Source organism: Prionailurus viverrinus, chromosome F2 (genome assembly GCF_022837055.1).
Source record: "Prionailurus viverrinus isolate Anna chromosome F2, UM_Priviv_1.0, whole genome shotgun sequence".
NCBI classification, from domain to species: Eukaryota; Metazoa; Chordata; class Mammalia; order Carnivora; family Felidae; genus Prionailurus; species Prionailurus viverrinus.
Window position 1 is genome coordinate 82,239,394 of NC_062578.1, and position 68,398 is coordinate 82,307,791.

A 68,398-nucleotide genomic window follows, 5' to 3' on the forward strand; every position below is an offset into this window, starting at 1 on the left:
AGGGTATCAGAATGCATAAGAAATCAAGACCCATCTATAAGCTGCTTACAAGAGACACATTTTATTTATTATTATTATTTTTTTAAAGACACATTTATTCAGCGTCATGATCAGACTATTACATTTAGCAATCAACAGCATGGGTGCAAAAAAAAAAAAAAAACTACATTAAAAGCCTTTGTTGGAATGCTTTACACTTTCCACAGAACAGAAACTAAAATAACCTGTTATACAATTAGTCACAAATACAGTCCTCGAGTTTTTTGCCCATATACATGAGTGTTGTCTAAAACGTGTCTTCTTTGTAGCAGCTAAGCCCTGCCACCACTGTGCTTGGCTGAGCTCACAAATCTGTTGTAACCTGTAGCCTCCCTGTCACTTCTCTGGCTCTCCTCTCCTGCTAAGCTTTGTTTCCTGGCAGTAATTAAAACCTTCTACCACTGCCATAGCTACTGCTGCTGCTGGAACCGCCATAGATACCTTGGTTTTGTGGTTTGGCAAAGTATTGGCCTCCACCACCTTAGGGCCCAGAGCTTCTGCCTCCAAAATTTCCTCTTTTCATGGGCCCAAAACTTGAAGATTGATTGTTGTAGTTGTCAAAATCATTACAGCTTCCGCCACCTCCAAAGCTGCTTTCATTGTTACCAAATCCATTATAGCCATCCCCACTGCCACCATATCCACCACCATCTCAACTGCCACCAAAGCCACCTCGCCCACTCAAGTTTCCTCCACAGCCAAAGTTGTCACTCCCACCAAAATCACCTCCACGACCACCACCAAAGTTACCAGGACCACTTCGACCTCTTTGGCTGGAGGAAGCACGAGCCATCTCTTGCTTAGATAAAGCTTTCCTTACTTCACAGTTGTAGCCATTCACAGTATGGAATTTCTGAATGACAGTCTTGTCTACAGAGTCTTGGTCGTCAAATGTTACAAAAGCAAAGCCTCTCTTTTTGCCACTGCCTCGGTCAGTCATGATTTCAATCACTTCCATTTTCCCATACTGTTCAAAACAATCTCTTAGATGACGTTCTTCAGTGTCTTCTTTTTTTTTTTTTTTTTTTTTTTTTTTTTTTTTGGGACAGAGAGAGACAGAGCATGAACAGGGGAGGGGCAGAGAGAGAGGGAGACACAGAATCGGAAACAGGCTCCAGGCTCCGAGCCATCAGCCCAGAGCCCGACGCGGGGCTCGAACTCACGGACCGCGAGATCGTGACCTGGCTGAAGTCAGACGCTTAACTGACTGCACCACCCAGGCGTCCCTTCAGTGTCTTCTTTAATGCCACTGACATAAATCTTTTTCACAGTGAAGTGGGCACCAGGTCTTTGAGAATCTTCTCTCGAGATGAGACAGCCCTCTTTGGTTCTACAACTCTTCCATCCACCTTGTGTGGCCCTGCATTCACGGCTGCATCCACCTCTCCCACAGTGGCATAGGTGACAAACCCAAAGCCTCTGGAGCACTTAGTGTTTGGATCTCTCATTACCACACAGTTCATAAGTGTTCCCCATTGCTCAAAATGGCTCCTCAGACTCTCATCGGTTGTTTCAAAGCTCAAACCTCTGATGAAAAGCTTCCGCAGCTATTCAGGCTCTTTGGGAGACTCTGACTTAGACATGACGGTGGTGGGAGAGGAGACTTTCACAATGATTACTCTGTGGTGTCCACAGGCAGAAAGCCAAGAGACCCATTTTAGACCTAAAGCACCTTCAGATTGAAAGTAAGAGGATGGAGAACCATCTGTCATGCTAATGGTCAACAAATAAAGTTGAAGTAGCCATACTCAAATCAGACAAACTAGATTTTAAAGCAAAGACTCTAACAAGAGATGAAGAAAGGCATTATATCATAATTAAGGGGTCTAGCCACCAAAAGATCTAACAATTGTAAACATTTATCCCCCCAACGTGGAACACCCAAATATATAAATCAATTAATCACAAACATAAAGAAACTCATTGATAATAATAACATTATAGTAGGGGACTTCAACACCCCACTTACAACAATGGACAGATTACCTAAGCAGAAAATCAACAAGGAAACAATGGCTTTGATTGACACACTGAACCAGATGGACTTAACAGATATATTCAGAACATTTCATCCTAAAGCAGTGGTCACACATTCTTCTCGAGTGCATGTGGAACGTTCTCTAGAATAGATCAGATACTGGGATACAAATCAGCCCCCAACAAGTACAAAAAGACCAAGATCATACTGTGCATATTTTCAGACCACAACACTATGAAACTTGAAATCAACCGCAAGAAAAAACTTGGAAAGACAACGAATACTTGGAGATTAAAGAACATCCTACTAAAGAATGAATGGGTGAACCAAGAAATTAAAGAGGAAATTTAAAAGTACATGGAAGCCAATGAACATGAAAACATGACAGCCCAAAACCTCTGGGATCCAGCAAAGGCAGTCATAAGAGGAAAGTATACAGCAATCCAAGCCTTCCTAAAGAAGGAAGAAAGCTCTCAGATACACAACCTAACCTTACACCTAAAGAAGCTGGAAAAAGAACAGCAAATAAAGTCCCAAAGCAGCAGAATACAGGAAATAATAAAGATTAGAGCATAAATCAATGCTATCGAAAACAAACAAACAGAACAGAACAGATCAATGAAACCAGGAGCTGGTGCTTTGAAGAATTAATGAAATTGATACCCCCCTAGCCAGACTGATCAAAAACATAATGGAAAGGACCCAGATAAATAAAATCACGAATGAAAGAGGAGAGATCCTAACCAACACTACATAAACACAAACAATAATAAGGGAATATTATGAACAATTATATGCCAACAAATTGGGAAATCTGGAAGAAAGGGACAAATCCATAGAAACATGTAAACTACCAAAACTGACACAGGAAGAAATAGGAAATTTGAGCAAACTCATAACCAGTGAAGAAATTCAATCAGTAACCAAAAATCTCCCAACAAACAAGAGTCCAGGGTCAGATGGCTTTCCAGGGGAACGCTACCAAATATTTAAAGAAGAGTTAACACCTATTCTTTTGAAGCTGTTGCAAAAAACAGAAATGGAAGGAAAGCTTCCAACCACATTCTATAAGGCCAGCATTACCTTGATTCCAAAACCAGACAAAGACCCCACTAAAAAGAACTACACACCAATTTCCCTGATGAACACGGATGCAAAAATTCTCAACAAGATACTAGCCAACTGGATCCAACAATACATTAAAAGAATTATTCACCATGACCAATTGGGATTTATTCCTGGGATGCAGGGCTGGTTCAATATCCACAAATCAATCAGTGTGACACATCACATTAATAAAAGAAAGATTAAGAACCACATGATCCTCTCAATAGATGCAGAGAAAGCATTTGACAAAATACACCATCCTTTCTTGATAAAAACCCTCAAGAAAGTATGGATAGAAGGATCATACCTCAAGATCATAAAAGCCATATATGAAAGACCCACAGCTAATATCATCCTCAATGGGGAAAAACTGAGAGCTTTCCCCGCTAAGGTCAGGAACAAGACAGGGATGTCCATTCTCGCCACTGTTATTCAACTTAGTATTGGAAGTCTTGGCCTCAGCAATCGACAACACAAAGAAATAAAAAGCATCCAAATCAGCAAGGAGGAAGTCAAACTTTCATTCTTTACCAATGACATGATACTTTATGTGGAAAACCTAAAAGACTCCACCAAAAAAACTGCTAGACCCAATCCATGAATTCAGCGAAGTCACAGGATATAAAATAAATGCACAGAAATCAGTTGCATTCGAATACACCAATAATGAAGCAGCAGAAAGAGAAATCAAGGAATTGGTCCAATTTACAATTGCACCCAAACCCATAAAATACCTAGAAATAAACCTAACCAAAGAGGTGAAAAATCTTTACATTGAAAACTATAGAAAACTTATGAGAGAAATTGAAGAAGACACACACACACACAATGAAAAACATCCATGCTCACGGATTGGAAGAAGAAATATTGTGAAAATGTTGACACTACCCAAAGCAATCTACATATTCATGCAATCCCTATCAAAATAACACCAGCATTCTTCACGGAGCTAGAACAAACAATCCTAAGATTTGTATGGAACCACAAAAGACCCCGAATAGTCAAAGCAATCCTGAAAAAGAAAACCAAAATTGGAGGCATCACAATCCCGGACTTCAAGCTGTACTACAAAGCTGTCATCATCAAGACAGTATGGTACCAGCACAAGAACAGACACTCAGATCAATCAAACAGAATAGAGAACCCAGAGATGGACCCACAAACATATGACCAACTAATCTTTGACAAAGCAGGAAAGAATATCCGATGGAATAAAGACAGTCTCTTCAGCAAGTGGTGTTGGGAAAACTGGGCAGCGACATGCAGAAGAACGAACCTGGACCACTTTCTTACAGCAGACACAAAAATAAACTCAAAATGGATGAAAGGCCTAAATGTAAGACAGGAAGCCATCAAAATCCTCGAGAAGAAAGCAGGCAAAAACCTCTTTGACCTTGGCCACAGCAACTTCTTACTCAACACGTCTCTGGAGGCTAGGGAAACAAAAGCAAAAATGAACTACTGGGACCTCATCAAAATAAAAACCTTCTGCACAGCAAAGGAAACAATTAGCAAAACTAAAAGGCAACCGACAGAATGGGAGAAGATATTTGCAAATGACATAGCAAATAAAGAGTTAGTATCCAAAATCTATAAAGAACTTATCAAACTCAACACCCCCCCAAAACCGAAATAATCCAGTGAAGAAATGGGCAAAAGACATGAATAGACTCTTTTCCAAAGAAGACATCCAGATGGCCAAAAGACACATCAAAAAATAATCAACATCATTCATCATCAGGGAAATACAAATCAAAACCACATTGAGATACCACCTCACACCTGTCAGAATGGCTAAAATTAACAACTCAGGAAACAACAGATGTTGGCAAGGATGCAGAGAAAGAGGATCTCTTTTGCACTTCTGGTGGGAATACAAACTGGTATAGCCACTCTAGAAAAGAGTATGCAGGCTCCTCAAGAAATTAAAAATAGAACTACCCTGTGCTAGCTTCGGCAGCACATATACTAAAATTGGAACGATACAGAGAAGATTAGCATGGCCCCTGCGCAAGGATGACACGCAAATTCGTGAAGCATTCCATATTTTTTTGAAGAAGACCAAAGCAGGAGACATCACAATCCCAGACTTTAGCCTCTACTACAAAGCTGTAATCACCAAAACAGCATGGTATTGGCACAAAACAGACACATAGACCAATGGAATAGAATAGAAACCCCAGAACTAGACCCACAAATGTATGGCCAACTCATCTTTGACAAAGCAGGAAAGAATATCCAATGGAAAAAAGACAGTCTCTTTAACAAATGGTGCTGGGAGAACTGGACAGCAACATGCAGAAGATTGAAACTAGACCACTTTCTCACACCATTCACAAAAATAACCTCAAAATGGATAAAGGACCTGAATGTGAGACAGGAAACCATCAAAACCCTAGAGGAGAAAGCAGGAAAAGACCTCTCTGACCTCAGCCGTAGCAATTTCTTACTTGACACATCCCCACAGGCAAGGGAATTAAAAGCAAAAATGAACTACTGGGACCTTATGAAGATAAGAAGCTTCTGCACAGCAAAGGAAACAACCAACAAAACTAAAAGGCAACCAACGGAATGGGAAAAGATATTTGCAAATGACATATCGGACAAAGGGCTAGTATCCAAAATCTATAAAGAGCTCACCAAACTCCACACCCGAAAAACAAATAATCCAGTGAAGAAATGGGCAGAAAACATGAATAGACACTTCTCTAAAGAAGACATCCGGATGGCCAACAGGCACATGAAAAGATGCTCAATGTCGCTCCTCATCAGGGAAATACAAATCAAAACCACACTCAGATATCACCTCACGCCAGTCAGAGTGGCTGAAATGAACAGATCAGGAGACTATAGATGCTGGCGAGGATGTGGAAAAACGGGAACCCTCTTGCACTGTTGGTGGGAATGCAAATTGGTGCAGCCCCTCTGGAAAACAGTGTGGCGGTTCCTCAAAAAATTAAAAATAGACCTACCCTATGACCCAGCAATAGCACTGCTAGGAATTTACCCAAGGGATACAGGAGTACTGATGCATAGGAGCACTTGTACCCCAATGTTTATAGCAGCACTCTCAACAATAGCCAAATTATGGAAAGAGCCTAAATGTCCACCAACTGATGAATGGATAAAGAAATTGTGGTTTATATACACAATGGAGTACTACGTGGCAATGAGAAAGAATGAAATATGGCCCTTTGTAGCAACATGGATGGAACTGGAGAGTGTTATGCTAAGTGAAATAAGCCATACAGAGAAAGTCAGATACCATATGGTTTCACTCTTATGTGGATCCTGAGATACTTAACAGAAACCCATGGGGGAGAAGAAGGAAAAAAAAAAAGAGGTTAGAGTGGAAGAGAGCCAAAGCATAAGAGACTCTTAAAAACTGAAAACAAACTGAGGGTTGATGGGGGGTGGGGGGGGTGGGTGATGGATATTGAGAAGGGCACCTTTTGGGATGAGCACTGGGTGTTGTATGGAAACCAATTTGACAATAAACTTCATATATTGAAAAAAATATATAGAACTACCCTATGACCCAGCAATTGCACTGCTAGGCATTTATCCAAGGGATACAGGTGTGCTGTTTTGAAGGGACACATGTACCCCAGTGTTTATAGCAGCACTATCAACAATAGCCAAAGTATGGAAAGAGCCCAGATGTCCATCGATGGATGAATGGATAAAGAAGATGTGGTCTATATATACAAGGGAGTATTACTCGGCAATCAAAAAGAAATCCTGCCATCTGCAACTACGTGGATGGAACTGGAGGGTATTATGCTAAGTGAAATTAGTCAGAGAAAGACAAAAATCATATGACTTCACTCATAGGTGGAATTTAAGATACAAAACAGATGAACATAAGGAAAAGGAAGCAAAAATAATATAAAATCAGGGAGGGGAACAAACCATAAGAGACTCTTAAATACAGAAAACAAACTGAGGGTTGCTGGAGGGGTTGTGGGAGGGGGGATGGGCTAAATGGGTGAGGGGCATTAAGGAGGACACTTTTGGGGATGAGCACTGGGTGTTACACACAGGGGATAGATCACTGGAATCTACTCCTGAAATCATTTTACACTCTATGATAACTAACTTGGATGTAAATTTAAAAAAATAAATAATTGGGGCGCCTGGGTGGCGCAGTCGGTTAAGCGTCCGACTTCAGCCAGGTCACGATCTTGCGGTCCGTGAGTTCGAGCCCCGCGTCAGGCTCTGGGCTGATGGCTCGGAGCCTGGAGCCTGTTTCCGATTCTGTGTCTCCCTCTCTCTCTGCCCCTCCCCCGTTCATGCTCTGTCTCTCTCTGTCCCAAAAATAAATAAACTTTGAAAAAAAAATTTTAAAATAAATAAATAAATAATTTAAAATATTAAAAAAAAAACAACTCAAGAAAACCCTTCTAAAACTATGTTGGTTTAGCAAGGTTGCAGAATAAAAGGTTAATGAGCAAAAAATTCATTGTATTTCTGTATTCTTACAACCAACAATTGATCATTGAAAATACCATTTATAAAGAGCATCCCGTGCAATACTTAGGGATGATGTTGACAAAAGATGTGTAAAGCCTGTTTGCTCTGAAAGCTGCAAAACACTGCTGAAATACATTGCTAAGGGCGTCAGCAGATGGAGAGGTACGCCGTCCTCATTGATGAGCAGACTTAATAATAAGATGTAGGGGTGCCTGGGGGCTCAGTTGGTTGAGTGTCCAGCTTTGGCTCAGGTCATGATCTCACGGATTGTGAGTTCAAGCCCCCCATCGGAGTCTCTGCTGTCAGCATGGAACCTGCTTTGGATCCTCTGTCTTCCCCTCTTTTCTCTGCCCCTCCCCCATGCGTGCTCGTGTGCTGTCTCTCTCCCTCTCTCTCTCTCTGTCTCTCTCTTTCTCAAAAATAAACATTAAAAAATAATGAGATGTAAATTCTCCTTGAACTGATCTATGGATCAGGTGCAGTCCCAGCCCATATCCCAAGGGCATTGTTCACAAGGAGACTAGGAGGCTAACTCTGAAATGCATATGGAAATGCGAAGGATCTAAAATCGCTAAGACCCTTTTGAAAATGAAGGTGAAAGGTAGAGGTGTCACACGACCCGAGTTTCGGCCTTAATATACTCACAACAGTGTGGTAAGGGCGTCAAGACGGACATACCGATGCACCCGTCGGAGTGTCCACGGTTAAGGACCCACAGCACCTTGTGTCGGCGAGCGTGTGGAGTGGCCGGAGCCCTCTTCCGCTGCCGGTGGGGATGGGGGAGAGCAGCCTCTTTGGAGAGCAGTTTGGTGGCCCCTCCGACGGAAGAATCCCCCTATCACATGCCCCTGGATTCCACTCCTGGGTTGTACCCAAGAGAGGTATAAACATCTGTCCACGCAAAGACCAGAGGCGATTGCCCACAGCGACATTCCTCATGAGGCCTCAGGCCTGGGAACCTCCCAGATGTCCATCAACAGGTGCGTGGGTGGAGGGACCATGATGTGGCCTTATAGCAGAGTCCTGTGGGCAGCAGGAGTGAATGACAGAGACACCCCCCCCCCCCCCGCCCCGCCAGCAGCAGGGATGTGTCTCTGGATCCTGCTGAGGAAAGAAACCCGAGACCAAAGAGTACGTGCTGTGAGATTCCATTTTATCCAATTCTAGAAAAAGTGGGCTGATGCATATGGGGCGTTTCCAGGCTTGGGGGGTGGGTGGCAAATAGCTCTGTTACAAACAGCACATGCGGTGGTTGCCAGGGGCGGGGCGTGCAGGGGAGGACGGAGGGGATGCGCAAAGGGGTTGCAGGCAGCTTTGCCGGTGATGGGCTGCTCACTGTCTTGGTCGTAGAGGTGACTTCAGGGGCACAGAGCGTGTAAGTCTCATCACGGTGTGCACCTTATCGTTACTTCAGGTGTGCCCTGACCGAGCTGAGCAAGGACAGAAGATGTTGGATGGTGACGAAGCCATGGGGGTTGGGACAGGACACACGTGGGCAAAGCTGGGGACGTGGGTGTAGCTGATGGTGGCACCCGTGTGAAGCTCCTAATTTAGGTGATGTGATGGAGACACAGAGGCAGGCCGAGCGGGCGTTGCCCGCCCCCCCCAGCAGGTCTGGGCGCCAGAGCCCTCAGGTTCCCCGGTCCCTGCTCCTGCTCCTGCTGGTCCCTCAGCCAAGCACCCTGCAGGGGTCCCGCCAGCCAGGGCCCCTCCTTGCCAGCACCCAAGTCAGGGCTCTGTCCAGCCCAAGGTGAGGCCTCAGAAGGTGGTGGCCGCCCGGCAGGGGGTGCAGGCCTCCGAAGCCTCTGGTCCTCCTAGGAAGGGGCAGGCTGCTTGCTTGGGCATCTGCGGGGGTGCTGAGAACTCACAGGGACACAATGATCCAGTTGCCCAGACCCGGGCAGCAAACCTGGAACCCGGGCAGCGGGGCCCAGATCCAGGCAGTTGGGCCAAGGTAAGTTTACCCACATTGGGTTGACCGCATCCAGGTGAGCTCAACAGCCCCCTTTGCCAGCCTCCCTAGGGTGGAGGGGTGTGTGTGTGTGTGTGTGTGTGTGTGTGTTCTGACCATTTGGGTCACAGGCCTTCTGCCCTGTGGCCCCACCCAAGCTTCCCCAGGAGCGTCCTCTCCTGGGCTGCAGAGAAGATGCCTGGGGAGGGCTGTGTCTCCTCGGGGGGGGGGCGGGGGGTGACACTAGTATTTCAGGAGTCCTGCACGAGGCCAAGACGGGCCCTGGGTGACAAGTCCCAGGCCCTGGGGGCCTGTGAGGCGGGATGGCCTCCTCCCTCCCCCCTGCACTCCTGAAACAGGAAGACACAACCACACTGGTTTTTGATCATTTATTCCTGTGCAGAGGTTCAAGTAGAAAAATGGAAACCCAACAGAATGAATGTAAAGTCAGAAGGGACACGTGCATCCTCTCGCCTGGGGGGCGGGGCTCCAGGCCATCAGCTCGCTGGCTGCGGCCCCAGACCCTCCGAGGGGACCCCCAGCCCAGGACGCGGGAGCCTCCCCCTTCGTGGCGAGGGAGGGGCTGTGGAATCTCCCAGTCCGGGAGAGGAAGCGACGGGGGCCCTGGAAGTCCCCGGGGGAAGGGGATGGGCAGGTCACAGGCTGGGGGCCGAGAGGAGGGCTGCGAGGAGGAGGCCGAGGGCCAGCGCCAGGCCGGGGGCGGGGCCGCTGAGCCGGCTGCGGGCGGGGGCGCTGCTCTGCAGGCTCTTGTTGCACAGGTCGCCCTGACAGCACCGGGTGGCCGTCACGCCACTGCTGACCTGGCCCTGAAGGTTGTGCGTGGGCGTGCACGACTCCACGCAGTCCTTCTCCACCAGGTTCCCCAGCAGGGGCTCCACTGGAACGGATGGGCACAGTCAGACTGGGCAGCTGCCTCTGAGCCCCCCGCCCCCCCGCGTCTGGCCTCCCCAGCACCCCAAGTCCCAGCTCCCGGCCCCCACCGCCCCCCCGGCCGACCCATCACCGACCCGTCCCCACCAGCCTGCCGGCGTCGGGGCCCCTGAGCGGAGCTCTGGGGTGCCCTGCGGGGCCCCCTTCCCTGGCTCCGTGCTCCCGGGTCACTCACGCTTGGTTATGGTCCTGCAGTAGCGTGCGCTGGCCGCACAGTCCTGAGCTTTCTCGCAGTTGGTGGAGCTGGAGCACACGTGACAGCGGAGAGCAAGGGCTGGGGGGCGAGGGGCACAGGGGTCACTGTCGGGACCGAGCCCTCTGCCGCCCCTGACCCGCGCCAGGCCCCTCCTACACCCCAGGCCCTGCCAGGGCTCCTGTCTCCCCGGAGGCAGGAGGCGACAGTCCTTGGCTGCCAGAGCCTGGGACGCCGGGACCCCTTGTGCCGGGAGGAGGGGCTGTGCTGGGCCTGTCTAGAGAGCTGGCGGTGCTGGGTACACGGGGGACCCTTCCCCAGGAACATCACAGAGCTCTGAGACTTGCTAAGAGCAGCTCACAAGACACGACTGCTGCCCCTCCCCCCACCCCCGCCGCTGCCAGAGGCTGCCCCCAGCGGGCGGAAGTGGTCCTGAGGACCTGAGTCAAGGCCCAGGGCTTCAGCCGGACCACGCTGAGCCTTTGGGAGGAGGGGCTTCCCGGGGACCAGACAGTCAGGGGCTGGGTGACCCGAACATTGGTCTTTCCCCAGGGGAGGCATCTCAGCACCGCTCCCAGCCTCTCTCCCTCTGCGTGTCTGATCCCATGGGCTGATTCGAAGATGTTGCGATATTTTAAGTCTGATTCCACTAAGACATGGATTCATTTTGTCTGAAATTCAGTCCAGGATTCCCTGAGCCCAAAGGCCGGTAACCTCAGGCTTCCAGAGCGTGTCCCACAGACCCAAGCTGCCCACCCGCCCCAGCCCTGCACCCTGCCCCTCACCCACCTGGCCCCGCGGCTACCGCCAGTGCGATGAGGAGCAGCAGACCTGGCTTCATCTTGGGGTGTCTCCGGGAGCAGTGGGGGCCCCTCCTCTCTGGAGGCCTTATAGCTGGGGCAGGTGCTGGTGGGAGGGACCAAGACGGGCAGGTGGCCAGGCAGTAGCGTTCCACCCGCCCCACCCTGGCTGGCCTACACCCACCCGCCCAGTGCGGCCTCCCCTGCCACCTGGAGGGACCTCTGCCCCTGGCTGCCTGCCCCCCAGGGCAGGGGGTTTCCCTCCCCCCACCTCCGGGCGAGGGACAGAGGCCTCCGCTGGCTCTGCAGCTCACTGCGTCCTCTTCCTCTCTCCAGCTCTCTGTCCGACCCCTGGATCATTTTGTCTCAGACCTGTCACCTCCTCCCTTGCGACCCCCACCCTCAGATAAGGTCAACAGGGTCACAAGCCTATGAAGGTGCCCTGTGGGCGCCCTGGGCTGTGCCCCCCGCGCTGGCCCTGCCTTCCTGGGCTCGGGGCTCAGGATCACCAGGCCCACCCATGGAGCCCTGGGCAAAGGACCCCATGGAAGGAAGGCACCTTGCTGAGATGCCAGGACCTCGGGGTAGTGAGAGGAAGAGGAGCAGGGTGGGCTGCGGGCTCGGCGTGTGGAGGCTGGATGTGCCTGCAGAGAGGTGAGCGTGGGAGCAGGGGCAGGACCTGGGGCACTGGGGGAGGGGCGGGGGCAGGGCTGATGGGGGAGGGGACGGTGCCGAGGCAGAGATTCGACTCGCTCTCCAACTGGGAGAAACCGAGGGCCCCTCAAGTCTCCAACAGCCCTTCCTTCCACCCTCCCACCAAGGACTCTGTCCACCGTGCCCTGGGCCCCGGCCCTCTGGGAGGAGCCCCAGCCTTCACCCTGCTCCGGGACCCGTGGCTGTCCGTCTCTTGCTCTGGTCCCGAGGGCAGTGAGCTCTTCCAGGCCAGGGGCTGTGGGTGCCCGGCAGATCTCCCTAACTTCACCTCACAGTGCTCGCGGGGATGGGGGGGGGGGGCGGAGGGGCTTGGCCCTAAGCACAGGGGCCGCCCTCCCCCCCGCCCCGTAGGTCTCCTTGCCGGCCCTGGGCCCCCGCTGCTGCTCTGCTAGGCCAGCTGGACCCTGCTGGGTGGTTCGGGTGGGCCCTCCGAGGCCTCACCCTGTCCCTGCCCTGGCAGGCCGAGCCGACCGTGGGTGCGGGTAGGGCCAGAGCACGGGCGGAGATGAGCCCTCCCCCTGCCGCAGCCCCCATCCCGCAAGTACGGGAGGGCCTGCTGCAGGGAGGGGAGGCGAGGCTGGAGGGAGGACAGGGTTCAGGCTGGGGAGGTCTGGGACCCCTTGGCCCTTCCTCCCAGTGTGGCTCTGGGCGGGCCAGCTCCGGAGCTGGGCCTCCCCTCTCCCCTGCCACGTGGGGTAAAGTCGGGGCTACATCCGGTGCCAGGGGTCCAAAGACGTGCTGCCTGACACTCTGTGCTGTGCACCCTAAAGAAGTTACTGGACCTGGTGGGAGTGGCCAAGGGTGGGGGGTGGTGTGGCTTCCTTCCAGGACCCTGGGGGACGCCGGGAGGCCCCTGACGCGGTCCCACAGGCTGGTCCCAGCCTCCCTGAGCCTTGTTTAGCGCAGCTGGGGTGTCCCCTGACAAGGCAGGTGATGCCGGGGGCCCCCTGCCCACATCCCGAGAGAGAAAGTCACCCCAAGCTCTGAGGCCTTCCCGAATTCATTCCACAGCCATTCATGGGCAGATGGAAGGCAGGGTCCTGGGAAGCAGGATATAGGGCTTGGGGAGGGGGTGGTGACTGGCAGATGGGGAGGGGTGACTCACTGAGGCCAAGGGGCACGGAAGCTACTGGAAAAACAAGTTTGGAGGCTTGGATTTCCTGTAGGGCCTGGTAGAGCTATGGGGTCCAGGGGTGTCGGGCAGACCAGGACTGGAAGTTTGGATGTGAGGCCCGTGGACAGCAGGGTCCCCTCCTCTGGGGCTGGAGGTGACCCAGCACACCTGGCCCATCCGCACAGGGCACCTCAGGCTTCACTGTGGCCGTGTGCTCTGGAGGCAGGGACAGACACCTATGGGAGCAGACGTGGCAGCTAGGCCCTGGTTCCACGGGGAGAAAGCCTTTGTCTCTGGCGAGGCGGCCAGTGAGGACAGGGGCTGCCCACCAGGGTGTGAGCTGCCTGTCCTGGGGGGGCCTCCTAGCAGAACTATCAACAGCCGCCTCAGACACAGTTTGCTTGGGGGAGAAAGTGGGCAGTTCCCATGGCGGGAGCTTTCTGAGAACTGGGAGTCATTGGAAGGGCAGTCAGGGAGGACTTCCTGCAGGTGGTGACCTGATTGCCCTGATCTTGGAGGCAGATTTCAGGGGAGAGGGGAGTCGTCATGGCCCTTTAAGTTGGCCCCCTTCCAGCATCCTTCTGCTGGTGAGGAAGTGAGGTCCCAAGAGGGCCCTGCGGGCGGGCTCCAGCCAGGTCACCCTGGCAGTGGCGTGAACCCGGACACTCCTGTGTCCATGGCCTCTCCTCCTGTCCCCCTCATCCTCTGGAGAAAACTGCTACTTTCCAGAACTCAAGCCCTCTCACCCAGTCCCTGGAGCCAACAGCAACAACAGCTAGAAGAGGTCGTGGAGGGGCACAGGCGGAGGGCTACCAGCCCCCACCCTCAGCCCTGCCTGCTTCCTGAACACAGCGGGCCAGGAGGCCAGGCGCCGGGACAAGCCCAGACCTACGCCTGCAGTGTGCCTTTCCTGCTCATGCCCCCCGCCCCACAGGCCCCACACCCTGCCTTCCACTGCTCCCCACGTCTCAGCCTTGGAGTGCGGGGAAAGACAGGAATCAAGGCCTAGACCACCAGGCCATGGGGGTCCCTGGGGTCGCACAAAGGGGTGAGTGGCCCAGAGAGGGAAGCAGCGCGGCACAGGGGCCACTCCAGGCGTTCTGAAAATGCAGCCGGGGAGGCCCTGGGGCCCTGCCTTGGGCTGAAGGTGAGCTTCCGCGTGGGCAAGTCAGGTTCCCCCACTGGGTGCACCCCCAAGCCTTGGGGCCTGGGGACAAGCCTCCTTCAGTTTCAAGTTGCATTACAGGCGGGTCCCACGGCTGCACACAGGGGGACACTGCACCTACCCACTCAATCCCTTGGCTAGCAGTGCCCATCATAGACCCTGCACTCTGGGCACGACAGGGACAGACAGGAGAGACAGGGCCAGCCCTCGGGACCCCTGGATGAGCTGGGGAGACGGTGCACAGACAAGCGTACCCCATGTGAGTGGGAGGTCAAGGAGGCCAAGGGAGGGGGGGTCTCCTGAGGATAGAGCAAGGGCAAGGGGGTCAGGGCCTGGATCTGGTCCCCGGTGGCCTCTGGCACGCCGTAGCCCTTTCCTGTCTCTGCCCCTTCCTCCCCAGTAGGGCTGAGGTGACTCCCTTGTGAGTCAGCCAGTGGAGGGATACGGTGCCCCCTGAGGCCTTTGCGCCTCCTTCACACGCCTGCACACACACATGGGGCCTCCCTCGGATGACACAGAGAGGGCCTTGTCCGTGGTCACCCAGTCAGCAAGTGGGAACCAAAACTGGGCCCACCCTCCACTCTGTCCCTGCTGGCCTGGGGCTCTTACCCCACACCCAGGCCTCCCTGCCCCTCCCTCATGTGCAGGAGACTCACCCTTACACACAGGGCCACAGGCCTAGACATGGGTCCCTCTCACCTGCTTCCCAGGGCCTGGCATGGCCCCGCCTGTTCTTCATCATCTCCTGGGACCATGGCCACTGGTGTGGGGCCTCCCTTTCCCGCTCTGCCAGAGTGCAAATCCGGGGAGCAGCCACATGGGCAGCCCTTCCCTGCCTTGGGGTGCAGCCTGTCTCCCAGGAATGCCTGGACTGGAGCCCTAGGCTCCCGTAGACCAGGAAAGACATGCCAGTTCTCAGGCCTGGTGGGCCACTCCCCTGCGAGAGGCCCCGCACGGCTCCTAGGGCCAGCCCCGGGTCCCCGAGCAGAGGTCTGACGTGGGCCCTGCCAATCGGCGTCTCCGGCTGTGTCTGTGAGAGGCACTGGGATTCAGGGGACCGGGTGATGGGGGAAGCTCTCAGAGTGGGGAGTGAGGGCTGTGTCCTTCCATGAAGTAGAGGAAGAGAGCTTGCCGAAGGGCACGGGCACCGAGCCACAGAGCCACAGCAACCTGGGGACCTCGGAGTTCCATGGCTGCAGGCTCTTAGCAGTGTGCGCTTGCAGAACACGCAAACCTGGAATTGCAGAAGCTAAAGCACCTGAGATCCAGGTGCCCTGGAGGGGGTTTATTCTCTGCATGTTAGGATAAGCTCCCTCTAGGGTTTGAGAAAAAGAAAATGTGCTCATGTTCTACCCCTAGGTTCTCCCTTCTGCTGTGCCACTGCTCAGTGATCCTCCTGCTATAGCCTGAGCTTGCGGCCTTAAACCCTTGAGCTCCATGACGGCATTGGGTGTAGGTTCCAGGGTAGTGAACACCTACCACCTACATAATCCACCCATCTGTAGCTTACCCATCCATCCATCCATCCATCCATCATATACTCATCATCCATCCATCCATCCATCCATCATATACTCATCATCCATCCATCCATCCATCCATCATATACTCATCATCCATCCATCCATCCATCATATACTCATCATCCATCCATCCATCCATCCATCATATACTCATCATCCATCCATTCCTCCATCCATTCCTCCATCATCCACTCATTATCTGTCCATCCATCCACTCATCCACTCATACAACTAATGTATCCTGTAGGAGATAGTTACAGTGATGTCTGTTTCTCCTGTCCCCTCTTCCCTTTCTCATTCACATACACACCTACCGCCTGACAAGAGAAAACAGTAATTCTCAAAGACTGTGGAGTGAAACCCAGTGGGGCCTCTGAGAGACCCTAGATCTACAACTGGTTGGCAGGCAGCTCTGGGATTTGCGACACCCAACATGCACACACGTTCCTTTTACTTAAGATTATATATGATTTGGGGGTGGCTTTGAGAGGACATCATTGATCCTAACACTTAAGAGAGAAATAAACATCTTACGTGGATCATGTGCCCTGTCAGTCTGTCTGTGTGTCTTTGGCCCTGGTACATCTTACACAGAGCAGTGTAAGTTCCTTTCCTTAACAACCCCCCCCATTTGTCCCTTGTCCCTTGGGAACAGGAAATGGACCCCTGTTGGATCCTGCCACCCTTTAAGCCGCACTAAACCCCGGCCAGGACAACCAGATTAAAAAAAAAAAAAGATTTGGGGGGAGTGCCTGGGTGGCTCAGTTGGTTGAGTGTCCAACTCTTGATTTTCACTCAGGTCATGATCTTACAGTTCATGGGATCCGGCCCTGCGTCAGGTTCTGCGCTAGGTGTGGAGACTGCTTGCGATTATCTCTCTCCCCCTCTTTCTCTCTTCCCCTCCCCCATGCTCTCAGTCTCTCTCTCTCTCTCTCTCTCTCTCTCAAAATAAATACATAAACCTTTAAAAAACAGATTTTTGGCAACAGCGGATGAAGTTCTCGGATGGGGACTACTGTCCTCCCCAGTGCGTGTAGGGGAGGGCTTCAATCTTCCAGTGAGACCCAGATTTCAGAGGCGGACAGCCTCTTTCCAACTCTGCACTTTATAGACGAGGTTCCGGACTCTTGTCGGGGACAAGATAACAGGAGCTGGCAGCACCACATCTGCATCAGCAGGTGGCCTGGGAGCGAGGGGTGCATTGTCCTCACGCGGCCTAGGTGCCAAGGACACCCAGTCCCTGCTCCTCTGGGCCTCAGGCAGCTGCTGAGCTTTGAATCTGGAGCAGCCCAGCTCAGCCACTCCCTGCTCAGCCTGGTGGCCTCGGGGGCTCAGCTCTGGCACCCGGCCCTGGTGCAGGGGGGTTGCATGCTGTTGCAACTGCTCTGGGTGTGGGGACAGGCTCCTCAGGGCAGGGAGTGGGGCCCCAGCTGGGCCTGGCAGGGAGCTGGGTGCTCAGCCTACAAGAACTCGGGGGATCAGAGGCCTGTGTCATCTTTACCTGGGAACATTACGTAAGATTGGACACGTGCTGCTACTTGGGGAGGAGGAGAGGCCGGGTGGAAGGAAGGTGACACAGGGAGACCCAGGACCCCCCCAGGGCTGAGCGCAGGGCAGAGGCCCAGCTTCCGACTGTGACCCTGGGGGAGGCAGAACCGGGAGAAAGGCCACAGCTATGCTGTGCTCCGAGTATCAGCCAAGCTCTCTGAGCTCCAGCGGCCTCCCTGCCTTCCTGCCAGGGGGAACAGGTCAAAGCCTGTGGCCTGGCTGTGGCCCCACGCCCACACAGCCCCAGAATGCTCCTCCCTGAGGATCAAGCCCAGCTTCCCACAAACCCTGCTCAGCCGACCCACCTTTAGTGTTCCCCCACTGCCTGGGTCTCCGTGCAGCCCCTCCGGCCCTTTCTTACCTCTGGGCCTTTGCACCTGTTGTCCTCACTGCCTTCCCAGGGCTGGGATCGCAGCCCTCTGAGAGTCCGGTGAGCCCTCCAGGACCCCACCCTCCTCCCCACAGCCCTACAGGTCTGTGGTGCCCCAGGGCCCACCCGATCCTGGTATGCGGTGGGCGCGGTCTCTGAGAGTCCCCTGACTTAATGACTGTGGGGAAGCCGTGGGGGCGGGGAGGAGGCAGAGAGAATTCAGGCTTTGGGGCAGACCGCTCTGCCAGCCAGGGATTAAATCCAAAAAGCAGTTTGTGCCTCAGCGTCCTCATCTGTAGCAAGGGCAATTAATGTCCTCATTGGAAATGTCTCTTGGCCGCACCTCGACTTGTGAATGTCGAAGTCTCGCAGGAGACCCCCGGTCATCACGTGGCACCCAATGTGGCTTTCCCTTGGGACTTGTACAAGTCGGGCCTGCCCTAGCGGGGAAGCTGGCCGGACAGGAGCCAAGAGAGGGAGTTTCCACTCTCTTTGAGAAAGAAACCCCAAACTTCAAAGGCTGGGTGGGGTGGCCCAACCCTGAGCCCCAAGTTTGTTCCCGAGAAGGCCACTTCACGTGGACTTTGTGCCAACCTGCTCCTGGGTCCCCGGAGCCCAGCAGTCCTGGCCACGAAGGGAACTGTACTAGTGACTCAGAGGGGCCCCAAGGGAATCCTGACATCCGTGTTTCGAGGCAGGGCCCCCTCAGCCCACCTTGTCCTCCAGGGTGTGGACAGAACCACAGAAAGCCTGCGAGAACACAAGTCCCTGCCCCTGCCCCGCTTCCCCACACGCTTCAGGAGCACCCCCGGGTAGGATGGCGGCCACGGCAGCGTCACAGGCACGGGGGACAGACAGCAGGCTGGGCTTGCAGGCACTGGGTGGGGGGTGGTGGCCCTGTGAGGCCAGAGAGGTGGCTGCTGGGAACGGGAGGACCTTTGTCCCTTTTGGGTACTCTGGGAACTCCGGGGACACTAGTGTCCGGCCGAGTTGCGGAGGTGGAGGCTGAGAGAAAGGCAGTGGGAGACCGGCTGTCCTGGCTGCAATCTGTCCCTTGGTTCCCAGAATCGAGGCCCAGGCCCCACCAGGGAAGGTCCCGGGCATCATGGCGTCCCGTCACCTTGGCACTTGGGCTGTGGGAGCTGCGCTCCGCCAGGCAGGCAGGACGTTGGCCTCTGGGGCCCCCGGAAGGGATGTGAGGGACAGCGATGTCGGGGGAGGGAAATTACCAGGGCCTGCGAGGGGAGGAGGCAGGTGGGCCAGGGCAGGGCCCCAGGGCTAGGAGCAGGGAGGCCCCGAGAGGGCTGTGGGCCGGGGACCTGCATGCGGTCCTGGGGAGAGGCCCCGGGCAGGGGTGAGGGAGGAGAGCTGGAGCCTCTGGCCCCTTGCCCCCCAAGAAGAGCCCCGGGTGCCCGGCTGGGCCCTGACTTGGGGTGCAGGGCGGTAGGAGTTGTGGGGCACACCGCAGGGCCGACCACAGATGCTGGGGAACCCCACGGGAGCCCCCAGGCTGAGGGCTGGGAAGGGGTGCTGGCTTTTTGGATTCTGAAGAGAGTGCCTCCTGCTCTCTGAGTTTATGCCTGGAGAATGCCACCGCCCTCCGTAAAGTGCCCCTGCCTGGCCCCGAGGTACGGGGGACCCCCCCCAAAATTTCAACATCTCAGACAATGGGGACAGGATGTACAGCTTTATTCTCCTCCACGAGCTCCTAGGAGGAGGCCTTGCCGTGGGCGCCTCTGGTGGGGGGCGGGCCAGCCCCCGTGCCCAGTGAGAACACAGGCCCCACACGGATTCTGCCCCCACAGCGGCAGCCAGGGGACCATGAACAGGCCTGCCTTCGCTGGCAGGGACTGGGGGTGGGGGCGAGGCGGCCTCCTGGAGTCCCTCATCCCATGAGCTGACCTGGGGTGGCCCTGTGGGCTCTCTCGGGGTGCCTGGCTCCCAGGAGGCCCGGGGGTGGGTGCTTGTGCAGAGTGAATTCGCCCCTGAGGTGTGAGCGAGCCGTGGAAAGAGTGGCGGGTCGGTGCGCAGGGGAGCACAGGCGTGGCTGGTGCAGGGGACGCCCAGACCTCTGACCCGCCTGCCCCGTGCGTGGTGGATCCGGGCACTCGAGGCCAGAGTGGGAGGAGCCCCCGTGGGAAGCCCCGCAATGGGGTGGAGGGTGTCGGGGAGGACCGGGTGGCCGGGACCCCGGGAGAGGGCCGAGGGTCCCTCAGAGGCGGGTTCCCTGAGGTAGGGGGGCTTCCCGCCCCGGGGTGGGAGCCCGAGGAGGGGGCCGGGCGGCCCCGGGGGAAGCAGGGAGGAGCACAGGAGAGACAGGGACTCTTCCTGCCTGCGTGGGTGGCCGAGTGCGGGGAGCGGGGCAGGCTGGCGACGGCCTGCGAGGGGCCGGGTGAGAGCCGGGCCCGCCCGTGGAGCGTGGGCTCAGCGGGCCGCCCGGAGCAGCGCCCACAGCAGGCTGACGGAGGCACTGAGCCACAGAGCCCCGTGGCTGCCCGCCAGGCCCGCGGCCGCGTTACGGTTGCACTGGCTGCCTTGGCAGCAGGAGACAGAGAGGGTGCGGCCGTCCGAGGACATGGTGCTGTTGGGGCACACCGGGGAGCAGGACTTCATGACCAGGATGCCACCAGGGTTTGCTGTGGAGAGAGGGGCGAGGGCCGTGGGTAGAGGGCTCTGTGCGTCCCCCGCCCGGCCCCCCGCGGCCCGGGGCTGCGGGCACCGCAGGCCCCGTCCGCTTCCAGGGCTCCCGGGGGCTCCGTTCTAGTGGGAGGTGGTTAGAGCAGGGGTGGGGTGGCCGGGTGACAGTAGCCAGCCCGGGCAGAGCAGAGGGACAGGCAGGCTGCAGCGGGACGAGGAGGATGTCGGGGGCCGGTCCCCACCCGCTCAGGACCCACCTCTGTGCACAGTCCCCCCGCCCGCACGTGGGCCCACCGGGGGGGGGGGGGGACACCAGACGCCCCAGGAGCAAATTCTCCGGTCACACGTGATGAGTGGTCACGACCGCGCTCAGCTATTACAGAACAGGGCAGTGTCCACGAACCCTGTCCTGAGCTATTGCCGAGGAGACGGGAAGGATGGGGGCAGGTGCTGCCTGGGACATTGACCCAGTGTGGCCGCCTCCTCCCTGGCTGAGCCCCCGCCCCTCCCCCAGGATTGCCAGCAGGGGGCCAGGAGACACCTCCACCTGCGGGTGATGCTGGGAGCACACGGGCGTGACCACCGACCGGCCTCTCGGCAGCCGCGGGTCCCGTCCCCCAGTTCCTGCTCCGGGATCCCTCCTGTTCCCCCTCACGCATCAGCACCCTCCCCCCTCGGGGGGCCTCTGCTCACGGCTCCCTCTGAGGAGCACCCCCCCCATTGTCATCCAGGGCCATGACCGCTCGGGCAACACCGCCTGGCAGGACACACGGGTGGACAGACTCAGCAGATGGGCAGTGAGGAGCAAACAGGAGGTGGGGTAAGGGGGGGGCATGGGGGTCTAAAGGAAGCCCCCACCCCGGGGAGGGAATGGGGGCCCTCAAGGTGTTGGGTCCTGTCCGGGTGTAAGAACTGATGCTTCAGCAGCAAAAGGCACCCATGGGGGGGGGGTCCCGGCATGGGGGGGACCACCGGGACCAGCTCCTCCCCAGCCCTCCCACCCACCCCTGCCTTGTGCCACAGCCAGAGCAGCAGAGCACAGTGGGTGCTCAGGGGCCATCGGCCAGGTGACTGAAACAGAACACACCTGCCTGTGCCCCACACGCCCAGGACTTGGCCAGAAGTGGGGGAGCGTCCCCGTCCCCTAGGCCCTGAGAAAGTGACCTGGTCCTTGGGCAGGGTCCTTCTCCGCCTGACGGGAGCAGGTCCGGGAGGCATCGAGGGGTTTGTGCTGCCTCTTCACAGCGTCCCTGCACCAAGGAGGGGTGGGGTCCAGCCAGACACCATGTCTCCCCGTAATAAGGGGGCTCTGTGTCCCATGTGGGAGGGCCTTTGTAATCATCGAGGCTCACAGGGAGCTGGGGCCCCAGCGAGGCTGCCTGGCTCATCCAGGGCATCTGACGTGCTGCCGGGACCTCCACAGACAGGACACCAACGGGGACGGGGACCGGTGGGGGGAGGGGGCTCCTCACCCCCTCCCAGAAGCAGTCGCTCCTGCCTCCTGGACCCCGCGCGGCCACCTGCGGCCAAACCTCAGCACACATGCCTCCCCCCTCTCTCGGGGCCGCTCAGGGACCCAGTGTCTCTGCAGCATCTTCCAACCCCCCCCCCACCCCTCACTTCAGGGTCCCACCCTGTGCCTGCTGCCCCTGCAGGCCAACTTCCCCACTGCCCTGTCTAGTGACCCGGTCAGGCTTCCCACCCCTCGGGGCCACCACAGCGACCGGGCCCCTCACCTCCCTGCCGTGCTCAAACTCCCACCATGTGACCTTCTGTGGCCCCCCTCACACCCTGACCCCGCCTGCCAGGGTCACCATCAAGCACCACTCGAGAGCTCGGGGCCCCAGCCCAGCCCTTGACGGCTCAGGGAAGAACCAGACCCACAGAGGGACTTGGGAGGTCAGAGGAAGGAGGGAGCCTGTCCTGGGGGTCCAGGCACGGGGGCGGGGGGGTCGTCTGTTGGAGGCAGGCTACAGGTGCGGCCGGGAAAGGCAGGGTGATGGTGACGGGCCTCGGGGCCGAGGCCGTGGGTCCTGTCATGATGCCATGGGCCGGGCTGCTCCGCAGCCCTGTACCCCGCCCTGTCCTCCAGGCGCCGGCCTCCCTCCAGGCCCATTCTTGCCGAATCCCTGTGGGGCCTGCTTCCTCCTGCATCTCTCACGCGGACTCCCTCTGACTCAAGCGGGAAGGCCACATCTGGCCTTGCTCTGCGGTGTCAGTGTCGGGTCGGGGTCGGGGTGTCGCTGGGCTGCTCCTAGCCCACCTCCCACCAACACGGAGGCGGGGCCCGGCAGAGTGGGCGGGTCCCTACCACCTCCGGCACCGCAGGGGGGCCCCTGGCCGGGCTGTGGGGGTGCGTGCGGGGTACTCACTGGCCTGCGTGATCACACAGTACTTGTCAGTTGGGGCGCACTCCACCAGAGACTCGCAGTCCTTGTGGCCACAGCACACGTGACAGTGAAGGGCCCGGGCTGGGGGGAGGAAGCAGGGACCCCTGTCAGTGTGGGCTGGGGAGAGCCTGGGGGCCATGTCTGGCCCTCTCTGAGCCTCCGCCACCCCCCCTCCCTCTGGAGGTGCTCCCGATCCCCGGGGACGGGGCTAGAGACTCGGCAGGCCGGTCAGCAGGAGCGAGGGGGCCCTGGGACGGAGGAGGGTTAACTTCGGGGGGGATCTGGGCTCTGCTTCTCACTGCCGCTGCCCCTCTCTGAGCGACAGAGTCCTCCCTATGAGATGGGACCGAGCACAGCCTGAGGCTGCCCGGATGACAAGTCACAGGCTCTTGGCCCCTGCCCCACCCTCCTGTGCTGGGGCTCCCGGCCTGCACCGCGGCCTGGACCCGAGGACAGCGGGGGCTGGGAGGGTTTTGCGCACCGTGGGCACCAAGGGCTGCTTAGTGAACAGGAGGGAACAGCCCTGCCCTCCCTGCCCGGGGCCTGCCAGCGGCCCCTACCCCAGACTGATCAGTGGACAGTCCACAGCAAAAGGCCCTGGTGACCCCCGCCCCGTGCACTGTGACCGGCCCCAGGCCCTGACCACAAGGATGCAGGACAAGGCTCCTGGCCTGGAGGAGCCTGCAGGCTGCCCGGGGGGTGGGGGCGGCCAGCTGAGGTTGGGATGGAGTGGGGTGAGTGAGATAGAGTGACACTTTGTGGGACACCTGGCCCAGGTGTCTTCATAGAAGGAGGGGGCCATCTGGGAGGGTTTCCTGGAGGGGGTGCCCCTGGAACTGCGAAGGGGCCATTGGGCAGGTGGGAGAACCAGGGTGGAGGGGCACGTGCTGCGAGAAAGGGCACGTCTATGCCAGGCCTGGGGGCTGTGGGTGCCCGCTCCGACATCAAAGCCGGCACCTGTGGAGGGGAGTGACAGCATCTTGCACACACGGCTCAGCAGACATCAGGGACCCCTTCCCCTGGGGAAGTGGGGACACTTGTGGCTGAACCACGGGTGATGAGGTCAAGCTCAGACAGACCCCAGGCTCAGAGGCTTTCTTCCCAGGATAGGACTCTGGAACACCCCCAGGAAAAAGAGTCATCTCTGGGGGTGACCCCTGGCTGTTCCTATGCTCCTGTCTGCAACTGAGTCTGGTTGGGTGGGGGGGACACTCCCAGCTTCCTCTGAGCTAGAAACTCACATAGCCTCTGTTTCCCCCTCAGGGGTCGGAGAGTCCCTGTGTGGGGGGATCTCCACACTGGGGAGGCCTCACTGGGGCCTCCGGGCAGCCGCCCCTCACCGTTGCGCCAGCCTCTCTTCTGACAAACACCTTGTCCCCTGCCCTGTCCCCAGAGCCAGCCTCGAACCTTTGCCCAAGTGTCCCCTCCATCTGTGTTTCTGGCCTCCTCGGGATGGGCCTGGTCTCCGAGGCGCCTCTGTCTCTGCCTTCCCCCCAGGCGGCTCCCCAGACAGGCCGGAGGCCCCAGCTCTCCCACCTCCACTCAGGGCATGTGGAGGGGGCTATTATCCCTGGGTGGTAATTATTCAGCTGTTAATCACAGGCTGGATCACCCCCTCCCCGGGGCCCCATTTCCGGTGGCCCCAAAGCAACAGGTGCTCTCGTTCAAGGTCACACAGCCATCAAGAGGGGCTGGGAGTGACCAACTCATTTCCCTGATTCCAGCACCGAGAGTCCTGCCTCCCAAGAATCCCCTTTGTCCAGGAAAACAGGACACTGGCCTCCTGGCTGGTAGCTGGTCCCCCTGTCGGCCCAGAGCTCTGCAGACTCAGGCCTGTCACTGGCTCTTTCACCCATGAGAGGCAGATATACTAGAAACTATGCCCAAAGGGACACAAAGGTCTCCAGGTCTCCCCCCCAACACACACACACACTCCTCAGGGGGAAGCCACGCCCAGCAGCTGTCTGTCCCCAACCCTCCCACCCGGGTCAGTGGTTCTTACCCAGGTCAGTGCACAGAGCGGCCAGAAGCAGAAACACCAGGAGTGGCCTCATCGTGGGGCATCCACCGGCTGGGACTGGGGAGCGGCCGGCACCAGGTGCCTTTATATGACTGGCTTCTTCGCCCGGTCAGACCTAGTAATTTAGCTGGAGCTGAACTTGGGACGGCAGGGCCAGCCTGACTCACGCTGCCTGGGCTCCCCTCTGCCCCACCCCCAGGGCTCCAGGGGCTCTCAGGTCACCTGTGCCCTCTCTCTGCCTGCCTCCCTGTCCTGAGCCTTTGGCCTCCCGGTCCCTCGAGGTATCGGGAGGTCCCAGGCCCGGCTGGGGAGAAGGGAAGTTCTCGATGGTCTATGGGTGACAGTCCACGCTTGGGGCCTGGGGGACACAGCCCTGCCTGGGTCTTCCGGGTAAGCACAGCCATTTCTCTTGTGTCTCTCCCCTGGCCAGGCCAGGCCAATCAGGGAGGCACCAAGCCCATTTGAGTGGGGACACTGAGACACTGCAGGCTGAAGCCTGGCTTTGGACCAGCGCGTCTCAATTTTTGTGTGCGCACACATCACAGGGACCCTGGCAAGATGCTGAGTCTGAGGCCCTGGACCCTGCATCCCTGACAAGCTCCCGGAGAGGCTGGTGCCGCTGGGCTGCAGGGATGACCGAGCGGGGGTGGGCAGGGCCAGAGGGGCCCAGCATCTCAGATGGCACTGAGCCACTGCCCATTGGCCTCCAGGCCGGGCTTGGGGGACCCTGAATGACAAGGGTGCCCTGGGAGGATGCAGGGACCAGCCTGGGCACAGTGGGCTGCCCCCAGGTGCTGTTTTGGGGTCTGGCTAGGGTTCCAGAGGCTGAAGGTTGGAGCTCACACCTCCTGGTGTTTCCACTGCGTCCCTTCCGAGGGCCACCAGCCTCTCTCTTCTGGCGGCTGGAGTCCCCTCCCCAGCGACCAGAGCCTCCCTTCCAGATGCAGTTCCGACCGTGTCACAGTCCGCCAAGAGCTCTGCAGGCACACACTGTCCACATAAGCCCGCCTCGCCTGGCCTCCCCTGTGTCCTCCAGCCTCCTCGCCCTCCCCTCGGCCTCCAGAGTGAAGCCACATGCCTCCATGCCCTCACCCGGGCCCGGCCTGATGCCCGGAACACCCTTCCCTCCTTTCCTTCCGCGGCAGAATCATTATCTTTGTCCGGAACATTCTTAGACCCACTATTCCTGCCTGTGCCCTGGCGGCGCCTGCCTGGAGCCCGTGTCCTTCCCCAGGTCCCCCGCAGGGCCTCTGCTCCGTCACCCACGGAGGCTGGGCCAGCTGCTCACCCCTAGAGCCAGGTGCACAGGCCGGGAGCCACGTGCATGGACGTGGGGCCCTGGCGGTGCAGCAGGGGTCAGATCCGCGCTGGGACAAGCTCTCTCCACGCCGTCGCCGCCCAGCAAAGCGTCAAGGAGCCTGGAACACTGATATTTCACATTGGCTGTTTTTCAACTTTGTGTAGAACTTTCTCAATTTTAGAGGTATGGTGTGTGGGGTCCCATCTGCCACGGTCCCCAAAAGACCGGGGTGGGCTCACCCTTATCAGGAAGCTGCTGAGAGTGTCGCGAGGGCGCAGCAAACGCACGAGCTGCAGTCGCTGCGTCCGGAGCGAGGGCACATCCGTGTGCTGAGAAGGGAGGGGTAAGGCCCGCGCAATCCCGGGGTTGGCTCCGTGCATCTCGCCCCGTCTACTCTACCCCATCCACGCCTCCCATACCCTCTAATACGCTGCACGGCATCTACCGTACTCCTCCACCTTCATCTGCCACCAGAGCTGGGTCACTTTCTGTGGCCATGGCCCGTGACGGTTAGCTGGGCTTTGCCCAGCAGCACCTGGCTTCCTTGGTCTGAACCCCTGCCCTGCGTGAAGCGGTCATGAGATAGACACCGGACTCCGAGGACCGAGCTCCTTGCCAGATTTCACCTCATCCGGACCTCAGGCCTGAGAAAGTTCTCTCCTCTGCTGCGAGGGTTACAGGACTGGGAAGGGTGCCATAGAGCCCAGACTGGTGCCAGGATATCAGAGCGTAAGGCAGGTGGCTGGCCCTAGATCCAGCTCAGAGGTCAGCGGGGAGACGCCAGGTGAGCGCCCAACGGCCAATAGCATCCTTTAGTTTTCTAGCAGGGCCCAGTCTGGGTTCCAGGGAGGGGGATCCCCTCCCTACAAGTGCCAGCTGCCAGCGCTCTTTGGGTGACGCCGACCACGGCCAGACCCTCCTCTCACTGAACTCAGACCTGCTTGTCACCTTTGTGGCACCCCCAGGCCCCAGGTAACCCTGCCTGGGCCTCTGTGCTTGTCTGAGTGTGCAGCTGGACAGCTGTGGGTGGGGAGGGAGCCTGGGACTCTGGGATCCCCTTGCCCCAGGTCACAGACGATCGTTGGTTCCACGGCTCTGATTCCCACTGAGTGTCAGGCTCGGGCCCTTGGTGCAGGGGTACAGAAATGCGGGGCCGAGTGTGGGCTGGTGGACCCACACCAGGAGAGATCAGCCAGCTCAGGTGGTGGGCACCCCGTGCCCGGCCTGGTTCTATCAATGCCAGTGGCCACTACCTGGAGAGGTACCAGGTGAGAGCTGCATTTTGAAGTAGGCCTGAAGGGAGGGGACCCTTGAAACTAGAGGAAAAGCCAATGCAGAGGAGCCGGCTGAGCCAGGGCGCCAGGGCCCCAAACTCTCCATGCAAGCAAAGTGGGCTGCACCCTCCCCAGCGGGCACAGCGTGGCTCAAACTGGGGTCCGTATTCCTGGGGATCTGCGAGTACTTTCCCCCTCTCACAGGGCCACCTGGGGAACGCGGAACCTCGTGCATCTCAAAAAGCCTTTGGAGCAGAGGTTCTGCAGCTCAAGGGGTGGGAGCCCTGGGAAGGGCCTGCCTATCTAGGGAGCCATCCTTCAAGGACGGAGCGAGGTGGGGGGGGGGGGGTGGACCTACCCCCTCATTGAACTAATTGGGCTCCTGAAACTTTACAAGCTGGGTGTTCTCCAATTAAGGTCCAGACTCCCACCCCCGACGGCAGGGACGCATGGCTTCCCTCGCCTGGCGTAGAACTCTCCTCCTCAGAGTGGCTGAGAGAGAGACGTGGGGCTTCCTGTCCCACAGGTGCGTAGGCAGGTGAGGGAACTGGGGCAGCAGGTGAGGCCGTGGACTTGCCAGGACAGAAGAACTTCATCCCACCTTCCAGGGAGAGACCTTGGCCCCCGTTAGGAACCTCCAGACCTCCCCACGAACCAGAGGCAGAGTCCTGCCCCTGCCGCCCCCTCCCTCTCTCCTACCCCGCCCTTGGCCCCTTCTTTCTACCCTGCCTCTTACCCCTCTTCCCTCCCTTGCTGGGAAGGAAGGGAAGAGGACCCAGAATTCGAACGGAGGCCCCTCCCTGTTGGGCAGGGGCCGGGAAAGGGGGGCTCGTGTGCCTCCATTAGCCAAAGGGGACTCCTGTGCTCTGACCCTGGTCACACCCTAAGCCCTCATCATGTTCACGCCCTGAGCCCTGACCCTGACGAAGGGGTTCAGGACAGTCCCCACCCCCTCCTCCCCAGCCATTTGTATCACTCTGACCCCTGGATTATTTTGAGCTAAAGGAACTTGAGACCCTGAGGGCTCGCGAGCACTTTTGCCCCTCCCTTAACTACATAGAAGAATGTAAATTGGGCGTCTTTCCCAAAATAAGGGTTATTAGCAGACACGTTTTATCTGAGCGACCCATCTGGATGTTAAGGCAAACATCTAATTACCAAACATCACCCTGTGAAACGCATTCCTTCCTTCTGAAATCCCAGACCCCCTTCTCCTCAGGTCAGAGTGACATCTGTCCCTCGTTTTCCCCGCCTTTGGAATTTCCGTGTCTTTGTGGATTCTCCCTATGAAATTCGATTTTCTCCGGTTCACCTGTCTCAGGTAGATTTGACTCCCAATGCAGCTAAAAGGATCCTGAAAGGAACGGGAGTTCTTGCTCTCCGTGAAGGGGTGAGGCATTCTCGCTCCCTGACGCTGGTCACATACTGAGCCCAGAACCTGGCCACACTCTGAGCCTTGACCCCCTTCACGGGCTGAGCCCTAGCCCTGGCCACAGAGAGGAGAAGCTTCTCTGGTCTTGGGACCTGCAACCGGGGCATGGGAAGAAGCAGAGAAAGGCCGGTTTGTCTGGGGCGGAGGGGACCCCACAAAGGCCTTTAACAGCAGCTGGAGGGGGCTGGCTGGTGAGACTGAGTGCTCTGAGCAGAAAGTTTGGTGTTTTGAGTCATTCTGGCCTCTGCCCTCCCTGGCCCTGGCCCCGCTGCCTTCCACTTTCCTACAGCAGGGAGAATACCAGCTTCTCTGTATCCACCCTGAGGGACCCCAGCCTCAGGGTTTGGGGTGCTCTGCGAGTGCACGCACAAGCACAATGGGCTGCTTGTCGGGACATGCCCCAGATGGCCTCTCTGAGAGGTCAGACTGGGACGGGGAGGGGGGGGTGGTGGCTGGGGGGTGGAAATTCCCTCTGGGTGCCCGGGGGTGGGGTGTCTGCTGCTCCAGTTCTGGCCCGTCTGGACAGCAAGGAGCCAGGATGCAGGGATGCCCGATGCCAGCCGGGGCAGCTGGTACTTCCCAGGAGCCACAAGATGGCAAACTGGATAAACAAGGATGTGCCCCCTGCTGGCGCTCTGCAGGACACACCTGATGGCTCGGCCTGCCCTCCCCTGCAGATGGGGCCCCACAGCCGGCTTCCCAGAAGAAAGGCACTGGCAGTGAGCCAGGAAGGGTGCACGGGCGCTCGCTGGCCGGGGCAGGGGCCGAGGCGGACCAGGAGGCCGTCTCAGGAGCGTGTGCCTCTCCCTCTCAGGGTGCTCTTGAGTTCTGTCCCAGCAACTTGATTCAGAAGTCACGGCACTCTCTGGGCAGAGGCTGGCCGTGGAATTCTATGTTCCATCATCCTGGTGCCCAGGGATCGTGTCACGAGCACGCTGTGAAGGCGCACACACGGGTTGTGTCTTTCCACAATGACGGCTTTATTCAGTCACCCAACAAGGCTGACGCCGTCATAGAGCAGGTTCTGGGTTCCAAACTCAGGGACATTTCGCCACGTGATTAACTTGGCTTCTTCCACGGCACCCGGAGCAGAACACAAGACAGGCCACACGACAGACCAGGCAACGGAAGGGGGTCAAACGCCAAGTCAGTCTGCGGGCGCACAGTGGAGAGGAAGCCTCGGTCCCGTCCGAGCCAGCTCTCGGCACTCACTGCTCATCACGTTCAAGCCCTGAAGGGTCTCGGGGCTGTTCGGAGACCGGCCGGGCAGAGGCCTCGGCCGCAGCTGCCCTTTTGAGGTGGTCACACATAGAGGGGTCGTGTCTGAAGAGTCTGACGGTTTGCTGCAAAAGTCTGCCCCTTTTAAGGGGGTTTAGTTGGTCCCGGGGCCCCAGCGGACCTCCTCTGCTTCTGCTTGTGGTCAGTTCCGGGGTGTCCGCTGATGCTGGTCTGGCTGAGATCTCGTAGTGGCGGTGTCCTTCACTGCCTGCGTCGCTGCTTGACACAGGCCCCCGCTGGACCCGAGTGACTCCACCTTGCTGTCTGCAGACGGTCAGCAGCAGGTACAGCTCCTGCCCTCCCGCATCCAGCTCCATCTAGCGCCTCCTACTGGCCACGCGGAGTGGCAGCGGGAAGCCGGGCAGAGGCCTGCGGCATGGACCTGAGCCCTGACTTGGCCAGCACCCTCCCGCCACTGAGGCCGCACCCCAGGCCTCCTTCAAGCCCCACAGAGCAGAGTGGACGATGCTCCAGCCAAGGGCGACGAGCGGGAAGCCGGGGCCTCGCCGGTATCTCACAGCATCCTCCGCCCTCCCGGCTGCACGAGGGCAGCCTTGGCCGCTCCGACTCCCTCCCACCACCCTTTCGGGCCTCAGCCGGCTGTGAACTCACGCACCGAGAAGCAGCCCACGCCCCTGCCTGCCCCGCGCTGCCCTGCCGCGCACGCACACGGGCTCACATGCACACGTGCACGTGTGCCCTGACCCACCCCACTCACACGCATGTGCACACGTGCTCACGGGCCCCCCGCCTGGTCCAGCTTCTCGGCCGTCATGGGGCGTCGCTGGGCAGGGCCTCGGCCTGTCACGGGGCTGGCTCTCCTTCCCAGCTGGCGGGGCCTGGGCGCGCCAGGGCTTCGCACAGGACTGGCTGAGAGCGCCACGGGAGGGCCGGAGGGAGGACGCGCCGGGGAGCCCAGGGGGCTGCGGCCCCTTCCCCACAGAGGCTGCTGCGCTGTGTCGGGGAGGCCGGGCTCTGGGGTCTGCGGACCGGCTGGCCTGGTCTTGGCTGGTGGCCTCTCCTTCTGCAGCTTGACATCCTGTCGTAAGCTGGTGGTAATGGTGTCCTCCCCTGGGGTGAAAATGGAAGGGGATAAAGTATGTGACGCGTCCGGTACAGCCCGGAATCAGGAGACGATGTGCCGGTGAAGAGGAGGGTGGTAGGGTCGGGGCTCCAAGGCGTGGGGTTGCTTCAAGCCATTGGGAAGACGGGGGTGAAAGGGGACAGACCGCAGAAGGGCCGGGAGGGCCCCGTGCAACAGGAGAAGGGACCCAGGAAGCTTCTAGGGCTCCAGAGAGCGAGGCTGCCAGACGGCCGTGGAGCAGGGTGACTTCGGGGCCACTCTCCTCACCGGGAGACGGCAGGGGACTGCCGAGGCCACGCTGACTGGGGAGCCTGGGCCTTCCTCGCTGGGTCCAGACCTCGAGCTCACACCCTTTTGCCAGGTAGGTCAGGGTCCAGGCGGGGCGGCCACGGCCACCTTTCCCCCAGCCGGGTGGGCAGCAGGCGAGGTGGCTTTGAAGGGGAACGTCACATCCCCAGCGCTGCTCAGCGACCTCCATTCCCAAAGCCCTGCGCAGACGAGCCCAGGTTCCCCCTCATTCTCCACGCTGCCCTGTTTGTGCATCCGCCGAGGCCCCTCTACAGGAAGGGAGCATCTGCCGGGCCCAGCTTGGCACCTGCCACCCGGAAGGCCCTGTGTCGCTGTGGCAGGATCGTGTCTGGGACCCGGAGAGGCCAGCTGGCTGGCCTGGAGGCTGGGACGCCCTGTTGGTGGCACCACCTTGTTGGCCGTGCTCCAGAAGCCCGGCCGGTGGGCAGACAGGGGCTTGGTGCCTCAGCCACCTGGACCCTCGGTCTGCAAACAGGAGCCAGGTGAGAGAGGACTTGTCCAGCTGGAGATGGGAGGGTCCCTCCCTCCCCCACACTGGTCATGCAGTCATTCGTTCAGTCCACAAACACCTCTCCTGTCTCCCGTGTCTTGGGCACCGTGCCTGGCTTTGGCCCACGCGGCCTCGGCTGGGAGTGGGAGGGCCAGTGGTTTTCACAGGAAGGTGGGCCCCGGGGGCATCGAGTGCCGGCGAGGCTCCCACACCTGGCTGGGTCCTCCCGGCAGCGAGGCCTCGGGCAAGCTTCCTGCCTCGCTTCCCTCGTCTTCACCACAGGGACCTCCATGTGGCCAACCTTGAAAGGCACTGATGCGCATCTAATGAGATGATGCCAACGGGCACCATCTGTGCTCACCTGTACCCTCTGCCTCGTGCGCGGTTCCCAGGGCTGACACTGGACTTCCTGGCCTGGGGCTCACTCTTGGCCTCCAACCCTGGATCTTAGCAACGCCAGCAAATTGGTGCCCCCTTCAGTCCCCAAGGCCCCCAGCAATGACAGCTGGGGTTGAGGAGTCCGTCCACCTCGCTCCTTCACCCGGGTGGGACGGTTCCGGGCTGAGGGATCTACGCAAACACCAGGCGATTCCCATGGGATGAAGCCCGTGGCCTGCAGGGGTGACTGGCTGGACAATGCCTTCTCTTTCCCGTGTACCCTAGAGATGGCCCTTCGTGGCCTGAATGAGTCACTGAGCTCTCCGATCCTCAGCTCAGGGGCTGCTTCTAGGGGAGCTCAAACCTGGCACCCTCGGTAGCCGGCCTGTGGTCGATCAACCAGCAGCCGTGGCAATGATAATGAGGACCTCAGTTGTCGCGGGAACCCTTGGGCAGGCTGCAGGCATCCGCACAGTAGACCAGACTTCTGTCTGCGTCTGTGGTTTGATGTTCCCTGGGCTACTGAGTCCAGGAACACATTCCCAAGTGGTAGCTGAACGGGATGTCTCCCCACCAAGGGAGCCCTGTCTCTGGCAGCGGCCGTGGGGAGGCAGGCCTGGGCCGAGAACCACAGGCGCTGGGCCAGAGTCTGGCTCCGCGTTGTAGCTGGGGCGGTGGAGGGGGTGGGGCGTGCGTGGCACCGAGGCTTAGAGCCTCGGTCTCCCGAGTTGGGTTTGGGGGCCCTCCTCCAGGCTGGCCCTGAGAGTCAGACATGGGTAGAGTGCTCTGTTACCTGCAAAGCCCGGCCATCCTCCTAGACCCCTCGGAGCCCAGACGGTCCGGGAAAGGTGTGTCTACACAGGCATCGTGACCTCCGAGGAGGGTCGAAATGTGACAAAGATTGTGATCTCAGATGCCATTAATTGGAAGGACCGATCCAAGGGTAGGGAGAGGGATTCTTACGGAGGGGAGATGAGAGAGAGAAAGGGGGAAGAAGGGAGAGGCAGAGACAAGACAAAGAGAGACGCGGGGGCAGGGAGGGAGCCCCTCGGGGGTGCGCGGGGAAGGTTCAGCAAGCAGCTCACCCACAAAACCGTGCGGCTGTATCTGGGCCTAAGTTTACTACCGGTTATACGCTCATGAAAGATACGTGGCGCACCAGTCACAGAGGATAAGGAAATACACCGGACTCTCTGTGGGGCGTCCCATGCGGCCAGCGGACGCGTTTGCTCGCAGCCGAAGCGAGGCGCCCATTCTGCCTGGGCGGCTGACTGAGAGTTGTGTCCGTGTCGGAGAGCAAGAGGCACTTGCCGCCGCAGAGATGCCACCTGGGGGCTCCCGATCGCGGTTGTCAAACCCCCGGTCTTGGGCCACTCACAAGGCTAACGGCTACGATCGCTTCCGCGTGGGCAACGGTCTCTCTCATTTTCTGAAGTCCGAGCAATCGACCACACGATAAACCCAGACGCGACTTTGTCTCCTGTCGATTTCCGTCCGCCGAAGGGGTGCACAGCGAGCGGGGAAGGGGCGCACGGTAGCCCCGCCACGGCGCGTGTCTGCCGTCGCCACCGGCTAGGAACAGCAGGCAGAGTGGGGAGAAGGGAAGAAAGGAGGCGGAGAGAAAAGCATCAAGTGGGAAAGTGAGGCGGGAGCAAAGGGAGGGAGAGGGGCTGTGCGGTGGGCTGGGCCCAGACCCAGAGCGGTCAGTGGAAAGGGCAGGCCGGGCAGGGGGCGCTGGGGCCACAGCAGGGAGCCCAGGGCTGTTTGCACGCTGGGGCCCCCGACCAGAAGCCCCCCAAGCACATCACAGCCGCCGAGGCTGTAAATTAGAGAACATTTAAAATTCAGCTTCTCCGGGGCGCCTGGGTGGCTCAGTCGGTTAAGCATCCGACTTCAGCTCAGGTCATGATCTCACGGTCCGTGAGTTCGAGCCCCGCGTTGGGCTCTGTGCTGACCGCTCAGAGCCTGGAGCCTGCTTCCGATTCTGTGTCTCCCTCTCTCTCCCTGCCCCCCTGCTGCTCATGCTCTGTCTCTCTCTGCCTCAAAAATAAATAAAAAACATTAAAAAAGAGAGTAAAATAAAATTCGGCTCCCTACCACACTCACAGCCTCTTAAGCACTCAGCGGCCACCTAGGGCAAGGGACTGGTGGCATCTTAACCAGCCCCGCGTGGAGTGCAGTGCCCAGCAAAGTCTGAGCAGTGTGTCTTTGGATCACAAAAGTTTTCCTCGTCCCGTTTCCCCAACTCCACGCAAACCAACGTTATTTAGATTATCTGGATTTCTCAGGGAAAGTGGTTCGTCTGCCTGAAAACCAGACGTGTCTCGTAAGTTCCACTTGTCTAAGTGGCCCCGTGGGGATGACCACATCCCCGTCTCCCTCCGTTTGCCATAGAGAAGAACCCAGAGCCAGCCGTGAGGCTCTGACGGAGACAGGAGCCAGCACTGACCTGCCACAGAACGTTCTAGCCGGTCCCGCCTGCTTTCTCTGCTCCTTCCGAAGCACCGCACGCACCTCCCGAGCACCTGACGAGACCAGGAGCTTCCCAGCAGGAGGGCGCCGGAGCTGACCTAACCATGTCCTTTTTCTATAAAGTGTCCCAAAGAGAAGGGAGGTGTCTGACTTGGCTTTTACCCTTGGGGCAAGTTTGAAATACTCATTTGCCCGTGCTTTCATTTCCTTACCTGCGGGATGGGATGTGAGTCGGGGTTCCGTCGGTGAAGCGGCCGACTTCGACTCGGGTCACGATCTCGCGGTCCGTGGGTTCGAGCCCCGCGTCGGGCTCTGAGCCTGCTTCGGATCCCGCGTCTCCCTCTCTCTCTGCCCCTCTCCCACTCCCACTCTGTCTCCCCCTCTCTCTCTCTCTCAAAAATAAAAATAAACATTCAAAATAAAATTAAAAAAAAAAAAGATGGGGGCGTGAGTCAGGAATGAGAGCTCACCACATATCATTCTTGCCTTCGCTCATTCATTCATCATCATCATCACCTGCCACAGAGAAGCCGCTGCCTTCCCCCCCTCAGGGGTCCGCCGTAAGGGTTCCCCACAAAAAGCTCTGGGTTTTTCTGGATGGTGTGACAAAGCCTGTGCCGTTTGGGGGAATATTATACACATGGAACGCTGTCGTATGAAGGGAGGCTTGACTTCTTCTCACTCGGCCTGATTCCCTCGGGTTTCGTTCAAGCTGTTGCCCGTGTCACTAGTTGGTCCCTTTGATTGCTGAGAAGTGTTCCGTGGCGTGGACGGAGCACAGCCGGTGTCCGCGCTCGCCCGCCCAAGGGCATCTAGGTTGTTTCCAGCCCTGACTGTTTTGTACGAGGCTGCGGGGGTGTTTGCACGGGCACATGTCTTCATCACCGGGAGAAGCGCCCTCGAGCGACGGCTGGGCCATGCGGAGCTTGCGTGTTCGGCTTTAGAAGAAGCTGCTGGACCGTGTTCCTCTGTGACTGACCGTTCGACATCCTCGCCAGCCGCGTGGGCAGCCCAGTTTCTCTGCGTCCTCACCGGCATGTGGTGTGGTCTCTATTTTTTTATTGTGGCCTTTCTGACAGGTGACATCTCATTGTGACTAACACTCAATTCGCATTTCCACTACGGACGGTGATGCTGAGCATCTTTTTTTTTTTTTAATGTTTATTCATTTTTGAATGAGAGAGAGAGAGAGACACACACACAGTATGAGCGGGGGAGGAGCAGAGAGAGAGGGAGACACAGAATCCGAAGCAGGCTCCAGGCTCCAAGCTGTCGGCACAGTGCCCGATGCGGGGCTTGAACCCACAAGCCTTCGAGCCGTGAGATCATGACCTGAGCCAGTCGACGCTCAACCAACTGAGCCACCCAGGCGCTCCCAGATGCCCCAGATGTTGAGCATCTCTGAGTGCTTGTTGGTGAAGTGTCTGTTCGTGTGTTCTGGTCCATTTTCTAATTGCATTTTCGTCTTTCGAATGCAGAGTGTTGAGAGTTCTCTAGACTGTAGACGATACTTCTTTGTAGGATTCTGTGGCCTGCAGAGACGGCCTCTGCGTCTTTACCTCATCTTCCCATCGTCTTCACAGCGTCTTTAGCAAAGGAAAACATTTTAATTGTGGGGAAGTCCAATTTATCCATTGTTCCTGCCACGGGTTGTGCCATAGTGTCAAGCTGCGAGCACTTGGCCGGGGCCCTGGGTGGTATCTTTCCCAAATCTTTCTAATGTTTGTAGGATCAGTGGACATACCATCGTTTTCATTCCCGATATGGACCATGTGGGGCCGTGTGCTGACAGCTCGGAGCCTGGAGCCTGCCTCGGGTTCTGTGTCTCCCTCTGTCTCTGTCCCTCCCTTACTTGTGCACTCTCTCTCTCTCAAAAATAAATTAACATTAAAAACTTTTTTTAATTAAAAAAAAAGGATGGCTTATTTGAGAATAGCAAAAAATTGCAACCCAGGACAAGCAAGCTAGGTCAAAAGCATTGGAAGGCTCTTTTATGGAGGAAAGGGGGAGCTGGGGATGGGGAGCTCCCCAAAACAGAAGTCCATTGGACTAAACTGGATGTCTAGTGGCTGCTCATTGGCTGGGCTGTTCGTGAGGGAACTTTCTGTCTCGCCTGGCAGAGTGAAGCTATATCCGCCTGCAAGGTGTGGGTTCCTCTGCTGGAGAATCTGCAGTGGATGAGGAGGGGGAGGTGGTGAGCGAGCACTCCAAGCTGACCTCCCCCCCCCCGCCCCCGTATTCTAAATAAAGTTTCCCTTTTTCCACTTTCACATAATGTGCACATTGAATTTAATATAAATATGTTCTAACTTCCATCGTGATTTCTTTCTTTCTTTCTTTCTTTCTTTCTTTCTTTCATCTTAGGATATTTAGAAATTTACTGCTTCATTTCCAAAGACTTGGGGATATTTTGATTTTCGTTATTAGTTTTCTTTACTCAATTTCACTATGGTGGAAAACCCACTCAAGATGGTTTCAATCCACTGAAATTGTTGAGAATTGCTGAACACCCAACATAGGGGACAAAAACTTGGTAAACATTTCATGTCCACTTGAAAACCAAACTTTTCAGCTGTTGGATGCAGGGCTCTCTATGGCATTCCACTGAGATTGTTAATCCTGATGTTCAGAGGGTCTCTCTATTAATGTGCTGGCTTGTTTTATCATACACGGGGAGGAGCCCTGAAATCTACCACCGCATCTTTTCTTTCTGTTACTGTTCGCTTCAGAGATGTTGAGGCCACGTGAACAGATGCCTACAAATTTAGAGTCCTGGCGGAGTTGGGAAAAGCTCTCCATTATAGCAATGCTTCTTGGGTTGGCATTACCTCGGATACTAGAAGCTCTACCAGCCTTCCTTTGTTTACTGTTTGCACCGTGTGCCAAATACTAAAAACAGCTCAGCCCCACGGGCTCCCAAACGCGCCCCCCCCCCCGCCTCCCCGGACCCGCACACCCGGCTTCCCCTCCCAGGTGCCGCCATGCGAGGCTCCGCCGCTAGGGGCGCCGGACGCGGCAGGCTCCTTCCGGTGCACTTCCGGCTTGCTCTTCGTGACTTCCGGTTCGGTGGCTTCCGGGTTGGGGGCGCTGTTTCGCTTGGTGGAGGCCTCTTCGCCACTGCCTTCCTGTTTTGCCGTTCTTCCGGCGTCGCGACTAGTGTAATCGCCCCCCCCCCCCCCCCCCAGACCCCAGCCAGAGACACCCCTCACGGGGTGTGGGCCTGGCCCGGCCCCAGATTCGGCCCTTCCCCGGGAATCTTTGTAGGAGCTCCATAGGGCCACCCACTCCCTGGAGCTTTTAATTTGTATTCACCCCAACTTCACTGTAACTCCAGCGCTAGGAGTGGAAGCTCCCCCGCCTAATCCTGTTTCCCTCCTGTAGGGGTTGGCGGCCTGAAGGCCAGTCTGGCAGCTTGTTTTAATAGGATCTTTTATATACTTAAACGTTGGCGGCGGGGGTCTTTTGTAAAAATTGTATGAACTTCGTCTAAATTCTATCGAGACCTCTGAGCTGTTGGTAAATTATGCAAAAACCAAATTAAACACGTCAGCTTTTATCACTTCCCTCCCGCCGTTTATGCCATTTGTATCCAGTTGTCTCTGTCTTATTTTCTTTAACCTTCCAAAAAAGGAATTATTGCCGTGCCGTCTCATCAAAGGTTGCTCTGATTTATCCACGTGTTTTAGTCCTCTCTTGTTGCTGCAACAGAATGAAGACGGAGTGGCTCGAACAACAGAGATTTATTTCTCACAGATCTGGAGGCTGGAGTCTGAAGTCACGGTGCCAGCAAATTCGAGTTCTGGTGGCAGGGAGACAGCGGTCTGCTGTCTTCTCTTCTAAGGATGCTAATGCTTTTGGCTCAGGGCCCCACCACATGTAGGCTTAATTACTTCCTTAATCCAAGTAGAGTCACATTTGACATGAGGACGTCAATGTATGAATTTTCCAGGCACGAACGTCAGTCCATAGCACCACATATTAATATCATTCTTTGTTGATGATTCTACCTTTGTGTCAGGTATTATTATCACACCACCACCACCCTGCCCCTTAAAGAATGTTTCTTGCTGGGGCGCCTGGGTGACTCAGTCGGTTGAGCGTCTGACTTCAGCTCAGGTCATGATCTCACAGTCTGTGAGTTCGAGCCCCGTGTCAGGCTCTGTGCTGACAGCTCAGAGCCTGGAGCCTGCTTCAGATTCTGTGTCTCCCTCTCTCTCTGCCCCTCCCCTGCTCATGCTCTGTCTCTCTCTGTCTCAAAAATAAATTAAAAAAAAAAAAAACATTAAAAAATTTTTTAAAAAAGAATGTTTCTTGGGAGTTCCTTTAGTAATGATTGATCAGTGGTGAACCATTTCAGGATTGTTGTTGTTGTCGTTGTTTTATCATAAAATATCTTTGGGGTGCCTGGATGGCTCAGTCGATTAAGCGTCCACCTTCGGCTCGGTCATGATCTCACAGTCAGTGAGTTCAAGCCCCGCGTCGGGCTCTGTGCTGATGGCTCAGAGCCTGGAGCCTGCTTCGGATTCTGTGTCTCCCTCACTCACTGCCCCTCCCTCGATCACGCTCTGTCTCTCTCTCTCAAAAAGGAATAAATGTTAAAAAATTTTTTAAAAACCAGAAAATATCTTTAACTATTCAATTCCACACTAATTTCTAGTTATTTTCTTTCCTTCAAGGAAATAATGCCTCATCTTCCGTCTTCCATACTGAAGTTGGGGTCTCCATAAGTGGAATTGCTCTTCTGTTTTGGGCCTATCTTTTCTCCCCGGCAGCTTTTAATACTTCACCTTGGCTTTGAAATCCTGAAATTTTACCCTGAATGTGTCTCAGTGCAGAGCACTTGGGATCGATTGCAGTATGTCTCTGTTACATCACTGTTGAAAACTCACCTGTTCCTCTTTCTTTGAATATTGCCGGTGTCCCGTTCTCTATGACCCTCTCTTGAGATCTGCCTACTTCTGTATTAGACAGTCTCCGCTTTCCCACATCTTCCAGGCTTTTCTTTGTATCTTTGATCTCTTCATCTCTGGACTGCATTGTGATCATTTGTTAGCTGATTTCCACTGTTGATTCTGTCTTCATTATATGTGATCTGTTGTTGATCCCTCAAGGTTTTGTATTCTGTGGTTAGATTTCTCATTTCTAGAAGTTCTCTTTAGTTTCTTTCTTTCCTCCTTCCTCCTCTTTCTCGTGTGTGTGTGAGGCCCACTGATGTTTTTTCCCTGTATCTTGTTCTTTCCTCATGTTTTTTTAATGCTTTTATAGCTTTTTTTTAAATGCTCTTTTGTATCTTTAAGCAAATTTGTATTATAGTCTAGATTATACCCAGTGTTTGGTGGGCTACTTCTACCTATTGTTTCTTGTTTGTGTATGTTTTTGGTAACTTTTGATATTTTAGCAGATAATGATGAGGTAATACCTAGGAGATTCTTTTTTTTTCTTTCATGTTTTATTATTTTTGAGAGAGAGTGTGTGTGTGTGTGTGTGTGTGAGCAGGGGAGGGGCAGAGAGAGATGGGGACAGAGGATCCAAAGCAGGCTCTGGACTGACAGCATTGAGCCAATGAGGGGCTTGAACTCATGAAATGCAACATCATGACCTGAGCCAAAGTCAGATGCTCAACCAATGGAGCCACCCAGGCACCCCCACCTAAGAGATTCTATGGCTCCTGAGTTGAGGGCTGTTGACCTTCAAAATAAAAGTTTAAAAATGGCATATTCAGAGTATTGCAACTCAAGATACAGCAAAACCACAGGCGAGTCCCATAAACGAAGGGGAAGGAATGTTATTTTATGGTGAAGAAGGAGGAAGTGGGTGGGTTGTTCTGAAGGAGGGTCCACTGGAGAACAGCAGGGATTCAGCATGACGGAGGATGCTCATGGGCTGAGTTGCAGGGATGGTGGGTTTCTTGTAGGAGCCGGAGTGGCCACCTTTCCCTGCCGGCCGGGAACTGATGATTCCCTCCCATCGAGGATGTTTCTGTCGGGACCGTAACTGAAACTTCTTCACCTGCAGTAGTGGGGCATAAGTGCATATTAGCGAGGTTTCCTTGATTAATTCTCAGAGGGTATATGCCTTCGGGGAGCATCTTCCTTTGTTTTTCAAGCTCTCTACAGGGTAAAAACAATCTATTACTGCTAAACGTTTCTTTCTTGTATTGGACTTTGCTGGAATAAACCAGTAGTGGAAATATAAACCCCAAAGTCGTAAGAGAGTCTCTAATTCTGAGGAGAAACTTCTTTATATGTTTTTCTCCATGCAGACCCAATACTGACACACACACGATTTCTTGTGCAGAGTGGATCTGTTTTCCTAGTTCTATAGTTCCTTTGGGGGTATCTCTCTTCTGAAGCTCCTCATTTGAGTCCTATCTTCCAGAGACCCAGTGCCTCGTCTCCTCCCTGACATGTGGCTCTAGGGTGACTCGAGAGAAGCGCGTAATCTGAAGGCAGCTGCCGGCTTCAGGACTTGTTGATTATATATTTTCATGATCCAGATTCTTTTTCCTCTCCTCTTTCTTCCTTAATTTTGCCACTGAAATGTTCAGATTGGCAGGGCATATGCTTGAAAAGCACTTAAAATATTTCTGAGTCAACATTTTAAAGTGTCTTACAATGGGAGGGACAGGGGCATCTGGGGGGCACCGTCGGTTAAACGTACTTCAGCTCATGGTCTCAGGACCTGTGGGTTCGAGCCCCGCCTCCAGCTCTGTGCTGGCAGCTCGGATCCTGGAGCCTGCTTCGAATTCTGTGTCTCCCTCTCTCTGCCCCTCCCCCAGTCATGCTCTGACTCTCTCTCTCTCTAACTAAAAAAACATTAATTTTTTTTTTATAGTGGGAGAAATTTAACCTAAATACGGAGGCATAGTGCCAGGTAAAAACATTTCTATACTGCTTGTTTTTCTCCTTTTAGTACATGGCTAAGCCCTCTACTTCAATGTCTGATTGTGATCATGAGAGTGTAGTGTATGTGCTCACCGTGGATTTGAGTGTACATGGAAACACGTCCAATGTGCCACCATTAAGTATGATATTTGTATTAGGTTTGGGGTAGGTTACTGTTATTAAATTTTTGAAATTACATATTTTATGTTAAAAATACTAAGGGAGCGGTGATGACCATATGGCTATTACCGTTCATTCTCGAATTATAGCGATAGACATCTTTGCGTAAGATTGAGCCGTTCTTACATTTCTGGGGAAAACTACTTGCGCGGAACCTATCCTTACTTCATTCACTTAGGTTTAGCAGCTAGTGGTATTTTTGGTTCACCATTTGTTGGCCTCCAGCTTTCCTGGACCATTTTTGTCTCGTGGTCGTATCCATTCCGTAAAGGGAATGAGCTGGTAGGCGCTATCTAAGTGCTTGGGACAGAATGACTTTGAGACAGACGGACATGCTTGTTCAAAGAGCAGAGGCCTCAGAGACCCTGTGGGGTCAGGGATGTGCCAGCAGCTCCGTGGGCATCAGGGGAGGCGGCCCCGGCCGTGTCCGCAGCGCAAGATCTGGAGTCCACACTCCCCAGCTCCTCCCGTGAGCCTCTGTGTGACCCGTGGCGGCCGGCCACCGGAGGACGGGGACTGGCAGCTTGTGGAGCTTCAGAGACTCGTTCCCCTTGGAAGAGCACTGCCTAGACTCCACGGGGACCCTGGACGTCGCCTTCGTGTGTGTTTGCAGAGCCTACGCACAGGTGCTGGATTTTCCACGCAGGCGCATCTGGGCGCGTATACATTTGCCAGCGGGACAGCGGGGGCATTGACGCACCGGCCCCCAGGCGCAGCCGCACTCAGCAGGGGGACCTGCGGGCCCAGGGGCTCTCCGCAGAGCGCGCCTCCCTGTGACCACACAGTCTGGGCCGCGGACCTCTGCACGCCCTTCCCGTGAACAAGAAACGACACCCGTCCCCCTCGATGCAGCCACCGTGCTTGGGGGCTCCGTGTCGCTTACACCACACGCATTCTCGGGCCCGGCGGCCCCCGCAGCAGAGCCATTTGGTGACCACCCGTCCCCTCCCCGTGATGTGAGCGGTCACCTCTTCCCCGTGCCCGTGGCCCCTTCCCCTCGTGCTCCGCCTCCGATCACGGCCAATACACGGCTCTGCGCCTGCACGCGGTCGCCACCGCCTGGCCCTGGGCCGGTCACTTTGCTTCGCCCTCCTCCTTTACCCGGCGGGTGTCCACGGGGCATTACTCAGCCGCTCTCCCGAGACCACCCGCACTTAGCTTGGGCCCGAGCCCCGGCGGATTAGCTCCCACCCACGTGTCACCCGGCCACCCGCGCGCGGCCCTCCCTCCTCTAGGGGGAGGGCTCCCGGGGAAACCCACCAGCAGGCGCTTCCGGGTCTCAGCCACCACCCCGCGTGTTCCCGCCTCTTCAGGCCTCCCATCCGGGGCTCCGACGCCCTCGCCCTCGTGTTTACCTTCTGACCCTGGCACCTGTGTTGACCCTCGACCTCTTTTTCTGAGCAACCTGTGCATCGCCTCCCTTCCGCACTTTCCCAGACGAGAATCTACCACACTGGTGACAATATATCCCCAACTCAACGCCCCCCCTCCCCCTCCCTCCTCCCCCTGTCCTCTCCTCTTCCTCTCCACTCCTCCCCTCCCCTCCTCCCCTCCCCCCCTCCCCCTCTTCCTCCTCCCCTCCCTCTCCTCCCCCTCCTCCTCCCCCGCCTCCTCCTCCCTCCCCCCTCCTCATCCCCCCTCCCCCCCTCCCTCTCCTCCTCCCTCACTTCCCTCTCCTCCCCCACTTCCCTCTCCTCCCCCTCCTCCAAGAGCTTCATGCCTCACCCACCTGCACCATCAGCTCACCAAACCCCTGCCAGTTCCAGCGGTAGGGCTTCTCCAGACGCCCACTTCTGGGCTCCCTGCTTTCTTACAAGGCATGTCCCTGGCCTGTCTCTGAAGACACTCCACCGTCAGGTGGCCGGGCCAGGTCCTGCGTGGGGGTGACATCCCGCCTCTCTTGCTCTTTGTGGGGAGGCGCCCACTTTTGCCTGCCCTTACAGAACAGGGGCCCCCCCAGCTCCAGTCCCAGGCTGTGAGTTCGGGGCAGCTGGGCGACGCTGTTCCTGAGGACGAGTGTGATCGGCAGGATGCGAGCACACAGCCTGTGCCGGGGAAAGGGACGTGCACACGGTAGGAGGTGACAGACGCTGTTTGAAATCCTCTCCACTCCTGGAGTTGCGGGTCAACCCTCGGGGGGCCGCCCTCTGCACCGGCCCCCAGGATGCATTTAGGCCTCTGCCGTGGAGGGTTCAGACACGACAGAGACGGGCCTCGTCCGTGCCTCGGGGATGGCCCAGAAACCATCCACGGCCTGCACCATGCTGCCTCCTTCTGGGGCCACGGAGACTCTTTCTGGAAGGTTCCCAGGGTGCCGCACCCAGCCGTGTCCCTGGGTCAGCCCTGTTAGAGCAGGGGGGGAGGGGGCGAGGAGAGGAAGGTGCAGGCGGGAGGTGCTCAGTGCAGCCCCCACAGGGAGTCAACAGGGTCAGGAGAAGAAAGCCCTTGTCTTCTGCAGACGGGGAGTGTGACCCTCACGCCTCTTTGGCGGCTGCAGCTCGGCTGAGAAATGAAAGGAGGACCCTGCTCCCTCTCCCTGGCCGAGGCTCACGTGTTGGTCGAAGGCACGTGGGCGAACCTGTGAGCCCAGGCACCTGTGCCAGTCGCTGGGCGAAGTCCGAGTTCATCCACAGGATCCCTGATGTGGGAGGAGCTGAGGCAGAGCAGCCATGGTGCCGCCCCCGTCACAGGAGGGCCGTCCCCGGGACCACATCCCCGCACCCCGTGCCCTGCCCAGGAGCCCTTCCCTGCTGGCGTCTCCCGCCCACTGCATCCTGTCTTCCCACCGACCCTGATCCTGCAAAGGCCGGGAGCCTCCGAGGGCTTCCCTTGCCGGGTGACCCTCAGGCCCCCCAGCAGTGCTGAAACCCTCGGAGACGGACAGAAGGAGAGAGCGTCGGCCACGAACAGTTACAAGGCTTGCGTTAAGAGACGAACACTAGTACTCGAGGCCTCCCCCCCGCCAGGGCCGGACTTGCTCGAAAGGGAGCATCGGGCTGGGCCGACAGGATTTGGTCCCCCCCACCTGTTCTCCGGCCCCTCGAGAGGCAGACCACGCGTTAACCAGCGGAAAACAGGTTTAATGCTGCGGTTCCCAGCACCTGCGGAGAGTCCGGGTCATCGGTGCCGCGCTCCCAAGGCACCGCCCGAGGCCCCTCACACAGAGGACAGAGTCAGGAAGGCGGCCAGCCAGGCCCCGCTGCTCCTCAGGCGGCTTGCTCGTCCGCCTTCTCTGAATTCCGGCTCGCGGATGTTCGGCTCCTGCGTATTGCACAAGAACTCCGAACAGCAGTGCGCGTACAGGAAGGGCATAGGCTCGACGAGGACAAAGGACTTGAGTCCCGGAGCAAACGGAGCACTTACTGGACAATTCCTGGAGCACTGCTTCGAAACATAGAAGAAACGCGGATAGAGTCCTGACAGGAAGTGAAGAAGAGAAAGGCACCACGTGAACTGAGAGCAGCGACACCAAAGCGCTTCGGGCCTGTGCCCGTCCCATCCCGACCTTCCGGTGCCCCCGCTCAGAGGCCACTGTCGAAGAGGCCCCTCGTCTACAGGGCGATCGGGAGCCACCGCCCAGGACGGGGTCGGGCCTTTGTGTTCACGGACTTTGTAACCACGGGACAGGCAGGGGAGCAAGGGGCTCTTGCCCATCCTGGCCGCTGCCCGGGGCTCAGCGCCGGCCTCTCCTTGGGCCGGCGCTGTCACCGTGAGCCTGCTGTACACGGCCCGGCTCCGCCCCGGCCGCGGGGTCACGCTGCTGGCTTCGCCTCATCTGTGGTTCACGGCGACAATCGCTTTTCCCTACGAGGTGATGACGTTCACGCGGGGCTGGCGCGGGTCCCAAGCACCCCCTCGGCACCCCGCGTGTTTCCGGGAATGCGGACCCGCCGGTAGGGGTGACACTCTGCCTCCCAGCGCTGGGCGCTGCTGGGCCTCCGCACTCCCCTTCGGGGGCTTCATGCGGCCTGGAGCTCCCGGGTGACAGACGCGAGACAGAGAGGTGGTCTCCACCCTTCTTAAAGCACACAACACTCCTTCCAGAACATAGCGTAAGCCCCGCCCCTCATTACGTACACCTCTTGTAACAGCACTTCTCCGTGGGGCGGTTGAAATGAAGGCTTTCGTCGTTCATTTAAAACGAATACAGATAAGCCTAGTCTTTTCTTCCCGCACCCCAATATTCCATCGCGTCCAGTCCTGGCGCCCCGCCCTCCGTCGGCACCGCTCTCACACAAGCTGGCCTGTCACCTGCCTGTGTTCTGACGTCTCGGGACTATCCTCCGTTTCTCTTGAACGAACGTGATTACCTTAGTTACTCTGTTGAGAAAACCCAGACAGACCCCAACTGCTGAAAGGATTGACCGACTTTCCTGTGAACCCGGGATGCACGGAGATACTCACTCACGGCAACGGAAATACAAAAGTGAAAATCCCTAGGACAGTTTGATGGATTTGTGCAACCGAAACTATTCTCTATCTCGCAGACGTGACACTTCAGGGTTGCAGCTGAAACGGGAAGAAAACCAGAGTGAAATACCACCGCTCTCCAGGCCTATCGGAGGAGCACCGCCCCTTCCCCCATCTCTCCCTCCTCCAGGGAGCACAAAGCCACGGGTCCCGAGTCCTTGTATTCTCCCCTGGGCTGCCCTCACCCTACCTCTCTCACACACACACGCACACACACACACACGCGCGCGCGCGCGCGCGCGCGCGCGCACACACAGCACCTCAAGTTCAATGGCTCAAAAGATTTGCAATCTGCCTTCCAGGGCCCTTCCCACTCACCTTCCCCACTCCTCCCTCCTCCGCCCCAGGCCCTGCATCCCCTCCCCTGGGTGTGGCCCGCTGCCTGGTCTGCATTAGGGCAGGACTCGCTCCCCGCTCCCTGGGGACAAGCCGGTCACCCTTCTGCGGCTGCTCCAGTTCTCTGACACAGCCCTGGATGGTCGGTCCTGTGAGGGCCGGGCCACGCGTGGCGCCCAACCTGATGTCTCCCAGGAAGGCAGGGACACCGAGGGGACAGCACGGTGCTGGGGAGTAAGCCAGGATTCCGGCCACTCCTGCCGGCCCTCGACAGGGGAGCCCCAAATCAAGAGGCTCCCCCATCGGGTGTCCAAATCCACAGGCTGCCCTCCTGACGCTCTCTCGCTCCCTGACCCCCGTGCCTGCCACCGCCCTGGGGCCCCCGCGGGGTCCAGACATGGGTGGCCACCCCGTGTCTGCAGAGGCATTCTGGCCCGCTTCCTTCTCCCAGCCCAGGGGGTTGAGGGGCCCAGACTTACCTTGTTTTCCAGACACGGTGACGTTTGTCTCCACCCGCGGCAGGCCCGTGACCAGGAGCAAAGCGAAGAGAATCATCGTTTCCGTGGTGCCTGGCCCTGGACACGGGGAGTGAGGCCACGCGGTCAGCTCTGTGGCTCCGGGGTCAGACCTGGCCGCCTGGGAGGCCACCCCGTGGGCCCAGGGAAGGCAGGGCGCTCCCTTGAAGAGTGTGGACGCCTACTGGCCATTCCCTAGTCCTGTGACCCAGTTTAGGCCCAAGCATACACGCCCACCAGATCCCAGTTCTGCACCGTCACCCTTTGCTCCCACCCCAGCCCTCCAGGACGGTCTCCTGAACCCACCCTGCGCGGGCCCCACCCCACCCTTGACAGCAAAACAGGCCAGGGGTGGCCCTCTAGGCCTTCCCAGCAGATGAGAAGTAACTGCAGCCATGGACGCTCACTGAAGGGACTGGTGTGTTCGGCTTCAACGCCCTCCGAGACGCTCTCTGCGCGACGATTATTAGGTATGTCGATCGTTATACACGCAGTTGGTCGTTTCTTTACGTGACGCGTCCGCGCTTCTTTTTAAGGTTTCTCTCGGTGGCCCCATTTTGTATGTTTGTTTGAGTTTTACCTTCATCCTTACATCTCTCTCTTTTCTTTAACGTTTATTTATCTTTGATGGAGAGAGAGCGAGACAGGGCACGAGCGGGGAAGAGCAGAGAGAGAGGGAGACGCAGATTCCGAAGCAGGCTCCAGGCTCCGGGCTGTCAGCACAGAGTCTGACGTGGGGCCCGAACTCACAAACCGTGAGATCACGACCCGAGCCGAAGTCGGATGCTTAACCCACTGAGCCACCCTGGCGCCCCTATACTTACATCTCTTGAAACAACTTTCAACTTTCTTTCTCCAAGTTTTGTCGTGTAATATTTGCTCCCCGGGTTGTCACTTTTCAACGGCACCCCATCCTTCCCACCCATCACCCTGCTTCACAACGGACCGCTTCCGACGCAGTGAGCCCGTGCTCCTGTCCTCTCCCTTCGTGGCCCGGTTTTAGTTGCGTCATTTCTGCCTCATCAGATCAGACAGAGGAGAGCAGAAGTATCCAGTCCTATAGATAAAGAACCATCATTCCCCAAAGCAAACACTGGCCACACCGAAAATCAACAACACGTCTTGCGCCCGTCAGAGCACTGAGGTCACAGAACTGGCGCTCCCAAGTCTGGCGAGCCAGGGGTGCCCCGCGAGGCAACCCTAAATATGCTCACCTGGAGCAGAAGCTGCGGGAACCACGAGCCGGTGGGAGCCCTTCACTGTGATTTTGACAGAGGGCTGGAGGCTGAGTGCCAGAGCAGGAAGAGCCGTCCCCGGGCTGGGGGGGGGGGGGGGGCGGTCTCCCGAGCGCACAAGGGTCTCCATCCAGCCCCCAGCACTTCGTCTCCGAGCCCTTTCTTTCTCTGAGTGGGTAACAGCCGACAGTGCCACACAACACGCCCTCCCTCCAAGGAGCAACGCGTGAGAAAGATTCGAAGCTAAAGCGGGAGACGAAAACAAGGACACCGAGAGTGTACGACCTAAGGCGACGACAGCTACGGCAAACTGGGCACAGAGTCCAGGCCCCGGGGCCCCGTAACGTGAGTGCTCGCGCTCAGGGCCTACTTACCGCGCTTCCTCTCAACCCACAATACACGACCAACTGGCAGCCGGACACACAAGGCATGCCCGGAGCCAAGATAAACCATCCGCAGAGGAAAAGCCAGCACGAGGATGTGACACAGGTGACGGACAAGTCACCTTCGTCAGAGAGGGGATGTGAAATGACAGGACCAGGACACTAAGAGCGCCGGTGGAGAAGGCAGACCACACGTGAGAACAGATACGCAACGTGAGCTTAGGAAGGAAAACTCTGAGCGTCACATGGGAATGCTAGGAAGCAAAACCACGTCTTTTAAAAAAAAAATTTTTTAATGTTTACTTATTTTTGAGACAGAGAGAGACAGAGCATGAAGGGGGGAGGGTCAGAGAGAGGGAGACACAGAATCCGAAACAGGCTCCAGGCTCTGAGGCGTCAGCACAGAGCCCGACGCGGGGCTCAAACTCAAAAACCACGTCTTTTTTGATGAAAATGAGGAATGTGTCGGGTGGGTCACCACTGCCCTCGACACAGCTGCAGAAAGACTCCGCGAGCTTGAAGACGGGTCGGTAGAACTCTCCTTGCCTGAAACGCCAAGACAAACACAACAAGAAAACAGAACAGAATGTCCAAGAACCGTGGCACGAGCTTCTTTTCGGTAACACCCAGCTCCCCGAAAGACCAAAAGGAGGAGGAGGGATGGCACGGAAGCATCCCTGAAACCATACTGGCTAAGGGCTTTCCAGCGGTCCCGACAGACATCGCTGTGGAGACTCGGGAAGCTTAGAGAACAGGACGGGCACAACCCCCGAAACAAACAAATACACACACACAAAACCACCTCTACCGAGGCGTGTTCAAAGCACAGAAAATCACAGAGAAAGCTTTCCGGAACCCGGAGGAAGAAACAACACACGTGACGTGCCAAGAAACAAGAAGAGGGCCTTCCGTGCACTTCACATCGAACCACCCAAGCAAAAGCCCGTAAAAAGCATTTCAGGTGTCGGAAGACGACGTCTGCCAACCTAGAACCCGGTAGCTAGAGGAGCTCCCCTTCGAAGCACAGCAGACTGTAGTTTCTTAACGCCCGCGACACCCACCACACAGTGTGTCCACTGCTCACTTCATCTCTCTTCCGGTGTTGAGTCCACGATAAAATATAGCAATATGTTTGGAGGGGAAATCCTATCACCTTTCAAACATCGCAGTAAATGAAAACTAAAACACACGCTAAAAAAAAAAACCAAACTGCGAGGAAGCTCTCTTGACACATTTACCTGCGATTTCTGTACGTCCACACCTTTTCCGCCACATGCACTGAGCACAGAGGCTCGGTGCGCATCAGCAGAGTGCAAGGCAGCTCCCGGAGGGTCAGCATCCAGCAGCCCCCTGCACAGGCCCCACCGCCCCCCTCCCCACCTGCACCGCCCCTCCTGACTCCTCTACCCACCTAAGCCTCCCCTGCACCTCCCGTCCTGGCTCCTCTCCCCACCCGCACCTCCCCTGCACCTCCCCTCCTGACTCCTCTACCCACCTAAGCCTCCCCTGCACCTCCCCTCCTGGCTCCTCTCCCCACCTAAGCCTCCCCTGCACCTCCCCTCCAGGCTCCTCTCCCCACCCGCACCTCCCCTGCACCTCCCGTCCTGGCTCCTCTCCCCACCCGCTCCTCCCCTGCACCTCCCGTCCTGGCTCCTCTCCCCACCCGCACCTCCCCTGCACCTCCCCTCCTGGCTCCTCTCCCCACCCGCACCTCCCCTGCACCTCCCCTCCTGGCTCCTCTCCCCACCCACACCTCCCCTGCACCTCCCCTCCTGGCTCCTCTCCCCACCCGCACCTCCCCTGCACCTCCCTTCCTGGCTCCTCTCCCCACCCGCTCCTCCCCTGCACCTCCCCTCCTGGCTCCTCACCCACCCGCACCTCCCCTGCACCTCCCCTCCTGGCTCCTCTCCCCACCTAAGCCTCCCCTGCACCTCCCCTCCAGGCTCCTCTCCCCACCCGCACCTCCCCTGCACCTCCCCTCCTGGCTCCTCTCCCCACCCGCTCCTCCCCTGCACCTCCCGTCCTGGCTCCTCACCCACCCGCACCTCCCCTGCACCTCCCCTCCAGGCTCCTCTCCCCACCCGCACCTCCCCTGCACCTCCCCTCCTGGCTCCTCTCCCCACCCGCTCCTCCCCTGCACCTCCCGTCCTGGCTCCTCTCCCCACCCACACCTCCCCCGCACAGCAGCTACCAGGCTCCCCCACAGGGCACTGCCAGCAGCAGGCAGGCCTTTCCACACACCCCTCAGCCCTCCTCTTGCAGGAAGTCATCCACCTGGAGCTCAGCGGAGTTCCCCTCGTCGAACCCCCTCCACCCCACCCATCCCCCCACCCCCGCAGGACAATGCTTGTCCTGATGTACTCGCTGACCCCGACCTCAAGAGCAGCTTGGGAAAAGTGCTGGGACGTTTCCTGCTCCTACAGGTGATGGGCAAACGTGCCCCTCCGCCACCCCGCCCCCTCGGCGGCCCTGAACGCAGACCCTGGCCCTCTCCTCCAGGCAGGCCCCCCAGGCACCTGGCAGGGCCCGCTCCAGCTGCAGGGTCTGGCGGGGAGGCGGGGAGATTTCCGTCCCTGGAACCGGCGGGACCCAGCCAGAGACCTTTCCAGAGCACAGCGGCACCAGCAGGGAGGCCCAGAAGGACAGGCAGGAAACGGTGGCCTTGCGGAGTAAGAAGGCTCTTCCGACCGGGACCCCGCCCCCACCGGTCCCCGCGGAAAAGCCACGCGAGGGACAGCCACGCGAGGGACGAGGGACCAAGCGAAGCCCGACGGGACCGGCCCCGGCGCCGGCAAGGAAGCGCACGCTCTGCGGGCGGAGGTCAGAGAAGGTTCCAGGAGGCTGAGGGTCGCAGTCAAGGACCCGCTTTTCCTTCTGGAAACTGAACACACGACGTCAAACTGGGCCCCGCACAAAGGGCCTGGAGGAGGAAAGCGCAGAAACTGCGCGGAGAAGAGGTCCAGGCGGGGCGGGCGGGGCGGGGACTCCGGGGGCCCAGGGACCCCCGGGCAGCGGCAGGGGCAGCGCCGTTGCAAGCACCCCCCACGCCAGCCCTGGGCCACGCCCCGAACCTCCTGGACCCCATGTCGCCCCCCCCCCTTCACCCTACTGAGACTAGCCAGGCCTTCTGGAACCTTCCAGGCCCCCCCAGGCGTCCAACCTTCTGCCGATTAACTTCCACGCTGCCCGCCTGTGAGGTGAGCCCCGAACCTTCCGGAACCTCTGGCGCCGCCGGACTCTCTGAGAGGGGGGCCTTCAAGGCTCGTGGAACCTTGTGGAACCCGAGTGTGCGCGTGCGCATGCGTGGGCGCGGGGCCTGCCGGGAGTCGCGCGCGCAGCGACGGAGGCCCCTCCCTTGCGGACGCGCCCGGGCTGTGGGCTGCGGCCCGGAGAGTCTTCGCGCTCACCCTGCTGTGCCCGCCGCTTGGAGGCCTCGCCGTCCAGGGTTCCAGAAGGTTCTCTGCGGTCTCTGTGGGGACGCGTGGGGACGCGTGGGGACGCGTGGGGACGGAGGGCGCAGGGGGCCTGCGGGGCGGCGTTCGAAAGGGCGGTGGGGGGCGGGGGGCACCGTGGGCGCCTGTCCCGGGCCCTCAGCGGGGGGCGGCTGGGCTGCCCGGGTCCTCGCGGGGTGGGGACACGGCGGGTGAGGCGGCCCCGCCCACACGGGCGCCACCCCAAGCCCCAGTCAGGCGCTCCCCCAGACAGGCGTCCCCCCTCAGGCAGGGACTCCCCCAGAGAGGTGAACCACCCCCCAGGCAGGTGCTCCCCAGACAGGCGTCCCCCCTCAAGCAGGTACTCCCCCAGAGAGGTGAACCCCCTCCCCCCAGGCAGGTGCTCCCCAGACAGGCGTCCCCCCTCAGGCAGGGACTCCCCCAGAGAGGTGAACCCCCCCCAGACAGGCGTCCCCCTCACGCAGGTACTCCCCCAGAGAGGTGAACCCCCCCCAGACAGGCGTCCCCCCTCAGGCAGGGACTCCCCCAGAGAGGTGAACCCCCCCCAGACAGGCGTCCCCCTCACGCAGGTACTCCCCCAGAGAGGTGAACCCCCCCCAGACAGGCGTCCCCCCTCAGGCAGGTACTCCCCCAGAGAGGTGAACCCCCCCCAGACAGGCGTCCCCCCTCAGGCAGGTACTCCCCCAGAGAGGTGTACCCCCCCAGGCAGGTGCTCCCCAGACAGGCGTCCCCCCTCACGCAGGTACTCCCCCAGAGAGGTGAACCCCCCCCAGACAGGCGTCCCCACTCAGGCAGGTACTCCCCCAGAGAGGTGTACCCCCCCAGGCAGGTGCTCCCCAGACAGGCGTCCCCCCTCAGGCCGTTGGCTCCTCCCCCCACGCGCGGCCACTCTCCCCTTACAAGTGGCCAACCCCCTCAGACAGGAAACACCCTCCCCCCCAGGCAGGTGCTCCCCAGGACAGGCGTCCTCTTCCGGCAGGTGCTCCCGCCCAGGTGTGTGTGTGGGGGGCGGGGGGTGGGAAGCAGTTTTCCGTCAGGATCCCGGGCTCGCAGACTTGGGGGTGCAGATGGGTCCCCGCGGGAACGCTGGGCGAAGCGGGCACTGCCAGGTGCCGGGCGGGTCCTGGAGCAAGGGCCAGGGTCAGGGCTCAGGTGTGGGGACCCCCGGGCCCTCCCCCGCCTGCGCTTCAGGGCCACCCGATTCCGCGGGAGGGGTGGGGTGCGGGGTGGGGGGCAGCGGAACGTTCTGGCGCACACTGTGGCCACCGCGCAAGTCAGGCTGCCGGCCTCCAAGGGAGCAGGGTGGTCACCGCGTGCCGCCCCGCATTTGTCCATCGCCTGTAGGATGTTTCCGCAGGGAAACATCTGCGTGGACGGTGTCCCGGCACTTTTCCCCAGCTGCTCTTGAGGTCGGGGTCAGTGAGTACCTCAGGACAAGCATTGTTGGGGGGGGCATGGGGACCTCGGCTGAGCTCCCAGCGGAGGCAGGCCCAGGTGACTTCGTGCAAGAGGAGGCCTGAGGGGTGTGTGGAAAGGCCTGCCTGCTGCCTGTAGAGCCCGGTGGGGGAGCCTGGGACCTGCTGGGCAGGGAGGTGCGGGTGGGGAGAGGAGCCAGGAGGGGAGGTGCAGGGGAGGTGCGGGTGGGGAGAGGACCCTGGAAGGGAGGTGCAGGGGAGGAGCGGGTGGGGAGAGGACCCTGGAAGGGAGGTGCAGGGGAGGAGCGGGTGGGGAGAGAGCCAGGAGGAGAGGTGCAGGGGAGGAGCGGGTGGGGAGAGAGCCAGGAGGGGAGGTGCAGGGGAGGAGCGGGTGGGGAGAGGACCCTGGAAGGGAGGTGCAGGGGAGGAGCGGGTGGGGAGAGGAGCCAGGAGGGGAGATGCAGGGGAGGTGCGGGTGGGGAGAGGAGCCAGGAGGGGAGGTGCAGGGGAGGTGTGGGTGGGGAGAGGAGCCAGGAGGGGAGGTGCAGGGGAGGTGTGGGTGGAGAGAGAAGCCAGGAGGAGAGGTGCAGGGGAGGTGTGGGTGGGGAGAGGAACTTTGAGGGGAGGTCCAGGGGAGGTGCAGGGGAGGTGTGGGTGGGGAGAGGAACTGTGAGGGGAGGTCCAGGGGAGGTGCAGGGGAGGTGTGGGTGGGGAGAGGAACTTTGAGGGGAGGTCCAGGGGAGGTGCAGGGGAGGAGCCGGTGGGGAGAGGAGCCTGGAGGGGAGGTGCAGGGGAGGAGCGGGTGGGGAGAGGAGCCAGGAGGGGAGGTGAGGGGAAGTGCAGGAGGGGAGAGGAGCGAGGGAGGGGAGGTGCAGGGGACGTTGGGGTGGGGATAGGAGCTGGGAGGGGCTGGTGGACACTGGTGGACCCCAAAGCCTCCCTCCGGGATCCCCACACCCTGCTCACGTGGGTCCTGCAGACACGCATCCTGTGAGGTGGCCTCTGTGACGTGCAGGCTGCTGACGTGTGCCCCGGTCTCCTCACCTATAGGTTCAAGTTCCTGCAGGAGATGATGCTCCTCTGGGCCTTTCTCCTTGTCATCTGGTTGCCTCAGGTCATGCTGGGAGGATATTCTAAGTATTGATTCCTCTCCCTGTCTTTCCGGTGATAAGACTTTAGTGTTATCCAGGGTCAGAGAAAGGGTCTGGGTGGGATTCTGTCACCTTAGGCCGCCGGGACCCCCGATGTCAGTGCAGTTGGTGGGCACAGGGTGGGTTTGGAAGGGTCCCCGAGCTAGGTGAGGGTCGGGAGGGCGTTTCTAGCTCGGCCCTCCCTCACCTGGGCAGGACGGCGTTGGAGAGTCCAGGGAAGTCTGGGAGGGCGCTGGCCTTTTCTGACTGCCAGGCTCTCTTGGGCACAGGGACCGTCATCTGCGGGGCAGAGGGTCCCCTCAGCTGGCTCCCTGGCGGTGCTCGCCGGCGTCTGTCTCTGGGAACAGGAACAACTCCCGCGTGTACCCGGTCTCTGCCCGGAAGCTACCCTGGCCAGAGCGGAGCCCGTCGAGGGCCGGGCGGTGGAGGCCTCCAGAAGTCCTTCAAGGCAGGGGGAGGGCACAGCCAAGTGTAACGGTGGACGGTGCCCGGGGCGCTGGAGCCAGATGCTGCTTACTGTTTCCTCAGGGACCTATAATCTGAAATGTTACGATTGTTGGACCATCAACAACTTCTTTTGTACAAGTATGACATTGTGTCCTAAACACCTCAGGCGCTGTGTGACCATCTCTGTTCGTAAGTACCTGTTTGTCTTCCTTGCGCGTTGTGAATTAGGCACCCCACCTGAGCACTTTCAGGGAGCTGTCTGATCTGCTCTGTCTTGGACCCAGCCCCGTGGCCCTTGGCCTGCTCTTTGCCTAGAGGCACCCCAGCCTCTAGGCTCAGCCCCAGGAGAGGCCGGTGTGCACCATCCTGGAGAGCCAGGCACCCCGCAAGGTGGGGCTGTCAGGGTCCACGTGCACCATGGGGGGTTGCCAGACCCTAGGCCTCCGCTCCGTGTCCGTCCTTGGTGGCGGTGCTGGTGCCCCCGAGTGGCCCGGGCGGTCCCTCGTTGCCCATTTGATTCAGGCTGGTGGGGGGAGGGCTTCCAGCTAAGTAGGCCCGAAAAGCGGGCATCCTGCGGACTTCTCAGGGCAAGGGCTACTGCACACGGTGGGCAAGGCCAAGTGTGGGCTCAGGGCAGAGCGTGATTTTTCAGGGTGCTCTTGGCTCTTACTCAGAGGCTCAGGTGCCCTGAGAAAGGCGTCCCGCTCGCCAGGGCCCTAAGCTGAAGCACAGGGTCGGCCAGAGGCCAGTGACCATTCGATGAGCCTGGGAGGCTGCAGCCAGTGCAGGGCCTGGCAGGGAGGCAGTGGCCCCGTGTGGGGCCCTGCCGGGGGCCTGTCCTCTGGCCCCTGGCCTTCCCCAGTGTCTCTTTGCACCTTAACGTGCCATTCTGTGTTCCAAGCCCCCTGCAACACGGTCTTCTTTCTGCCTCCTCTCGGTGGTACCAGCTGGCCTACCCTGTGGGCATCTGGGGCTTTGGAACTCAGGAAGGAGCTGGAATCTGTCCCGGGTTCCTGCAGCAGGCACCTGTTGTGTGCAGGTCTCGGCCTATCGACGTGCAACGATATGGTGGGACTGGCCCTCGTGGTTCTTGTGATGACTGAGGACGCCCTCGGCGCGGCCGTCAGGAACTGGGAACCCACAGGGCTGTGGCTCACGAGTCCTGGAGCTTCCAAGGCACACGGCCAAGTCGTGGTGGGACGAGAGATGCACGGGCTGGGAGTGTGCCTTTTCTGGGCTCAAGGGGGACATCTGGGGTTTCCCGGGCCCATGTTCATTGGTGAGTTTACAACACGAGGGCAGGACTCTAAAACGCGAGAAGAAGAGAAATCAGAGACCCGTGATCAGTTCTGGAGCCCCACCAAGAGCCCTGGAACGAAGGAGCCTCGGGCGGTAGCGGTGCGGCGGTGTGGGCTCTGTATCTAGTCCAGCGGCTGGTGGTGTTTCCCCCAGAGAGCCGTCCTTGAGGTGGGTGCCTTGGCAGTCAAAGCTCCTCAGGCACTTGCGCCACAGGAGGAACAGAAGCCACCTTCAGAGCTCCGCTGCTGCCCCTCTGGGAGACCCCGGTGGGTGGCGAGTTGCCGCTCTGGGAAGGCTGCTTCTGAAGGGGGCGTTGGGCTCTGTTTCCCAGCCTCTCGCCCTGTGTGGCTCTGGGCTATACTTGGCCCAGGGAGAGCCCGCATGAGGTCTGCAGGGCTGAGGTGAAGCAGACGGTTGGTCTCGAAGGTCGTGATGGTTCTGTGGTGATGGACGCCAGGGGACCCCATCCAGCATCTCCACACTTCATCCTGCTTCACGTCCACCCCATCAGCCCCGTTGTCCACGAACTGTTCCTGAGACGGTAGCACTTGGGTGGCCGCTGGCTTGCACAGGCGACAGGTGTGTGGGTGAACACCTCAGACATCTGCACGAGAGTCTCCTGTGTGTGGGCCGAGACGGGGGGCGGGGGCAGAGAAGCATGGCGTCCATATTTTCCTCCCAACTGTTCTCGTCCCCCCGGCCCCGCCCCGCCTCAGTGTCAGATAGACCTGGTTTTAGACTGCCGGCACCAATAAGCAGATAAGCCTCTAAGAGATGGTCGACATCTTTGGTCATTAGGGAAATTAAAATTGAAAACACAATTAGGTGTCTCTAATCAGAGTGACCGAAGTCAAAAACAGTGGCCACACCAAAGGCTGGCCGGGATGGTAAAGAAACCAGATTTTCGTATGTGGCCAGTGACAGTGAAAAATGGGACCACAAATTATGGGGAATGCGGTCCGGTTTCTTGAAAACACAACATGCAGCTACCGTCGATCCCCGAATTGCATTTCTGGGGCTTTTCCCAGAAGAGTTGAAACTTCACCTGTGCGAAACCATGCGTGGATGTTTGTCCCAGAGTGGTTTGTAGCACCTCGATCCCCGAATCAACCCAGACATCCTGGAGCACCTAAACGGTAAAGACACCGTGGTGAGTCCACCTTGGGCATTACTCGGCAGTAAAGCAGGGCAGCTACTGCTCCGTTATCCTGAATGAGTGTCCTGGGAAACACGGGGAATGAGAAAGGGCCAGCTCCAGAGGTAACTGTCCATGTTTCCTCTTATAGACATCCTAGAAATGACCAACTTCTAGAAGCGGACCCTGGAATCGTTTTGTGGGAATCAATGGCCAGGCATTTGTGTGGGAAAAGGGTGGGTGTGTCCATATGAGGGATGACTGTGGTGTAAGCCTGGTGTTCCCCGTCACCGCTTTGAGAGCTGGTGCCCTAGTCACGCTGCTGCACTGCTGTCTGGCCACGAGGTACCGTTGGAAGTGACTGAGTCCAAGTGCACGGGAGCTTTCGTATTTCCTGAAAACGTTTTGAAGGTACAATTATCGGAAGTAAGACACGGAACATCAGAAAAGCAATTTAAGATCTAACGGATTGCTAATGACACTAATATTAAAATGGATACAAGTAGGAACCCATGACTTTCAGAACAAACTAAATGCATATGTTTTGCTTCATAGAGGCATGCTCTCAAATGAGAATATAAAAACTCTGAGAATAAAATACAGAACATGGTATACAACGTAAATACCGACCCCAAGCTCTTAAGCACGCACTGTGGCAAAGCTAACGTGAACTCAAGGGCGTTGCTTGTGTGAAGAGCAGAACAGCACTGGATGGAGATGAAAGGGTGAGAGAACCGGGAAGACACCAGCATCGAAGTGCACACACGCCCGATGATGCAGTAGGAAGGGCCCCACCGAAAAATGGCCCCAGAGCTTAGGAAATGTAGGTAGGGGCACAGTCATTAACATACCTCTGCCAATGGCTGCCAGGTAGCTAGAGCAAGGACCCCAAATTTACCAGAGTCATACAGCTGGGGTAGACCAAGTCTTTCTTTAAAGGAGCAGAAGAAACCCCACTTAGCTTAGTAAGCCACCTAGACTCGTGGCAAGTGCCCCACACTGCCTGTGAGGGGGTAGGAGAAGCCACGGAGTGTTGGTAAACAGAGTGATCGTTCCTATGTCCCAACAGATCTTTACCCATAGACACAGCTGATGGACTGGGACTGCCCCGTGGGCTCTTGTTTGCCAACCTCTGCTACAGAAGGTCTGAAGGATGCTGGTTACGAAGGAGGAATACTCATGATGTGTGACAGCAGAACCACCCATGACCCAATACACGTTTTTCACAAGATCGCTAATGACGTTTGTGATACTGAGTTCATTCCAGGACCTAATGCAAGCATCTACACGTGTCAAAGGAAGGCATTTCTGCAGAGTTCCTACTCTGTTACAGTGGACTTAAACTAGAAATCGTGACTCCAAAGAGAACTGGGGAAACCTCCACTCCTTATAATCACACAGAGCAGTTCTGAATAACCAAAGACCCAAAGAGAAGCCACATGAAATTTAGGAAAGAGGAAGGACTCCATGATTCTAAAGCTAGGACGTGGGGAAAATGAGTGGAGTGCAGCAAAAGCCGAGTCGAGAGCGCAAATAGACACTCTCGGCCTCTCGTAGAAGAGAGAACGTGTGCCAAGGCCCCAACTTCCACTCAGGAAGACAGAAGAATAGGAAATCCACCCAAAGACATGAGGTAGGGAATGTCAGGAAGACAGCAGAAATCCTTGTAATGGGAATACAAAAACCCAGAAAGAATCCCCACAAAGCCAACAGTTGATTCTTTGGAGGGATTCATAGTATGGGTAAAATGGGGTAGGGGAGCTCAAAGGCAGAAACGTAAAATTCACACTTTCGTTATCAGAAATGCAAAGGGGGGGCATCCATCAGAGGCCACTTTTTTCTTTCCCTTGTAAAGAAAACAAGAAGCCTCTATGATAGCCTTCCTGTGACACATTGGAGAATCGTGATGAAATGAATCACACCTTGAAAAACACAGTTGAATTGGCTCTGACCCACAATGAGATTGTAAAGCTGAAGTGCCCTGAATCCTTTCTGGAAAACCTAGAAATGGAAAACCTGGAAATCCTTTCTGAAAACCAACTAGAGATTGCGTCTCTGGCAAAGTCCACTAGCTTCGTAGGAGAAATCACCCTACCGTACACAAACTCTTCCAGACAATAAATGAGGAGGATTGCTCCCCAACACATTCATGAAGACAGTCTGACTCTAACACAAAGCCTAGGAAGGACGTTGGAAGGATGGAAACCACAGACAAACCTCTCCTGTGACTAGAGCTGCAGCGGTACTAGCCAGATCTGAACCAATAGAATCCTACTGTGGATAAGCTATACCACACCCAACGGAATGTTGTATCCTGCATGGCATCCTGGAACAGGAAAAGAACATTAAGGGGAAAAGAATGAAATCTGAATAAAGTGTGGGAAAATGTGCCATAGGATGGCAAATGATGAGAGACAAGAGGGGCCTGGGTGTAGGTGTTTAGAACACACAGACACACACACACAGACACATACACACACTGCAGTGTGGCTTACAATTGAAACCCACTAGTTCAGTTCACCATCTTAGCAAAGAAAATGGGAAACATCACAGCCACAGATGCTGAAAACTGATGAAATCCAGTATCCTTTCCAAATTAAACAAAAAACTGAGGAAATGGAAGACGAGAAGTCATTTTCTGTCCCAAGGAAAATACTGGAACACTTTTCCCTTGTGGTGAAAGTGGGGTCAGAGGCCTCTTGTCACGACCTCCACTTCCACGAGGCAGAATTATGGGTGGCTCAGGAATTATTAGGTCACTGGAAGAAATGATACACACAGTGGCTGGGAAATAGGAAGCAAGCAGCTACTATTCACCAAAGATGATGAAGTTTGGACATAAGCAGTACCTTGGGCAATGGCCCGAAATACAAGGTCAGTACTCAAAAATCAAATTAAAAAACCTATGGTGTATTTATACAACAATGAACACGTGGAAAATGAAATGTGCAAAAACACACATAGCATTTGAAAACCACCACATACCTGGAAACAAATGCAAGCAGATTTCTGCAAGATTTCCATATCGAAGCTGTGCAACAGGTGAAATGGAAGGACTTAAACCAACGGGTGAGCCAGGCTTCTGGATGGAGCAACCCAGTAGAGGTAGGACAGCTGTTCTCCTCAAGTTCATCCTCAGATTCCATGAAATCCCAGTCAGAGTCTCACCAGGCTAGTGTGTGTGTGTTGGGGTGGGGGTGGGGGCAAGTTGATTCAAAATATTCAAATGTTTATGGAACTTTGGGGGCTAGGAATGTCCAAGGCAATCTCGTGGAAGAAGAGAGGAACAGAGAACCTGCACTCTTACACAATATTCTTTCATCTCGTCAATGCACATGGTCTAGTGTTGGTGTTGGGATTGAAAAATAGACCGACAGTGGAGAAAAGAGATCTCAGAAAAAGCCACATGCTTTCTGACAACGTTGACCCAGAAGGTTGTAGGGAAAGACACTCGTCGGCACTCACCAGTAGTGGATGCAGGAAATCTTATACACATGATTTACACAACAGAAGCACTTTCAGATGCTTTCTAGATCTCCATGTAAATAGTAAAAGAACAAAACGTGGGCTTTATTTTTTTGGAAGGGAAATGTAGAAGAATGTATCCCTGAGATAATTAAGAATTTAAGACACCTGAACAATATAGTGCTGATCACTGATGAGGAAAATCGGTAACTGGGATTACATAAAAATTCATAACTTCTGCCCCCGAGAGGATACTGGTAAGTGTAAAGATGCCACAGATGAAGAGAAGGCCCTTTAAAACACTGTCTGCCCAAGGGCTTATATTCCGTATATGGAGTGAACAACTTCTACGAATCACTACTTGAACAAGCAGATCATCCAATAGAAATTGGAGCCAAAGGCTTGGAGGCTGTTTACCAGAAAATGATATCCAAGTGGGTACTAAATATAAGAAAAGTCATCCAACGTGAACGTTTCTGGTGGAAATGAAACTCAGAACTATGGTATGGTAACACCAAAAGGAATGATTAAACATTCACAAATAGCTACTTGTGTGGTGGCAAGATGTTGAGGTGGACACGATCCTTTGGAGTATAAATAGGTTCACCCGCTCTGGAAACCTCTTCAGCAGCGTCTGCTAAAGCCATATGTATGCATCTTAAGGACTCAGCATTTACCACCATGTCAAGAACTCACACATGCTCACCTCAAGACGAGGATGAGAATATTCACTGCAGAGCTCTTTGGGGGAGGTAACAGCCAGAAACAATGCTAACGCCCATCAGCAGTCAACGATGGAATGTTCATCAGTGGAAAAGTGTACAAAGGGGAGAGTAAACCATATACAGCGCTGGGCCACATCAGGGATGGGTTTCCCAAACACAAAGCAGAGAAAAGAAGCCAGACCCCAAAACAGACAGTACAGGAGTTCATATTCACAAAGTGCAAAAAAGACAAAACTAACACATAGGCTTGGAAATCCAGACATTTCTTATCTTTAGCCTTGGCTGCTTTTAGTGCCTGATGGAGGAACAGAGGCGGGAATTTGGTAGTTTTTATCCAGTTCTGTTTCTGGAGCTCGTGCCGGTTCCATAGTTATGAGCACTTCCTGAAATCCAGTCAGCTGTCAGCTGGCTTATGAGTGTGCACTCTTCCGTAGAACGTTGGACTTCCAGAAACCCTCATGTGGCAAATAGAGACAAGCAAGTGACGGGAGCTTAGCTGGGAGTTCCTTCCTTTGACCTCAGAGCCATGAGTGGAAACGTCAACGGTGGCAAGTTCCAGGGAGAAAGTATTGGGTAAAGACTGGGGTCACAAGGGAGCAGAAGTGGTGAGTGAGCGCCGAAGAATTTAACTCAGGGACTCTCTAAGGAGGCCTCAGATGGCGCCTTGCTCACATGGCCAAGTTACACATGCTTGTGCATCTTAAGGACTCAGCCTTGGTGGTTGGCCAAGGCTGTTGGGTGAGCCCACCAGTCAAGGTAATCACAGTAGTTGTGGGACTCTGCTGGCGGTGGAGCACCCTGTCTGTGCTGGGGCGCAGGTTGGCATTAAGCGTGCATCGAGGTTTATATGTTGGGCCAGGAGCTGGGAACACCTGGCCGAGGGTCCCAGGCGGGAGCTCGTCCTAGAGGGGCCACACTGAGTCTCAGAAAATCAGGTGAGGGCCACATGGACGGGGCACTTCACTTCAGGGTCTGTGTGATCCTGTGAGACATGAGGGAAACATTTCTTTGGCCTCCGTTCTCTTTCTAGAGCCCTGAGATTCTTAGGACAAATAATGAACAGGACATTTCATCTGTGCAGCCATGTGCCAAGGCACCTTGATACTATTTAGAGACAGCCAGAGGCAGAGATGAGATGGCCGTGTAGACAGAAAACCATCTCCAGGAGAAGTTGTCCATGGAGGAAACAGACCCTCTGGTGGCCTTTCTTGGGCGTTCTTTATCCGTGAAAATTCTAGGCCACGTAGTCACATCTGGGGATGTAAAACACTAGTTACTGAGTGAACTGTGCTTTGTTTTTGCAAGCAGAAAACCTGAAATCAATGATTTTCATCTCTACTTTTTAAGGTTTGAACAGTCGGGAGCTACTTGTTTACAAGAACTGTACGAGCAACTGCACATTTGTGTATCCAAGCGAAGTGCCTGATGAAGCCCCAAGATCAAAATTTTTTAAAACTAATAGTTTCTATTTTGTTCGTTGTTGTGGTAGTATTAATTGCAATGAAGGAGGTCCTATTTCTCTTGAAAAGGATATTGTACATGAGGATATAATTGAGGAGCGTGTAGTAGCAATGGCACACATGGGGGAGTCACCATTTTCCCTGAGCATTGCCTCCATCCTGGTCAGCCATACACTGACATGAGAAGCCCTCTGGGAGGGTCTGGTCTCTTCTCTCATTCCTCAGAGCAAGTTCACTCTCCTTTCCTCCCTTGTGAGCCAGGGATACTGACCCACAGGGCCCCAGGTGGACCAGTTACCCTTTCCCAGCTTATTTCAAGAGAGAAATAAAGAACATTATTGCTTGGGTACTGCTTACCTAGAGATTTGTTTGTGGTTTTAGCATTTGATCTGTTTCTTCCTCTTTAGACATCATCTTGCAAATAGACCAAAACATCTTGTTGCTTTAGCATGCAGAGATGGAGTATTTTTTTAAGTTTATTTTTCAGAGAGAGAGAGAGAGAGAGAGAGAGAGAACATGCATGGGAATGTGAGCAGGGAGGGGCAGAGAGAGGGAGACAGAGCCCCATGCTGGGCTCAAACTCAGGAACCATGAGATCACGACCTGAGCCTAAATAAGACGCCCAACTGCTCAACCAACTGAGCCACTCAGGTACCCCAAGAGACTAAGTATTTTAATTAAAGGCAAACAGTTATGGGGGAGAGTGTACGAGTTCACTCAGAGACGTCCCAGCTATGCTCAGACCACAGGCACCTGAGGCCACCTGAGACTCTGTGCTTTAGTTCTAAGGCGGGGATGATGGAAGCTGAGAGGGAGCTGGGCAAGAGGTGGCACGTGGATATCATGGCCTGATGTTAGAGACTGTGCCCAGTGCCCAGTGTGGGCCAATCAGACAAGTTGTGCACGAGCCGCAGTCCTCCCTCAAAGTTGGGCCTATCCTCCCACCAGGGCTAGAAGGTCTCCCAGGTGCTGACATTTGAGCAGGGGGAGAGGCTGGGAGTCTGCTGGTGACCACCTTGAAATGGCATGGAGACTTCTGTGCTGAGGTTGTCATTCTTGCACATGTGGTGGTTTCAGAAAAGAGGTGTGAGGGGAACAGAAAAGGAAGATCTTCTTAGCCCTCATCCTCTCCTCCTTTTTTAAATCAAACTTGAGTTAAAATTAGATGAAATTCATGTAACATAAAATGCATCATTTCAAAGGTATAATTCAGTGGGGTTTTTTTTTTTTTACTATATTCACAATCTTGTGCAGCCATCACCACTATTTAATTCCAGAATATTTCCCCCTCCCCACAAAAGGAAACCTGCATCAGGTAAGTGGTTTGTCCTCATTCATCTGTAGGTCTTTGCAACCACTGATCTGCACTCAGTCTCTCTGGATTTGCCTCTGCTGGGTCTCTTGGACTTGGTTCAGGAGAGAAGCAGAATCAGTATGAGACATAAATATATGTGGCCAGAGAAGAAGGGAAGAAGAGAGTTATGGGAGGAAAGGGAGTGAGAAGAGAGACCTAACTTCCATCAGGAAAATTAAAAAGGGACTTCTACATACCCTTCATATAGTAAAGCCAAAGCCAAAGAACACAGAAGGCCAAGAGTTGATCTTAAAAGCATCCAGAGATTAAATAAGGATCACAGTTAGGGATGTTAGTGCAACTCTCGGGCTACCTTTCGTTGTGAACAATACAAGCCAGATGATACTAGACCAGTGTGTTAGTTCATGTTTACCGCTGTGACAAAATACCAAATGGAGAGTATGGATCCAACACAGAAGAAACTTATTCCTTCCATAAAGTGTAAAATGAGAATTCCTAGAAGGCAAGTAGCTCTCCTGCTAGCAGTAAATTCAACGTGTACTGTCCAATGTTTCCAGGTCCAGCTGGTGGGAGAGGGCAAAACATGGAGAATTGTGTGGGATGTTTCCATGGTCTAACGCCAGAGGAGATGCACATGATATTTGTGGCAATTCCATTGATGAAAACTTAGACACATGACTACACCAACTGCAAGATAAGCTGGGAAGTGTAGCCTGTGTATGTGTCTAGGAAGCAGAGGACGTGTGATTGATGGACAGTTAACATCATCTGCCCCCTTTAACATCTTCAGAAGGCTAAAATAAAAGCACTTCATAACTGGAAAAAACACTGTACAAAATGATCATTGAAGACGGTGGCTAAAATAAACATTTTCAGATCAACAATTTTGAGATTGACCTCTACCAGCAGAACCTTACAGAAATTTTAAAGAATGATCTTTAGGAAAAATGGAGTTTATCTACTAGGAACATTTTAAATACAGAAAAGAATGGTGAGCACAGAAAATAGTGAACATGTGAGTAAATGGAAACACAAATCCAATCACATCTTTATGGTGTTAAAGAAACAAAATAGAACTTTAGCTAAAAAGAGCTCTAGGGCACCAGGGTGGCTCGGCTGGTTGAACATCTGACTCTTGATTTTGACTCAGGTCATGATCACACGGTTTGTGAGTCCGAGCCCCACATCAGGCTCTGCGCTGACAGTGTTGAGCCTGCTTGGGATTCCCTCTCTCCCTCTCTCTGTGTGCCTGCACTGCTCACATGAGCGCATGTGCACGTGCTCTCTTGCTCTCCTTTTCTCTGTATTTCTCTCAAAATAAACATAAAAAAATGATTCTATAAAAAAAATCTCTAAAGTTAAAAAGATAAGCTCTAAAGTGTCTGCATTTTGTTTTGAGATGCCATTGAATACTTTTGTATCTTAAGTTACAAAATTCTTTTCAGAATGTCTAAGATAACGACCAAGATGGTAGACATGGAATATATATCTTCCAAAATGGGAGAGAAAGGGGAACAGAGTTTAAAAATGGAGAACTTGGAGGAGGATTCTGGGAAGAAGTGGGAAGGGCACAGAACCTGTCTCACCACCTGGACAATGATTGCACTGGCAGAATCAATCTTATGTAACTATTTTGGAAATGTGGCATCTGTTTAAAGCTTGAAACTTCCAGGGAAAGACTTGGACAGTAAGATGTAGTCAATTTGAGCCCTTAGCATGGTAGCAACTACCCATCTCCCACCTCATCTCACAGCGGACACCTGCCCATATGCTCCTGGAGCATCTTGCACACAGCTGTGGGAGCTTGGGTGGACAAAAAGCACCCTGTCTTCCAGATGTTGGGGATCCGTGCTCTGATTGCTGATTGCTGCTTCCAGTCACAGAGGTTCCAAGAAGTTGAATGAACTCCAAGGAAGTTGAACTCAATGAGACCCCATCAAGACAGCTTAAAATGAAAATTTCAAGAAACAAAACAAAACAAAACAAAACAAAAATAGTATCTTAAATGCAGCAAAGAGTAGTGAATCATCCCATACAGAGGATCCTTGAGAAGATCATTGGCTGATATCTCATCATAAATGGAGGCCAGGACAAAGTGATAAAAGAAAAAAATTGTCAATCAAGGATCCTATATATGGCAAAACTTTCCTTCAAAAGTGAGGGGGAAATTAAGACATTTCCTGATAAACAAAAGTTGAGTGAGTTTGTGCACTCTAGACCTGCTCTGCAAGAGATGTTCAAAAGAGTCCTGATAGGTGAAATGGAAGAACACTAGACAGTAATCAAAGCTATGTGGAGAAATGATCTCAATATAGATAAATGCTTTGGCAATTATAAAAGCAAACATTATTGTAACAATAACTTGTATTAGTCCTTTAAGTTTAAACTGTACTTTAACTTTGCTTTCTACATGATTTAAGAGACTAATACATTTAAGGGAAAAAAAGTATAAAAACTACTATTACTGTAACTCAGATTTTAACTCTAAACTTTTTTGCTATGTAATTTAGAAGACTAACACATATAAAAGAATTTTTAGTTTATGTTTGGGGACACACGGTTTATAAAGATGTAAGTTTGTGATATCAACAACTAAAATGAGTAGGGATGGGTGTGTAAAGGAGCAGAGTTTTTGTATGCCACTGAAGTTAAATTGGTATAAATTCAAATTAGAGAGGTACAACTTTAGGATGTGAAAGGTCATTCTCACGGTCACCACAAAGAAACTCACTATAGAATACATACAAAGGGAAATGAGAAAGGAATATAAATTTCACTACAAAAAAATCAACTAAACACAAAAAAAGACAGGAATGCAAGAAAGAATGTACAAAAAGCTGTCCAGATATAAGAAGTAGGGAGCACAATGACAGTAGGAAGTCCCTCTTTATCAGTAAGTACTTTAAATACAAGTGGATTAAGTTCTGGTCAAAAAACAAAGATTGGAAGAATGGATATAAACATATGACACATCCAATAAAGGATAAACAAATATGTGATATATATACACACATATATATTTAATGGAGTATATATATGGATTGTATATATACGGAATATTATATGTATATAACAGAGTATTACACATCCTTAAAAAAGAATGGGATCTCGCTATTTGTGAAAACATAGCTGGACCTAGAGGGTATTATACTAAGTGAAATAAGTCAGACATAGAAAGACAAACACCATATGATTTCACTTATATGGGGAATCTAAAAAACAAAGGAAATGAACAAACAAAACAAAACAAATCAAAACAGAAACAGACTCATAGATACAAAGAACACTGATGGTTGCCAGAGAGGAGAAGGTGGAGGAATGAGTAAAAGAGGCTATTAAGAGGTACAAACTTCCAGTATACAATAAATAAGACATGGGGATGAAAAGTACAGCATAGGAAATATAGTCAATGATATTGTGATAGCATTGTATGGTGACACATTGTAGGTATACTTGTGAGCATAGTGTAATGTATAGAATTCTCAAGTCACTATATTGTACATATGAAACTAATATAGCCTTGTATGTCAACTATACTTCA

General features: G+C 56.0%; 4 protein-coding genes, 1 non-coding gene and 1 pseudogene across 6 annotated transcripts; 2 read left to right on the top strand and 4 right to left on the bottom strand.

The window, feature by feature from the left end:
• Positions 1-332: 332 nt before the first annotated feature.
• On the bottom strand, positions 333-1,622 carry LOC125156473 (heterogeneous nuclear ribonucleoprotein A1-like; annotated as a pseudogene).
• A 3,446-nt stretch (positions 1,623-5,068) lies between these two features.
• LOC125156806 (U6 spliceosomal RNA) lies at positions 5,069-5,175 on the top strand. The gene has a single exon (XR_007148784.1). It is a non-coding gene; the product is annotated as a U6 spliceosomal RNA (small nuclear RNA).
• Positions 5,176-9,923: 4,748 nt separating this feature from the next.
• LY6D (lymphocyte antigen 6 family member D) lies at positions 9,924-11,617 on the bottom strand. The gene is made up of 3 exons (XM_047842961.1): positions 11,482-11,617; positions 10,675-10,773; positions 9,924-10,446 (listed from the first exon to the last, which is right to left on the bottom strand). The coding sequence occupies exons 1-3, from the start codon at positions 11,531-11,533 to the stop codon at positions 10,205-10,207; spliced, it is 393 nt and encodes a 130-aa protein (XP_047698917.1). The 5' UTR covers positions 11,534-11,617; the 3' UTR covers positions 9,924-10,204.
• An 8,733-nt stretch (positions 11,618-20,350) lies between these two features.
• LOC125156225 (lymphocyte antigen 6E-like) lies at positions 20,351-25,007 on the bottom strand. The gene is made up of 3 exons (XM_047841978.1): positions 24,956-25,007; positions 22,936-23,034; positions 20,351-20,562 (listed from the first exon to the last, which is right to left on the bottom strand). The coding sequence occupies exons 1-3, from the start codon at positions 25,005-25,007 to the stop codon at positions 20,351-20,353; spliced, it is 363 nt and encodes a 120-aa protein (XP_047697934.1).
• Positions 25,008-45,113: 20,106 nt separating this feature from the next.
• Positions 45,114-52,296, bottom strand: LY6K (lymphocyte antigen 6 family member K). 2 transcript variants are annotated; one of them, XM_047842833.1, is made up of 4 exons: positions 52,154-52,296; positions 47,340-47,435; positions 46,459-46,563; positions 45,114-45,470 (listed from the first exon to the last, which is right to left on the bottom strand). In XM_047842833.1, exons 2-4 carry the CDS (start codon positions 47,413-47,415, stop codon positions 45,211-45,213), a joined length of 441 nt encoding a protein of 146 aa, XP_047698789.1. In that variant the 5' UTR covers positions 47,416-47,435; positions 52,154-52,296; the 3' UTR covers positions 45,114-45,210. The 2 variants fall into 2 exon arrangements, with proteins under 2 accessions (XP_047698789.1, XP_047698790.1); XM_047842834.1 differs by lacking the exon at positions 52,154-52,296 and adding an exon at positions 47,783-50,329.
• Positions 52,297-52,299: 3 nt separating this feature from the next.
• Positions 52,300-63,880, top strand: GML (glycosylphosphatidylinositol anchored molecule like). Its single transcript, XM_047842832.1, has 5 exons — positions 52,300-52,448; positions 54,911-54,993; positions 55,540-55,647; positions 56,498-56,737; positions 63,430-63,880. The coding sequence occupies exons 2-5, from the start codon at positions 54,930-54,932 to the stop codon at positions 63,723-63,725; spliced, it is 708 nt and encodes a 235-aa protein (XP_047698788.1). The 5' UTR covers positions 52,300-52,448; positions 54,911-54,929; the 3' UTR covers positions 63,726-63,880.
• The last annotated feature ends 4,518 nt before the right edge of the window (positions 63,881-68,398 follow it).

Coding starts and splice junctions, on each gene's coding strand:
- LY6D (XM_047842961.1), bottom strand. CDS start 11,533: ATGAAGCCAGGTCTGCTGCTCCTCATCGCACTGGCGGTAGCCGCGGGG. Junction 10,774..11,481: donor GGCGGTAGCCGCGGGGCCAG/GTGGGTGAGGGG, acceptor CTCGCCCCCCAG/CCCTTGCTCTCCGCTGTCAC. Junction 10,447..10,674: donor CTGCAGGACCATAACCAAGC/GTGAGTGACCCG, acceptor CATCCGTTCCAG/TGGAGCCCCTGCTGGGGAAC.
- LOC125156225 (XM_047841978.1), bottom strand. CDS start 25,007: ATGAGGCCACTCCTGGTGTTTCTGCTTCTGGCCGCTCTGTGCACTGAC. Junction 23,035..24,955: donor CGCTCTGTGCACTGACCTGG/GTAAGAACCACT, acceptor TCCTCCCCCCAG/CCCGGGCCCTTCACTGTCAC. Junction 20,563..22,935: donor CTGTGTGATCACGCAGGCCA/GTGAGTACCCCG, acceptor CTCTCTCCACAG/CAAACCCTGGTGGCATCCTG.
- LY6K (XM_047842833.1), bottom strand. CDS start 47,415: ATGATTCTCTTCGCTTTGCTCCTGGTCACGGGCCTGCCGCGGGTGGAG. Junction 46,564..47,339: donor CACCGTGTCTGGAAAACAAG/GTAAGTCTGGGC, acceptor TTCCCGTTTCAG/CTGCAACCCTGAAGTGTCAC. Junction 45,471..46,458: donor TTGTATTTCCGTTGCCGTGA/GTGAGTATCTCC, acceptor ACTTCCTGTCAG/GACTCTATCCGCGTTTCTTC.
- GML (XM_047842832.1), top strand. CDS start 54,930: ATGATGCTCCTCTGGGCCTTTCTCCTTGTCATCTGGTTGCCTCAGGTC. Junction 55,648..56,497: donor CTGTGTGACCATCTCTGTTC/GTAAGTACCTGT, acceptor TGTTGTGTGCAG/GTCTCGGCCTATCGACGTGC. Junction 56,738..63,429: donor TCCCGGGCCCATGTTCATTG/GTGAGTTTACAA, acceptor CTACTTTTTAAG/GTTTGAACAGTCGGGAGCTA.